Source organism: Nelumbo nucifera, chromosome 8 (assembly GCF_055504915.1).
Source record: "Nelumbo nucifera cultivar China Antique chromosome 8, China Antique-T2T, whole genome shotgun sequence".
NCBI lineage: Eukaryota > Viridiplantae > Streptophyta > Magnoliopsida > Proteales > Nelumbonaceae > Nelumbo > Nelumbo nucifera.
In genome coordinates, this window is record NC_142656.1 from 53,025,278 (window position 1) to 53,097,366 (window position 72,089).

Consider the following 72,089-nt stretch of genomic DNA (forward strand, 5'->3'; position numbering starts at 1 on the left):
CTCAGTCAAGAATGGCTGGTCTCTTGAATCATTTAAATAGAAAAGTTACAAGAGGATAACTATGTACAGAAGATAACAATTACAGAGTTAGAGTTTATCTAGGAAATTATCAGAGGACAAGCTACATGATATGAGATAAGGTGATCAATTATCTAGGATAGCTATCAGAGATAACCATCTCAGTTACAAGTCTATCATAACTATTAAAATACTCTAACACAACCTCATTGCCATCCTAATCTTTGTTGGATCTAAATTCAAAGAGTAGCTTTGTTCCAATTACCTGACATTGAAGCTTAAATTCAATGAGATTCGAAAGCTTTAATAGCTTTCATAGATAGTATTTGGTATCGTGGTGTTAAAATAACAACATTTGTAATTGAATCTAGTCTTAAAAATTGAAAAGTGGTTAGGTTTTGCACATAATTGTGTACATTTGTTTATTATTGTTTAATACATTTAAATGTCATTAAGCATCACATAAGACATTAGAAGTGAAAATAGTGTTTTGGAGCAAAAAACATATCAAAAATCACTTTCGTATAACCCAAAGTGAAAGAATGTATAATAGATTATACTTGAATTAGTCCAACTAAATAAAATTTTGAATAGCTAAAGCCAAAAACACATGTATAGCATTATATATCATGCATGTCGGTATTTCTTAAAAAAATACCATGAAACCAAATATATTAGAATGCATATTGACCTGTCCATGGGTCAGGTCTGCCCAACTGTCCAAACAAAATCTAACCGATTATGTTGGTTTTGGTTTCATGATTCTTCTTTAATTCGATTAATAATTGGATTACTTTTTAATGATGCCCGATCTGGTGTTCTCTCCTGGAGGTCAGCTCGGATGTTGGGTTAATGAGGTCGTCTAGTCAAGGTTCAAGAAAAGGAGGTCAGAGTGTCTGGGGTGCTTTACCTGGTGTGGGATAGAGGTTTTTGAGAAAACTGAAAACTATATTGCTAGAGTATTGAGAGAGTTGAGTCGTACGTACCTTGTAAGGCTAGAGGCAAGGCGTTTATATAGGTGAGCTGTCATGGGCTTCACGATACATGTCCAAAATCCTCGGCCCATCTGGTTCAAAGTTGGTTTCGCAAGACAGACTCTGTATAAGCTGATAAGGCTTATCCAGATCTGTCTGAATCAGGCAAGGGGAAGATGAACTTTGTTGATGTAGTGCTATGACCCCGAGGAGATCGAAGACAGTCGGCCTACTTCTAGATAAAGGTTGTGTGGCATCCTGTCTGATCAATACGTATAGTTGAGATATTTGTGCCTCGGTCTAGCTGGGTGACTCGAGATGTGCACAGTGACTTCGCTAAGGTATCACTTCATCATTCTATCGTTCCACGTGTCATTACATTATTTGACGGGCCAAATTATCCCTAACCAATTTTCGTTCTTACATATTTCAGATCCGAAAACGATTAAATCATTTATAATTTTATCATATTTTATGTTTGAGATGATAAATTTGATAGATAATATTAATCTCGACCGATTGACAGACCTATTAATCGAATAAGGAGCGTAGGTGCCGGTCATGCATCCTGAACCTTGGAAGTCCCAATGCGTAGTTAGTATTTTACTTTATCTTTTGTTGGGCAAGTTGTCGGCGATCAAGACTCAGTATTTTAGTCAAATAGAAACAGAATTAACATTCAATGTACGAGTCAGCTAGAGTTTGTTTGAAGCTGTGAATATTTAGGGTTACGTGCTACCAATTTCAAATTTAGAGTTGGAAACCCAAAATTGGCTTCTATTTATAATTTGGAGCCCATCAGAGCCCAGCTCAAGGAATAATTCAGGTGGGTCCTCTGCTGCTTCACTCTATATGAATGTAGAAAGTGTTAATAGGTGATTTTTTTTAGAGGTTTTGTGGTTTTCTTATGATTATTTGTTGTACTATTTTACAGTCATTCTTATTAAGAATCTATTATAAAAAATGAAGTTCTAAGTTATCATTACCATAGACAGTTATAGATGTCAAATATAATCAGGTCTAATTAGGTCAAACCTAATTATCCTGTTTAGCAATTGGTTTGGTTCTGAGTCTATCTTAGAAAATTGATTAATAATCGGTTCAACCCTATCTCGAACCAGACCAGAGTCACATTGAAAGTTATACATGAGTGGTGTGAGATAGGTTTGGAAGGCTTAGAAGGAAAAGAACTATATGGTTAGAACCTTTCTCACCACATTGTTATATTTTGACAATTTGGAAGTATTTTATTAGGAGGTTCAGGAATCAGGATATCCCATCACTGTCAGATATTCAGAAGATGGTTTCAGAACGAAGGAAGCCCAAGAGATGACCCAAGGCCCATTGAGATTGAGCATAGGAACCCAATGGATAACTGGATAAGCTCTGTCTCCCTATTCACCATCCACTGCATTAAGAGATTCATTTCTGGGCCCACATTAGGGAGTATACAGAGCAAGTTGCATAGTTGGCAAACCAATGCAATCAACAACACGCCGTAGTAGGGTAGGGAAGGGAAACACACTGAAAATTTCAGCAAGACCAATGCACTTTAAGACCTGTTTGAAAGCCTACTCTGTTTGATTAAATGTCTAAGAACTACGGTTCTGAGATGGTTGGTCCAAGGCGTCCAGGGCATCCAGGCTGAAAACTAGGCTGCTGCTGCCAAACACAGACCCAAAACAAAGGCCCAAAGATCGACAGTGTCTTTGAAAATCTGCTGCAGTAACCCTCAAAAGCCCAACAACCAAAACCTTGGAAAGTGGAGTGCTTGTTTTCTTCCTCCACCTCTTTTATTCTTTCTATAGGTTTAGAGAGGGGGGAGGGGTCTATAAGTCTATTCACATCTCTTAAGTCTTAAGCCTTAGAACGTGGCGAGTACTTCTCACCTCATCTGTTTGGTTCCCCCAAAGAATGGATTTAGAATTCCAAGGACTGGCTTTAATCATTTTTTTTCCAACGGCATCGCTGTTTTTCAAAATGCGTGGGTTAGAGAATGGTCGTTATAACGGCATTATAATGGTATTGAATTAAACCCATCAATTTTTGTTCTATACTTTGCATATTTTTTTGCTATTAAAAACTTAGCATTTACAGAGGTATTTTAATTGTGAAAAGGAGATGAGTCTTAAAATAAAAAATGTCAAATGCAGCCTAAAAGAGGGAGAGATGGCCAAAATAAAACTGAATTGAAAACTCGGCCCGGACTGAATGTTTGGATTGTGAAAACCAGGAACAGGTGGGCTTTCTGGGTCCTGGTTAAATAATGGTTTATGGGCTTTTACGGGCTAAACAGGTTAATTGCCTGCTTAATCATCAAAACAGGACCTGTGGAGCATTCTGGTTTTTAATCCAATTCGAACCTTGCAACATATAAAGAGCAGATCTGAGAACTTGGCTCAAGGATCCATAGAATTAGGGATGCTCACGGTTCCGTGGGCTTTTTTTTGAACCAAACCGATAGTACTGGTTTTTAAAAAACCGGTAATCGGAACTGAACCGAAATCAGTCGGTTAATTGGTTGATCGGTTCGATTCACCGGTTTTTTGTTTTTTTAGTTTTTATAATATATATTATAAAAATAATATAAATATATAATAAAAAATTATAGATATATAATATTATATTTTAAATAATAAATAATATATTATATATTATAAATATATATTTATATATAATGCATATTTATTAATTTATAATATATAAATTATATAATATACATAAATATATATAAAATATATAGAAATACATGTATACCGGTCGGTTCGATTAACCACCGGTTTTTTATATTGGTTAACCGAAACCAAATTAATATCTTTGATTTTTTAAAAACACCAAACTGAAATCGAACCGACCGATTTAATTAACCAATTTTTCAGTTCAGTTTCGATCAATTCAGTTTTTCGGTTTTTTTTGCTCACCCCTACATAGAATTAGAGATGTCAGTAGATTTGGATTCAGTATGGTTTGACTCAACCAGAATCTGACTCAAGGTAATTCCAACCCAAACCTGACTTGACCCAAAACTAAATGAAGAGGGGAGGGGGTATCAAATTCAACCCGTCCTGTTACATGTATAGTAAATCTATACTCAACCAAGCCTAAAAAACCAATATTTCAATCCTACAATATCAAATGGATAATGGATTGGGTTCAGCACAGGTTCACCTCAACCTCAATTCAACCCAACGCAAAACCTAGACCCTACTCTAACCCGACAAGATCAGGTCAGTGTGAATTTACCACGTAATCTGACCCACTGGCATCTCTTCATAGAGTCAAACCAAACCAACCCTATTGTATAAGGTTTGATTGTGCATTGTCTGTCCCAATTATAATTGGTAGGGGTGCAACCGTGCAACTCTAATCAGTCTAAATTAGTATTTTACACTGCTTAAGACTCAGGCTCAATCCATAAACATTCAAATTTTGACAAATAACCAATCCGAGCCTGCCCAAGTCGCACCCATGGTTGGTACTGGATTTGCCCTCATTATTTGGCCTGAACTGGGACTGGTCTTACACAAGGTTCAAAATATCGATATATATTAGACCGTATATATATTATATCATGAGTTTCCCGATATGCCCTTACATACAAAAGTTGTATTGGGGTTTCAACTGGTTCAGAGGGTGGATGAACCTTAAACCAGCCCCACTAAATCAGATTTAAAAAAAAAACTATTCGATACTGTCCAATACACCTCTAGTGATGTATCAAATATTTGAATATTTTAAACCTTGATTCTACATATTTATTTGTCAGTTTAGAACTCGTTGGACCCATCCACAGCACTATTATGGAGCAGAGCCTGAATAATGAGGGTAATGTCTGCTCGTTGACTTGAATCTGTTGGACATAATATAGGTTATTTAATTATCTATCAATCTATATTCAATTATTCCTGTACATCACAGACTCACGGATCCTCAATCGTCTTTTCGAGTATACCAAAATCATTTAATCCTGTATATCAGTCTATGTTCAATTACATCACCAGAACTCTTACTAGGGCCCAATCTGAATCCATTGATAGAGCTGAAATGGTTGCTACTAGTTCCAGGATGAATGTCATTTAATTAAGTTCTCTCTTGTTTTTTTGTTTTTCTTTTTTCTTCTTTTCTATTTGGCCCCTCATGAAAATTACAGCATAGGGCAAGCACCCTGATGAATGGGTAAAACTGTAGATGATTGGGAATCCTGCAAACCTATTCAGTTTCTAGGCAATTTATAAGGAAGGCCCCCTTTCTCCACCTATGTCCTGTCAAATTATGCTACTTTTGTATAAAATGAAAATATAATAATAATAGACACCCATGAAACTGAAAATCAAATACTCGACATGGGCCCAACTTCTGGTAGGTTTAAGTAAGGTCTAGTTGCAAAATTAGTGGGCCTAGCATGGCCCAAATTTCATATTGATTGTTGTTGAAACCAGCACAATTGGGAATTAGAAAATATGAAACATGCACGCTCATCTCGCACCGGCAAACTTAACCATTTAAATCATCATGTTCCAAAATTAGTAGCCTAGTGGAGTTAGGATCTGCTCCTCGCACCAACCTCACAATGTGTCCTACCGTGAGATGAGGCTGTGAAATCAGTGTGAGGTGCATTGCTGTTTCTGCGTAACACATTTTAGTTTGATCAATACAAATCGGTGGTAAGAGATAGGCGTTGTCACATCACACGCACATCTTACCATGCATTTACGAGAGATATTCCCAATGTATGGTGGATGTGCATGTGAGGCGCTCAAGTGTGAGAAACAGATCCTATTCCGCTTGAGAAAGAAAGCAAGCTCCTCACACCAATTTTACAACATTTTCAGCCATGCATTTAAAACATCTCCCGACTTGTATGTTGTCATTCATTGAAAGATATTCCCATTGAATATTGTGATATACTGTGAGGTTGGTGTGAAGAATGCCTTGTGAGGAGCAAATCCAAATTCACAAGAGGCATCAATGTGTCTATTTGACGTTACTACAAAACAGCTTCCCATAAATGCATTTTAAGATATATTTGCTTCAACTATAAAACAACCTCAAATTAGGGCTATAAACAATTGGATCCAACTACATCTGTATTGTATTTGATTATGAAACCTCTAAATCCGCATTCACATCGGATTTCATATCTGATTTGTATAATCTTCCACTATCTTATTGTACTGAAAATGATCAAAAATTTAAAAAGTAAGAAAAAAACTAATTATTTTAAATTTATAATAAATATAAAATAAAAATATCAATTATAAACTTCATATATATAATTGGATTTAGAGTTGAATTTGGGTATTGATCCTATTGAACTCTCTCCAAGTTAAACACAGCTCATTGCCTACTGGAATTTGCAGCTCAACACAACCACTCTCTCCAACGTGGAAAGAAAACATTTGAAACATTTGCCTCAAAATCTTGAAAAGGAATGCTACAAAACAAAAGCTAGAAATGTCTTTTCATGACCTCATGACCTTGTTGTTTTGTCTTGGGGCAAGGAAAATAGATAAATGTTTATGTCTAGTCTTTTCTAATCCTTTTGAAATTTGTAACGTCACGTCGAGAGACATGTTTATCTAACCACCCAACTGCAATTGGTATACATATGGCAAAGTAAATTTTATTAAATTATGCTGACATAGAAAAAGCAGAAAAGTATGGATAGGTCTATTGCAGACCCATAAACATTCAAAATGTGAATAACTCAGACTGCATCAACGCCCGCCTGTGAATCAGCATTAATTCCGAACTGGCACCTACCCAACAGTACTTTGGTCCTATAAATTCTGACCCTGGCTGAACCGTCATTCTCCCTAGAAAAAGCCTTACATCTTAGAAAAAGCCATACTCTAAGAACCCGTTTGGGAGGGCTTTTAGACGTGCATTGATTCAGCCATGGTGGTTGAGCACCCATGTTCCAGAAAAACTACTTGGAGTAAGTGAGTAACTTCCTATTTTAATCGCATTAACGATGATCGGCTTTCTGGATTTTCATCAGACAGTTTTTGGCGTTCCTGTGTGGGACCCAACTCGAAATGCTAGAAGCCATGTCCCAAAAGCCCTTCCAAACGGTCACTTAGCTTATCTGATTATAAACAAATTACAAAGCTTCACAGGGGGGATAATGCTTGAAAGTTAAAACAGGGTAGCCATGATTTAAAATTTTGCTTTTTGGAGATGAGTCCTCAAATTTTGATTTGTAATGTAGGGGTCATAAGCATATAGGGGCAAAATGGGTTGTAAGTTATAGCAAACTGTCTTTACAAATTACAAACCTCTCTTCAAATGTGTAGAGCATGCATATCTGGTGAAAATACAAAAGGTTATACGGCCGCTTTCTATTGAAATCGGTCCTGATGATGCCTGAAATAAAAGTGAGCACTGAGCAGACATCCTCAAAGGCTCAAACAATGAGAAAAACAGAGCAAAGCATTATATCTTCCTCTTGTAAGAAGGTGGACATGCAACCCTGTACCATTCTGGTCCAACATTTCAAACCAATGTTTTAAAAACCGACCTCAAACTGGAACTGCCGTGGCCACCGGTTTTCAGGTCAGTGGTTTGACCGTTTGATTCTAATTTAAAAAAAATTAAAAAAGTAGCAAAAAAATTTTATTTGGGTCGAATTGGTCAATGGTCAACGTCTCAGGGCAGTGAGTCGCTGACCAAATCAACAATTTTTGGCGAAAATGCAAGCTGAAGGTGAAACAGAACCAGTTGTCTAGATGGTTTTCAGGTTGAATTGTCCAACCGTTCAGGTCAATGATGGTTCGAAAACCACGATCCAAACAAAAAATGAGCAACCTTAGCTTTATCTCCATCGATTTCAACTCTTTCCTCTCTTATTCACTCGTTCACCTGAAAAAACATCTCTTGAGCCAATCCTCAAACCTTCAGAGACCTAGGCTCTCTTGTGAGTAACTCAAATCATGGTAAAAGCCATTTCACTAAAAATGAGATAAAACAATATTCAACCATGAAGGATCGCTTGGTTTGGTGCCCCACTCCGCATGGACGGTTCACAACTACCTCTTGCTTAAAGTTAATACAATAGGAGGAGGCAAGCTCATCTAATGCAGATGAGCATACATTGAATCGTCCCTACAAAGTCGTGTCTCCATCAACATTTCTTTGGAGAAAATAAAGAAACATTAGAACATATCATGTTGCATTGCCCGGTGGTACAACCTGTCTAGTTTGGATTGCCCAGTATTTTAAATGTGTTGAATACTTGAATTAGGCTTCAGGTCTTGTTACTTTCAAGCTCACGCCTGCTGCAACCATGGTCGCAACAGATTCTGAGACTGATCAACGAGAAATTGACACAACCCCCATTTGTTTTAAATTCAAAGCACTAGCATGCCCACATTTTATTAGGAAGAGATGATTTTGCAGACAATGCAGACTGATTAGTGGAAGACTAATAAATCTGATATTACAAATTTGAGTCAAAAACTACCACAAAGGCATTATATCTAAAAACTGATAACCAATCAAGTGGTATCAACTGGTATTATCAAAATCATTGTTCAAATTTTGCAATACCAATACACCTGATGCACAGAATAAAAAAAAAAAACTAAATTTTAAAAATTGAGCCAAAACATCTTTAGGCGGGGTGGGGTATTGGCGTATTTCCCTTAAAAAGTTGCCAGATGCCCCATCTCTCAGAATTTAATGTATAGATGACCCTGAAAATCCAATTCGACGCACCTCATACACCCCAGATTGTAGATTGTATTTATACTTTGAAACATGATCAAAATTCACAGGAGGGTCTCACTAAGCAACTTTTGGATTGACTACAGTAAGAATATGGCAAAATCTATTGTTTATACTAGAAAGGTAGAAATCTCTCTCAGGTTTCACTAAGCAACTTACCGTTCTATATAACTGCAAAGACCCTCCTACAATGCTAACCAAACAAGGGGTTCGACTATTATAGCGGAAAATTAACCAATCTGGTGGTTATTTATCAATTCCGGCAGCATAGGTTATTCTCCAAATGAGATGATCAATACGTTAGCGTTGGTCAATAATACAAAGAGTGATGGTACTGTAATTCCATTACTAGATCAAACGGTATTGATTTGTTAGGTAAAAAAATCAGTTGAAAGCTGAGTAGCATTGGTCGTTAAGGTATGCCAAGTCTGTCATCCCCTATCTCAAAGACCTGTACTGCAACATAAATTCCTTGTCCAATTCAAAACCTCTTGGTTTTCTTTAAACTGTGATTTTCTCCAGATTCAAACTGTAGTACATTTAGTTCTCAATTCAGTAGATTAGCCTCAAAAAAAGGCACCAAAAAAGAGAGTCCTATCTTAAGAATGAACAACAGTTTGTGGAGCCAAAGCCGATTCGGAGATTTTTATGAGCAAGGTTATCATCATAGATGAAATGATGAATCTTGCATTTGACTATTTTACAAGCCTTACCATATTTACAGACATGTTTACAGGAAAATGAAGACATACAGACACTCTTTCAAGTCAATATATTCCCCAACCTTGCATCTTCATCACTCAAGATAGCCCATTTGGGAGGTTTCAGTCATGCATGAATCATCTACACATTTGGAAATGAAGTTAAAAGCCAAAAGAACACTGTAAGGTTTTAACACATAGTCTGGTAGCTAATACAGAAACTCAATCTTATATATATATATATAAGAGATATAAAAAGATGGATATATATATAAGAGAGATAAAAAGATGGAATTTATTTTGGGAAGAGGGGGGGAGGAAGCAATAATATTACAAATGGAGGGGTGCATCTGGAATTTTATTTTATTTTATTTTTTTGATTGGCGTACATGTGAAGTCATTCATGGGAACATAAGAGTAGCCCCAATAGGTGATAAAATGAGAGAGTTGCGGTCAAGAAGCAACATGTCCAAAAAAAATGTGTGGCAGAAATGTGTATGATGAGATAGATGAGTGGAAAAACCAGAAAAGATAGGATCAAAACTGAAGTCATTCATGGGAACATAGGAGTAGCCCCAATAGGTGATAAAATGAGAGAAAGTAGACATACATGGTTTATTCACATGCATGGAAGACCAACAACAGCACCTACAAGAAGTGATTTGTTGCAAGTTGAAGACGCCAGAAGGGCCAGGTGTAGATTAAAAAAAAGACTTGGGTAGAAGTAAAAAATTATTTAAATGCCAATAATGTAACAATGGATATGGCTTTAAACAGAATGGAATGGCGAAACAGGACTCATGTAGCCAACCCCATATGGTTGGAATAAGGCTTGGATGATGACGATGATGCATCAATTGCCCACAAGAAAAACAGAAAGAACAGGTGAAGAAAGCAAGCATAAAAAGCAGATGGCCACCAAGTATTGCAACACAGGTGTCCCATAAAAAATTCATAAAAAAAAAGAAAAAAAAATGGTTTTGAACATATAAAAATAAAATCCCATACCTTAAGATGAGAAAGAGTTCAAATAACTATTCAATATGTGGGAAGAATATTTTTACCAGCTTAGAGGTATTTCTGCCCTTCAATGTCATCATTGCTGCTTCAGCAAAGGCTTGGGCTGCTTCTGCATCAGCTTCTGCAGCATCTGCCTCCCTTGCTGCCTCCTCAGCTTCTGCAATAGCTGCTTCTGCCTCTGCAACAGCTCGAGCAGCAGCAGCAGCAGCCTCCTCTGCGGTCATATTTCTCATCTTTGCTAGCTCAGCATCAATCTGGGATTTAGTAAGAATCTTGCTATCATACTTCTCTGCTCTTGAAGAATCCTTCTGCCTTTCCTCCAGGAGTAACAGGCCAGAGCTTCTTCTTCTTTCTGAGAAAGCCAAGCTTGGTGCAATCCTGTACTTGCGCTTTACCTGTCAAGAGAATGCCAAATTTGAAGATTAGAAACAGAAGATTGAAGATATGACAGAAACCAAAGTGATAACCATAGTGCAACAGTGCAACACCCATAAAGTCTCGAAAAATATTGCAAAGTTTTTGGCTAGATACTACTCATTCTCCAAGTCTTGCCTTATCTCCCTTCTGCACAAAGAACCTTAATGAGGGACAAATTCCTGAGGTAACATCACAATCCCTCTTCATCCACACACAAGACCCAGAAGTAAACAACCTATTATCCTACCAAATGAAACCACCATGTATCTTTACTCACCAGCTCATAGTACTCCTTCATTCATGCATAAATAGACAAATATAATAATAGTATAATATTAATGTAAAACGATTAAGGTGGTTAGAGCTAATGAACACCCGTAACCAGCTCGGTTTAACTTGTTAAGGACAGTGTTTTAAAAGCGCAAGGCGCAAGGGCCAATTTGCGCCTGAGGCGAGAGGTGCAAGGCAAAGCGCGTGCCTTTATGAAGCAAGGCACAAAAATACAAAAAAAAATGCTAAAAAATAAAAACATCAGATAATTCAAAAAATGCCAAAATTAAAAAAAAATGCAAAAAAAAAAATATTAAAGATGATATTAATAAGAAATGTAAACTTAAATGTTGAAATTAATAGTTTAAAAAACCTATTATCTAAAATTAAAATACATAAACATAACGTGTAAAGCATATTCAAATGAAAATTTAAAAATAAAATCAAACATATAAAACATTTTCAAGCATGTAAAGCCCACAATCTATTTTTTTCCTCAATTGCATTACTTCAAGTAATGTGATGTAAAACATATTGCATTCCTGATTCTTTAAAAAACCTATTATCTAAAACTAAAATACATAAACATAACATGTAAAGCATATTCAAATGAAAATTTAAAAATAAAATCAAACATATAAAACATTTTCAAGCATGTAAAGCCCATAATCTCTTGTTTTCCTCAATTGCATTACTTCAAGTAGCTAATGTGATGTAAAACATATTACATTCCTGATTCTACGAGTCGCCTTTGTGCCATGCCCCTCGAGGCAAGCCCAAACAAGTCCATGTGCCGTGTCTTAAATTCTTAATTCTCACACAAAAGATAATGATTTTATAATTTTAATTGCCTTTCAAGTAGATATTTTATTAAGATGAATGCATGAACAACATTAGCAAATAGGGGGTTCTTGGAGCTTTGGTGAGCAAGCGAATCGGAGGTGTGATTGGGGGTCCAAGGGCAGAGCCCCTGGCCCAACCACTGGGCTCAAAAAAAAACAAAAAAAAAACGTACAATTTTCAAAAGGCGCACGCCTGGCCAATGCACAAGGCGCACCAGGCATGCGCCTTTTGAAAGTCTTGCGCCTAAGACCTAAGCGAGGTGCCTACCCTAAAATGCACCTCACCTGTGCGCCTAAGGCGTGCCTTTTAAATCACTGGTTAAGGATAAGATGAACGAGAAATTGGAAAGAAGTGTGTCGTCTGCTCAAGGCAGATTTTTTTTATTTATCAATAACTGAATTACTTCATTAAAAATTAAAAGAAAAAAGATACAATACAATCAGGAAAGGAAGAGATAAACTCTCTTAGATCTCCCTAAAAAGAAATTTACAACAAAGACTAAAACAAACGATCTCTTCCCACTCCTTGTTTGGCCACTGCATCAGCAAAAGAATTGCCATCTCTTTTCACCCATTGCAATCTAACTTCCATACCAAGTGTCATCCACTTGAATTTCCTATTTCATTAAAATAATTCCACCAACTCACATCCTCGTTTTGCAGCCAGCTTATCACTAAATGTGAATCTCCTTCAATGATCAATTTCCAAACATTCAACTCCTTAGCCCTTATAACACCTTCCATTACGGCCAAGATTTGAGCCCTCAAAGAACCACAAACACCAATTGGAGCTGAAAAAAAGGCTAGAATTACACCTCCAATGCCTGAAGGACTGAGATTTCTAATGCAGGAGCTGAAGAATCAAATTTGGAATTTTCTAAAATTTTCTATAGTTTTGTATACTTGGACAGTATGGGTATTTTCATCATTTTAACTAGTCTTGTGTGGGGCCAGGGCTATAACATCTTGTTCCTCTAATTTAGTAGGGCTTATCTTTAATAATGCAGGAGCTGAAGAATCAAATTTGGAATTTTCTTAAATTTTCTATAGTTTTGTATACATGGACAGTATGGGTATTTTCGTCATTTTAACTAGTCCTGTGTGGGGCCTGGGCTATAACATCTTGTTCCTCTAGTTTAGTAGGGCTTGTTTTCAATTTTCAGTTTATTTGCATTAGTAGATAGGTGTATTCTCTTCTTTCTAAAGCTAGTGAATAAATGAATGAATGAAGATTTCTTTAGAGCAAGTTCTGTATGGAGTGATTCCTACAAACCCTAGAGTGATTCTAAGACCCCTTGGAGTGATTCCTTGGGATTTCCCTCTCATTTCTCTTTCTCCACCCCTTCTCCTCCCTCTCTCTCACACACACTCTCTTACTCTCTTTCTGTCTTGTGATAGTCTGTTCCAGCCCTACTGCATCAGTTTTGGTATCAGAGCATCAGGTTTCAAATGGCTCATTACCATGGTAGAAACATGAGAGGAAGATTAAGTGAACAAGCTAAAGAAGAGTTGTTGCTTGCACTTATTAATCAAGTGGACACCCTAGAAGCTCAAGTCAAAGTGTTGATGGAAGAACAAGTGTTCCACATGGAGAAACTGATGCAGTAGGGCAGGAACAGACTATCACAAGACAGAAAGAGAGAGTAAGAGAGAGAGAGAGAGAGAGAGAGAGTGGGGAGAAGGGGTGGAGAAGGAGAAATGAAAGAGAAATCCCAAGGAATCACTCTAAGGGGTCTTAGAATCACTCCATACAGAAAACTTGCTCTAAAGAAACCTTCATTCATTCATTCATTCATTCATTACCTTCAAAAGGAAGAGAATACATCTATTTATAGAGTGACATGTGTGGCCCGGAATAATGTTCACCATAATTACAAAAATGTCATTCCTTGTCTTGTGCATCAAGAAACACAATAACTTTCTATCTACTAATGCAAATAAACTGAAAATTGAAAGACAAGCCCTACTAAACTAGAGGAACAAGATGTTATAGCCCAGGCCCCACACAGGACGAGTTAAAATGACGAAAATACCCATACTGTCCAAGTATACAAAACTATAGAAATTTTAAGAAAATTCCAAATTTGATTCTTCAGCTCCTGCATTAATTTCCTTCACTACTACCATCAACTTTCAGTTTAATGAAGGCACCAACCAACAGGGACCAAGAACACCTGATAACAGCAGCATGAGGAGCTGAGTTTGCCACTTCCCACACAGGTCATGAGGATTGGATTCCTCTATCAGTAAGGTCAACTTAATAGATTTTGCCTGGTGAAGCTAGGTTGAAAGGATTTCCAATTGAGAGTCTGAGCATTCCCATCTTTCCAGCAATTTTATCTTGGCATCTTGTAATTGCATTGACTGAAGCTTATACCTTGTGAAGTTTGGAAAGTGAATCTCTAATTCAGATGAACAGTTGCTTGGTCATCAAGTCCAAACGAGGCATTTTAGATTTTTTGGGGGGAACACTAGGTGGACTTATCTTGTGAAACTATGCCTAGATCAATATTGGACCACTACTCCATAGTGTTAGCTCAAGAGAATTTAGTTGGACCAATCCCTTTGCATTTTGAGAATATATGGCTTATTCACCCTTCATTTGTTAGAAAAATCAATGATTGATGGGAGGAGAAAGTTGAAGCCAGATGGAAGGGATAGAGATTCTGCAAGAAGCTTCAGTAGTTGAAAGGGAGCCCAAATCCTATTTCCAGAAGGGTCAAGACTAACAACATCTAAGGCAGTAAACAAATCATGAGGTTATGGCTAATCAACTGGATAGTTTTTGGAGGCAAAAGTCTCATCAACTTTGGTTGGACCAGAAGACCGAAATACTTCCTATTTCCATAAGAGCCTCTACTGCTGATTTGTCTAGAGTGAGTGAGTGACCACTCTTTTTACCCCCAATTATTTGTCAGGAGAGGAAAATTTGATGTTGACAGCTATACCAACTCCGGAGGAAGTCCATCAAGTCCTTTTCAGTATAGGAAAGCTCAAATCCCTGGGGCCTGATGGTATGCCTGTTCTCATCTATCAAAAATTTTGGGTTCTTATGGGAAGTGAGATCGTAAAATTTGCCCAAGAATTCTTTGCCAATAAAAATTACCTTTTTTTAAAGAATCAAGATTAAAAAAAAAAATGTGCTAATTATCTTAAGTCTCATACATGGGGTTCAGGGTACCTGGCCTTAAAGTTAGATATGGCTAAAGCCTACGACTTCTGTTGGCCATCCTCTCAGCTTTAGGTTTTTCTCCTGACTTCTGTGCCATTGTTAAGGAACGTATTTCCTCTGTCTCCTATTCTGTGCTGATTAAAGGCATCCCAAAAAGATACTTCTACCCTTCTAGATGTCTCAGATAACCTCTTTCCCCCTATCTTTTCATTCTAGCTATGGAGGGTTTCTCTCATATGATTTGTAAGGCTGAAGAGGAAGGATTAATTAAAGAAAACAAATTTTCCAGAAATACCCCTTTTGGTCTTTCATTTTGCAGACAACGTCATGCTTTTCTTGAGGATGCATAAGGATGAGCTGGATAATTTAAAAATTCTGCCTAGCCAGGCCTCCTGTCTAGCAAGAACATACACCTGAGATGCCAAAGGATGATCCGACGACAATTACACATAGGCAATCTTTCTCCTCCCTCTAAGTACTTGGGTGTCCCAATCATCTGGAATAGAAGAAAGCATGATTCTCTAGATTTTGTCATCAATAACTTAATAGCCAAGTTAAGCCAGTGGAAGGCTTCTACCCTCCCACAAGCTGGTAAACCAGTCCTAATCCAATCAGTTCTCCAATCTTCCCCTATTCATTGTATGAGTGAGTATCATGAGTTTCCCAGCTAAAACAACTGATCAAATACAAAACCATGAGGGATTTTTAGTGAACTTTACTTAAAATAGCCATAAATTTCAGTGGTGTTATTGGAATAAATTTTGTCAACCAAAAAGTCTTGGGGGCCTAGGATTCAGAGTCACTAAGAAGCTAGTTTGGAGGTTCCTTACTGAACAACATTCTCTTTCTGCTTTGCTGTAGAAATCCAAGTATGTACTGAAGCATAAGTATTTCCCCTTTCTCATTAAATCCTCTGCTCCTTTCAGGAAGTCTGTTGCCCTGATTATTAGGGAATTTCATAAGGAGGTACGGTATCTGGTAAACCCCTCTTCTCATGAAGGGATCCACCACCTCCCTTGAATCAGACAAACTGATACTTTTACATGTTTCCACAACCTGCTCCCCGCTCTTCTTATTCTATCACCTTTGAGGAGCTTATGGACCAGTAAGGTAACTGAAATCACAAACTGCCTTATCAACTTTTCCAACCTGATATCGTCATTCAGATTCTTAATACTTCTATTTACCTTCTGAATCATCAGTTCTTTGGGTTTGATGTCCAGGTAAGAATGGAAATTTTACATCCCAACAAGAACACCTAGCCATTTGGAAGTTACTGGTTCCTCCTCGCTATCATTTGTTCCTTTGGAGAGTTATTAATGGTTTTCTTCCAACTAAAGATAGACTAACCTCGTATTTGACTGAAAATCTGTGCTGTTTGTGGCTTGTGCCACCAAGAGATAGAATCTGCTGCGCATTTATTTTATGACTGGTTGTTTGTTTCTAATATTCTTTTTGCTTCAAAATGGAATCTTATACTCTCTAACATTTTCCGTGGTTCCTGGTTTAATTGTTTTATAGATTTAGCCCGAACCTTTAAAAGTCATTCGGATTGACAGAAATTATTAAGTTGGTTGGCTATTCTGTCTATTATATTTGGTTAGCTCATAATGAACTCATTTTAAAGATCATATTGTGAAACCCAATTGGATTCTCAACTGGGTTAACTCTTTGTTTAACTCCTTCCCAATTACTTTGAAGAATTCTTTGGCTCCAAGACCCCTCCTGTTATAGTGAGTGACCCAGGTCCCTTTGTATCGACTGTTTTCAGTTTCAGTTATACTATTTACGGATGGGGGAACCTCCTCCGCTAATGCCAGTTCTTATGGTGTATTGTGCTTTTTCTCGCCATACTTGTCTTATAGGGGCTTATGGCAGCCATTTTGTAAGCTCAGGGATGGCAGATGAAGCTGAACTCATGGCGGTCTATCAAGGATTAAAATTTACTGCTCAGAACTGCTGGGAACACATTTTGATTTGCTTAGATAGTCAAGATGTAATCCGTGCACTTCAAGGAGAGGGTAACTTTTAATATCATCAAGGGATTCCGCTTCTGGAACAGTTTGTATCTTTTAATATCAAGTAATATAGTTTGTTTATGCATCAAAGAAAAGGCTGTAAACAAATCCAATAAGGAAGCTACCTCTCATTCCCTAAGTACACATCTGAGCCCCAGGTCCCAAGCAACAGCGTTTGGAGAGTTTACAATGAATTTAGATGCAAGAGCACACTTGTAGGTAGAGAGGGCACACAAAAGAAGAAAATATGTACTTGAACAAGGACCCTCCCTAGTCACATATCCTCCCAGAATAAGACTTTGAGACCATTCCAAGCATCATATCTAATAAAGTTGATAAAAGTAGACAAAACAGTGATGATAGGTCTTCATGGGAAGCAAAGGAATCCCTACACAGAAATTAGCATCCTAACCATTTCTATACAAACCCATGAATGCTTGTGCCACAGCCTATCCTATTCCAACGGAAACCTCCCCCCCATCTCCTTGCTCCTACTCATTATGTCCCATCTTATTGGATGATCCTTCCTGGAATCAACCATCTCCCAAAGAAAGGAACAAGGAGATGGTAATTGAGTTCATCACAATTAGGGTAGCAAATTGGACCAAAACATTGGATGTCTTCTCACCTTTTACAACAGATGACATTATCAGGAAGATGGGAGAACCTCATCTGAAAAGGTTGTGGTTCAAAAATGTTGGATACCATCTGAGAGGGGTTTCATAAAGTTTACTTTGATGACAGCAATTTTGGAAAGAGGGGTCTTTAGAGATGAGGATAGTCAGGTAATGGCAATGTTTTCTGCCCCAGTTGGAGTAGGAGACTACAAGAGGAGAGCTCTTGGCTGTCTTTAGGTATTGCAGTGGGCAAGAGAAATGGACATGAATAGAGTTTTAAAGTGAAATCATTAGGGGGAAGTAATAGAGACTACTCGCCAGAAAGGTACCAACCAGCTGGTTGGTAAGGTCTCCTGCTGGTCGTAGTGGAGACTTGGGATCAAATCCCGCCTGCACCTAGGTTGGGGGATGGGCTACCCCCCCGGTTGTGTAGCCCTTCAAAAGAAATTAAAAAAAAAAAAAAAAAAAAGAGACTACTCTCCAGTCTCCATGGGGTGTACGAAAGCTATATGCATATCCTTTGCAGTCTATAATTAATAAAATTCATGTTAATTATAAAAGAAGTGGCACTTCTGAACCCTCACTATTCCTCTTTCTTTCATTTTCACTACATGATCTGACCACTTTGTCTTACCCCAATGGTCCAACGTTCTATCTAATATAGTAATAAGGCATTTCTGATCTTCTCATCTTATGATTAGAATAAAATTCTCCCTTCGGTTTTATTGTTGTGTGTCAATTATGTAACAGACCAAGAAACTTGAGAATATGAAAGAAAAGGAATTTTGGAAAGATGTATACCAATATATCAAAAGAATGGTATGACTAGCAAAGTTTCCTGTTCCTGCACATGTAGTAATCAATCATGTTGCTTGAATGCTAAATTCCTAGGATTGCCGTACATGATTGACAATCAAGAAATTATGTGACTTTTGGCCTACCTTCATGATAAAAATGTACGATAAGATTGCACAAGCTTGATTGGCTATCAATCACCTAAAGCAGCATGCAATTGGTATTCAAGAAAGATCATTTCCCACATGGAAACCAATCAATTTTCCTAGAATCATTCCTAAGAGATATGGTGCACGAATTATTACCTTAATTAATTTTCCACTTGCAGTCAAATATTTCAACTTTGCTGACAATAGCCTTTTGAAGTTTGGTGGTGCCCAGTATTGATCCTACATAATGAAAATGAAAAAAGGTTACAAAATAATGAAAATCAATAAAGGGTGGAGTTGCATGCTGTGCTTCATGGACTACAATGGGAAAGAGAAATGAATTGACTAATCTAATCTAATCACATAGGGTAACTCTGAGGCTGTAACTGCGTGGTTGAAAATTAGTGAGAAGGCGGGATAGGCTTTAGGAATGAAGTTAAACAGATCAATTGGTTGGTAAGGAACATGAATGTCAAAATACAATGGGTTCAACATTCTGCAAATGGAATGGCTGATAATTTAGCAAAGCAAGGGGCTTTTACAAATCAACTGTATTGGGCTTGCCTATAATCTGTGTATCTTACCAGGGGTAGGGTAACAATCGCTACCCCACTCAGGTTGTTTGTAGTGCATTGTAATATTTCTGATATCTCATAATAAAAATGTTCAATTGTTTATCAAAAGAAAATAATGAAAATCAATAACAGTTAGACATTAGAACTGTTTTAAAAACAATTAAGATGATGAGAAGCATTTCATTTATAGGAAGAACAAGTTGAAACACTTGCTATGAAACTTGAGTTAAACATTGCATATAGTCTCCATTAAACTTTAATATAAGAGGATTTACATTGGTATTTATCAAGCTTGACAAAACAATAAATTTAATTAGTCGTGTGAGGGCAGAGATTGATCAAGCAATGGTAGACCAAACTTGTATTCTATCACCATCCTTATTGAGCAGGTTCAAAAAAAGGTCATTGTGCAGAGAAGCTTGGATAAAAGAAGGTGGGGTGGTTTAAATGTGAAGGCTTCAATGCAGAGGGAAGGTTTGATGTTTAAAAGGGCTCTTTTATGAAAAAGTGTGAGAAGAGGAAAAGAAGGGAAAGACATGTGGGAATGGGTGGTTACGAGATTTGTGAGAGATGAGGGTTCAAAGTCCTTGGGAGATAGAGTGGTTCCAGTTGATTTAAGGGATATACTCCGATTACAAAATTGAAGTCAATTCAACTTGTCATGTACAAAGTTGAAGCCTTTTTTTAATTAATAATCAAAAGAGATGAATACAAGAGAGAGTTCATCGTACAAAAAGATTCTGTACATATGAACACCATTAGGGCTCACCAAAAAAAATAGCATTCAGAAAAGAAGAAGAGAGAGAGACATCCTTAAAGAGAAGATTGATAGACAGTCATGATCCCAAGCTTCCAATGATCTGATTAATCAACATCTCTTAATTTTGCTTTTGATCAAACACTCTCCTGTTCATTTCACCTCAGACAGCCCAAATTACAGCCAAAGGAATTGCTGCCCATAAAATCTTCCCTTCCTTGAACATGCCTCCAACCTTCCAGCTTTCAAAAAGGAGCTTCACTGACATAGGCATACAGATTTGGAGGCATATGGCTTTGAGAAAATAAGACCAGAATATTGAAGAGAACTTACAGTGAATGAAGAGATTGTTAGAAGTCTCTGGTTCTTGGTTGCAAAGCACACACCTTAAATCAGGCAACACCAATCCTTTTTTGATCAACATGTCCTTTGTGAGACATTTCTCTTTGGCTGCCAACCAAGATAAAATTTTGATTTTCGAAGGGGCAACCCCCACCCCAAATTGCTAAGCTAGGGAAAGAGCTGGTGTGCCGATCTCAGGCCTTTGTAAAAAGATTTGATTCAAAAGGCACCTAACTTTGACCATTGCCGTAACCGTTGATCTGGCAGTGGTGAATTTAATCTTAAATTCTGTAATAAGGAGAGCAGTTCAATTATTTGAGCCAGTTCCCAGACATTAAAGTTTCTTCTAAAAGAAGGGCACCACAGCACTGAATCTCCTTGCAGGTGTAAGAAGCAGAAACTGAAATCTCTTTATCAGAAGCCAGCGAAAACAAATCAGGGAAGACTTCCATTAAAGGCACATCCGCAAACCAGTTATCCTTCCAAAACATTAGTCTGCCACCCTCTCCTGCCTTGTATTTAATCCCCTCCAGAAAGTGGGGGTAAGCTTTGCAGATGCCTCTCCAAACACCACAGCCATAGGGGCAATCAGAATTGGCTATGCACCCCACCCATTATTGAGGAACCCATATTTTTGTGCAATGATTTTCCTCCACAGATCAAATTTGGAGCCATTTTCATAGGCACATAATCAGATAATCCCACAAATAGCAGCAAGTGTGGGGTATGACCATGGGAATGTCTGTGCCAGATAGCTCAACAGTGGTGGAGATTGAAATCAACCAAACCAGTGGAGTTCAACAAGTCAAAGTAACTCTCCAATTCAGGCAGTTTTGTTGAAATTGTAGAAGGAAAGTTGGGCATAGACTTGGGTAGAAGAAGGTCTGGAGTAAGTGAGGAAGGAGTGATGCAAGAGGAGGGAGTTAGAAGCAAAAGATATCTGGATCTAAAAAGATAAAATCGTTGGATGTGATAAGACCCAGAAAGAAGAATGATGTTAATGAGTCAAGTTAATTTTTCGAGAAAAATACGGTGTTAGAATTGGAAAAAGGAAATCAATAAGGAATTTAAAGAGGTGAAAAAGCTTAAGGAAAACTCTCTAGCAGTCAATAGATTTAGAAGGAAGAGAAAGCATCGAGAGATTAAGTTTTCAAATGTCTACACAAGATTCAAAAGGGTCACCTTGGAATTGGGCCAAACAAGAAGACACAAAAACATAAAAGGTTTGTAAAGAAGAAATATAAAGCTCCCAACCTGGCTACATTGGGTTTTGAGGGCATTCTCTTGTGGGAACAATATGGTTTTATGCATTCCAGCTTTTTCTCTGTATGGGTTTGGGTATCCTATTAGAATTTACTGTCCTGATAGTTATTTGCCAGGGATCAGGTTGTTTGGCTTTGGGTGTTTTTTTTTTCTTTTTATTTTATTGGGTAGAGGGTAGGGATTCTTGTTATTTTATTGAGTTGACTGTTTTGTCAAGGAAGTAAAGCAGGGTTAGGAGTCTTCTTTTCTGTTCTTTCAAGTGATCTCTTGTCACCTTCCTTGTATTAATTTCTTTTTCTTTTAGTAATTTTTATTTTATTAGCAAAATATCTAAAAAGATCAAACCAAGGGTATCTAGCACATATGACTAAGATCAAACCAAGGGCAGTTGGCACATATGACTAAGGCCTTCCCCACTTGAAGGAGTCTTTGAGGGGTGGGGCCAAGTAATAAATTCAAAAGACTGTATAAGAGGAAAAGGGCGACAGTGAAAGTAAAAGATAATCACAAGGGGAGGTTGGAAGTTTCATCATCCAAGACAAATCAAGATCGTTCAGAATAGGGGGAAGTTAACCCTTTGAAGGAAATAATTCGGATACGTAGAAGTGAATGTTCGAAGGGGAAAGAGAGTGGTGACGACTAGATCATTGATCAATCAAGACCTGTAGAAAAGAAATTAGTAGGGGTGTTCACAAGAAAAACCAAATTGATCTGATCCAAGCCGACCCGGTTGGTTTCTCAAAACTTTTGGTCATTCTCGGTTTATAAATATAAACAACCCAATTGGTCGGGTTGGTTTCGGTTTTCAAATCGGAAAACCAAAACTAACCCGAACTGAACCGACTATGGCTAGTGGAGTCTAATACTTCTGGTTTTGGTATAGAAACAATAGGACTCCCTCCATTTTTAAGACTGTATACAATACTCGTTACAAATATAGACAGTTGGGCTCCACTTTAGTTATTACTTTTTTTGCATTAGTCTTGAAATTGGATACGGTTGGGCTCCCCTTCATTCATTACTTTTTTGCAATGTCTTGAAGTTGAAGAGACTAACACAAAAATGGCAACTATCTTTTGGTTTGGGGTAATATAGAGGCAGCACTCAACAGCCCATATGACTTAGAAAAAGATGGTGTTTGACTCAAACACGCAATGAGCCAAATCAGCCAATGAGAGTCATATACAATAGGAAAAGGAGACTAAAAATCAATAAATCACCTAGGATAACCAATTGACCATCCCCAAACCGGCCCAACCAAACCAAAAAGTCGTCCCTTCATGTTTGGGTCACTTTTCCCTTATAACCAGTCGGTTTCGGGTTACTTGTTTATCAAACTGACCAGGTTGGTTCGGTTGAGCAAGAAACCTACAACCGACCCAAGAGGAATTAGGCAAGGGGATCATTTTCCAACCTTAAGAGGAATTAGGCAAGGGGATCCACTCTCTCCTTTTCTCTTCACATTGATTGTTGATGTGTTTGGGAGACTCATAGAAATGGCAGATTCTAGAAGCCTAATAAAGGGATTGAGGGTGGGAAGAAAACAAATAGCGATTACTCACTTATAGTTTGCTGATGATACTATTCTTTTTTGTGAAAAATGTGAGATTAGCCAAGTGAGGAACTTGAAAATCGTGGTGCAAATCTTTGAAAGACTGTCCAACCTGAAAATCAATATGGATAAGAGTTGCTTGTTGGGAGTGAATATGGAGGAAAAGGAGATAACAGAAAGTGCAGGCATCTTGGGTTATACTATGTCACAGTGGCCTATGACTTATTTGGGGTTACCTTCAGGAGATATCCAAGAAGGAATAATTTCTAGGACCCTGTGGGGTACAACGGTTCACCAAGAGGTTGGCATTGTGGAAGAGTAATCATTTGTCCCTAGGAGGAAGAATCACTTTAATCAAATCTACTTTAGCCAATCTACCTATTTACTACTTATCGGTGTTTGGAATACTAGTTGGGGTAAGTAAAAGCATAGGGAAGGGGAAGCTGATGAGTAATTCTTTGTGGGAGCAAGGGATGACAAGAAAGATCATAGGGTAAGTTGGGAGATGGTGTGTAAAGTAAGAGATATGGAGGATTAGGTCTTGGGAACATATAGGAGTGAAATATGGCATTGTTGGGGAAATGGTTGTGGAGACTGCCAATTGATAGAGGTAAGTTGTGGGCAAAGGTAATAGTTAGCATCCATGGATTTGCGATGGAAGGTTGGGACTCTAGAACTTCGGCTAAGGCTACAAGAGTTTCTCATTGTAAATCCATTTGTGATATTTTGCCTCTCTTTTCAGGAAATATTCAGGAGTGGAATGTGGTTGTGCTTGCAAAATGGCTTTGGAGGTTGCATTGATAGGGACAAGCTATGGGTGAAAATGATTATCAGTATTCATGGTCTTGCAGCTAACAGTTGGGATGTTGGTGTGTTGGCCAAGGCTACAAGAGCTTCCCCTTGGAAGTCTATTCATGCCATCCTTCCTTCATTTTTACCGTTTGTCGAGTATAACCCTTGCTCTGGTAATACTGTTAAATTTTGGAGCACTTATGGTTGGGTAATGCAACTCTCAAAGAGCAATTTCCCTCAAGTTTTGCAATTTCAAACTAGAAGAATGAACCTATTGCCTCATTTATTAACCTTCCAATTCAACCTCTGGTTTTGTCTGGGACTTGGGCCTTAGGAGGGGTCATAGAGATTGTGAGGCCAACAATGCCATTACCTTGATACAAAAGCTTGAGAGAATGTATTTGGACCCATCGGGTAATTTTTCTTGTGCTTCTTTCTTCCTATCCCTAATCCAGACTAATGATAGCTAGGGCCAACTTTTCCCAATTAATGAGATTTGGAGTAAGCCTATTCCACCTAGGATTGGTCGCTTTTGTTGGGAAGTGATTCTTGGTAGGGGCAATACTTATGACTTGCTCCAAAGGAAAAGACCTAACTGATGCTTTTGTTCTTCCAATTTGGGATTGGTTTCTTTGCTTATTTGGGTGCAGACAAGGTTCAAAGTATCGGATATGCTTAGCGTATTGGGAAGGCAATTTTAAGATACACATCGAGATACGACTTGGATACGCATGCGTATCGGAGAAAAATTATGATATGCATAGAACCAGCCATATCATAGTCAAACATACATGAACATCTAAACAATGTTCATTAAAACTATAATCACATCAATATTTAATAATTCAATTCAACACATGTAACATAATCCAACACAAGATATTAATGTCTAATAATTAAAAAGTATTTGATTTTAATTCATACAAAAAATCAACAAAAAAATCATATTTGAAGAAAAAATATCAAATGATCTATGTATATAATAGATCAGCCATATATTACAATAAAAATAATTAATTAATATTTGTTTTTAATTCTGAAAATTACAAAAAAGATCAACAAAAAAATCATATTTAAAGAAAAATTATCAAATGATATATGGATATGATAGATCAGACATATATTAAGAATATATTCAATCCTTATGGGAAAGTTACAATAAAAAATAATTAATTAGTATTTGTTTTTAATTCTGAAAATTACAAAAAAATCATATTTGAAGAAAAAATATCAAATGATCTATGGATATAATAGACCAGTCATATATTAAGAATATATTCAAGCCTTATGGGCAAATTACAATAAAAAATAAATAATTTATATTTATATTTAATTCTGAAGTTGTAGAAAATTGTGCAAAAAAGTTGTATGGAAGAATTAGGTGAAAAAAGGTTTCTGCATGTTTAATGGGTTAAGGAAACTAGTAGAAATTAATGGTTCCGGGCTTGTTAAGGGTGCTTTGAGGAGATTTTCCTCCATTGTGTTGGGCGGGTCAGGTTTTGCTTGGTCAGATTTGTTTTTGTTATAATTTTTTTTCTGTTCTTTTCTGCGCTGATTTCTCATCACCTAGAGTTGTATGTGATCCTTGTAATGTTAATAATATTTTCTTTTCTATTTATCTTGAAAAAATAAAGTTGAGAAGGAAAACTTTTAGCTGCAGTTTGACTAGAAGAAATACCTCAATGTATAAAGCAATAGAGGTCTTGTTTGAACCACTGGGATCCTTCAAATTGGTTATAGCTTCCAATATAAGATTGTCCAACCTACAAACATGAAAGGAAGCACAACGTCCTGAGAGTCACCATGAATACAAGACACAATGTCTATAATAAATAGTAAACTACCATCCTTAGAATGCTCATATATGACAATAATACTACTGTAGCTGTACAGAATTTCACTTTCACCATTAAAAGGAATACTTGATCCTCCACAGTAAGTAGCATATTCATTAGTAGCAGAGTCTTTAGGTTGTCCTACATCTAGCTGGCTTTTGAAATATCTGGGAATGTCATTAGGAGCCAACCCAAAGGAGGGAAGGTTTTGGAATCCCATTGTAGAAAATAGTGCAAAAAGTTGGTGGTATCTTTCTCTTGGAGGTCTTATCACTTGAGGGATTTCTTGTATAAGCCAGGTGAAGGAAGAAAGGATCATGTGGTTAAGTGGGAACTAGTAATCCCAATTTCAAGTGTAACCTTCCCCTACTTGTGGGTTAGGACTTTCAGCAAACATCGGGTTGTAGCTTTAATTCCCAAAACACTTTTTTTATCAGCAAAACAGAAATGATTCATCAAATTAATAGGATGTGTACAACAAGAAGTTGTGGGTAGACGAAAAGTCCACAGAAATCCCACTAATTACAATACATTCCCAAGCTTAACCCAACAAAGAAATTCATTGATTACAAACAAGCCCCAAAGGACCCAAAGGAAATCCCACCGACTATAACATAGCCCAAAACATAGATTGCCTTTCCATCTTATTTGAATTTCCATGTCTTAAGAAGCCTGCTTAAAGGACCTGAGCTCATTTCTTAACCTCCAGATTGCACTTTCCCCTTTTTTTTCAGCCAGTTTACAACAACTTTTGAGTCCTCTTCAATAATCAATCTGTTAATCCCCAACTCTTTAGCTTTCTCAACACCAAATACTGCTGCCTTCAGTTCTGAATTCACCACATCACCATGCAGAATAGGGCCTAAGAACATGGCAACAATATTTCCATTCTCTTCCCTTATTACCCCACCAATACCTGATGGGTCAAGGTTTACCAAACAGCTACCATCAAAGTTTAGTTTCTTCCACCCAACATCCAGAGGGGACCAAAATTCAGTTACAATAGTTCTTCTAGAAGCAACGTTTGTAATTGTTCCTCATTATCTGGAAAAGTCTTCTGTCTTAAAATCTGCAAACATTTTCAAAGTTTTCACCTAATGTGCCACCCTTATAGTTATCACTTCAATCACAGAATAATCAAATATCCACATATTTCTTTCCTCCCAGATTGTCCAAGCCATTGCTGCTCTAGTGCACCTTCCCATCACTTTGCCTCTCCTTTAGAGCACCTGAATATGTTGGAGCTAAATAGACCTTCTAGATTAGCAGGAGGAATCCAGCTGCAACCAAACAAAGAGGAAAACCACTCCCAAATAAAGTTAGCAAAAGGACAGGAGATAAAGAGATGAAAGGCAGTATCACCATTCAGCATACATAAGGAGCACCAGTTTGGGGACAAGCACCAAATTGATCTTTTTCTCTGAAGCAAGTCACAAGTGTTAATGGAACCATGGAAAACTTCCCAACAGAAAGCACTGGCTTTAGGAGGCATGGGCCAAAACCAACTTTCCTTAACAGGGAAAGAAGGAGAGGAAGAAGTCGCAACAAGAGAGTTCACGAAAGATATGCAAGAAAAAGAACTTGACTGATTGAGGGTCCAAACTCTAGAATCTGAAACACTATCCCCCAAAACCACTGAATTCAACAAGTTAACAAAGGTAGAGACACTAGAAATTTCGGATTGTCTTAGATTTCTAGTGAAACCCAACAAGGGGGAGTCCCCAAGCCAAATGTCCTCCCAGAATCTGATTTTCTGACCCAAAGCCAAGTCATGCCTTATGTGGGGAATAAACAGAGGAAGGATGTCATGGATGGCCTTCCAGGGAACAGCCAAGGTAGCTCTCCGCAAGCAGCACGCATCCCAACCATTTTTTCCCAAAACACTTTTCTAGTGTAATCTTCCCCTCCTAGAACTAGTAAGCCCAATTTCTTGCTAACTTGGAGTCCAGTTTCCACCACCTTTTCCACATTCAACTTTTTCTCTACTTTTCAAACTCTATCAAGCTCCACTCCTTCCTCTTCAGCTTCATCATCTTCCTCTTCTAAACTATCCTCTTCCCCTAACAATGCCCTTTCTTTTGCCAGAGCTTTTTCAGTAAATTCTGCGGGCTTATCTCTTTTGTAACGACAAACTGGAAATAGGTTCAAAAGATTCTCAACAATAAGTCTCTAAGCAAGCAAGTTTTGCCTTCAATTTTTTACTTCTGTACACTCTCTCGAATTTGCTACTTGGGCCTGCGCTTATGAGCCTGTCTTTCAACCTGGAGAAGACTTTAACTCTTACCAACTTGATCACTTACAGTATCCTCTTCAGAAACAACTGATCTCAATATTGAAGTCAAATGAACATCCAAAAGAGAAGCCTCATTTAGTTTTTTTTTTTTTTATGAGTAAGCCTCATCGAGTTCTTGCGAACCAACTTTGTTCCTAATATCTTGAATTTCTGCACCTTGTCATCGCCTAGGCAGCGCCTAGGTGATGGATTTTTTGTATGTAGAAAACATAGATCCTAGGGTAGTTCCCTAGGTATCATAACCACATTTCCTTAATAATTATTTATAATTTTCATAAGAAAAGTATAGAGTTCATGTTAAAGTATAGAAAATCAACATATTAATGAGAAGAAAAAGAAGGAAAAGAAAATTCAAAAAAAAAAATATATAGGGGCTGAACCCTTATTTTTGTTATAGGAAAAGAAAAAAAGAAAAAGTAGTAGTAGTAATAGAAAATGTGTTGATTAGACAAATTTTTAAGTTCTTCCTTACTTATTGGTTCAGGTTTTAAATTCTTTGAGGGTTCAATACAGCATTTAGCAATATTTGTATTGATTAAACCCTAACAAATAAGAAAATAATAAAAAGAAATTAGTATATAAACACACAATGAATATTTTAGTATAATAGCGCCTATTTTATAATTATAATGTCAAAAAACTAAAGAATAAAAAAGTATTTTATAATACATAGTACAAAACTGCTTGACAATTAGGTGAGACGAGCCTCAAAGGGTGCCTTGTCGCCTAGGCGTTGCCTTGACAGCTATGCCCATCACTTTGTCCTCTTGACAAGGTCCAAACCTTTCATGTCCAGGACTCAAAAAGAATGAACTGTTTTCTTGGTTGACCTTTGTTACCACTGATTCCCAAATATCATCAGCTTTCCAGTTCTTTAGTGTGATCAGCTCTCCTATCCTTCATATGATTGCTTTTGAATTTACTCTTAGGGATCGCAAGTCTACGCCTAGTTGAATTGTTGAAACTCAGACATGTCAATTTACCTATCCTGAAATGAGGCTTTCCCTTTGTCTTCCCACCGTGCCCCACACAAGGAAAAGAAGAAAAGACCAAACAAAGGGTCTATCAAAGTAAGAGAGCTTGCACTACTCACATTCTTTTTAAATGAAAAAATTGGCCCAGCCTCAAAAACATTTGGCCCATAGCTTACCGGCCCAAAACTTCTAATACCAGTATGGGTCCCAGCTCTAGGCCCACCAACTTTACACCTTGAGCCTAAAGTATGCCTCATGTGACCACTACTTAGGTTCTCACATGAGCCTATAGTGTCTTTAACTCACCAAGATTTTTGTCCTTGTTCTTCAAAATAGTGGCTTCTCCCTAGTGGTTCAGATGGAGCCATATGCCTTCACACAACCCCTTGTTTGCCTTAGCCTATGTTGGGTCCCATAACGGATCAGATGTGAACTCCTTTTAACAATATCAACAAAAGATGGAAAACCCACACCCAAGGGGCTAAATTCAAATTTATTTTAAATAACTTTCTTTCCCAAGCCTACCTCGACTTTACCCCCTTCAACCGACTATTTAGCTTCTAAAAATGTCTTCACAGTCGGAACAATTTATCTCCCCATTCTTCTTCCACCATGTATCCCTCATATTCCAGCTCATCATCTTCTTCATCCTCCCGGCTCTCTCTTCACAACAATGCTTCAAGTTCCATCATTACCCAAACTTTAGTCCAAAACCCATTAGAGATAACTTCCACCAATTGAGGTACTTTGTCAGGCTTCACTCCAGCGATTTTAACCTTCGCAGCACGAAGATTACTAGTATTAGTCACTACAAGAACGCCACCCAACACTCTTGCAATCATTTCTTAGGCAAATTTCTTCCAAAGATTAAAGGGGGAGTCCAACCAATTCAATCACAAAGGCACCAGTATCCAACTCCTTTCTGTTGCAGGATGAAGACCAGCTCTCAATTAAAACTTCCCCCAAACTAGTTTTCATGGTTCTAAAACCCTGCACATTATCTCCTATGTCCAAAATGGCACTCCTGTTATCAAAAGGAAAGATTGAAACTCTGGTACTGACTTCTAGCTTAGACATAATCGCTTTCAAGATTAATCCCCAATTGGTCACCTCCTTTCTAGACTTGATGATCAACTTTTTCTCCCACCCATCACTGTCATTCTCCAATAGCAACTTCTGCACTTTACTGGAGTTAATAACTGCAAGGTTCTCAAGAGTCTCTGCTTGTCGGCTATCCATAGCAACTCCTCTGCTATCACCTGTCTCACTTGAAGCCCCTAAAGGCTTCAGTTGGATGGCTTTCAAAACTGTACCACCGGTCTCACCCACCTTGTATGCAAACTAATTGTTTTTTGTTACAAGGATCTCATGCAACCATTGGAGATCGCAATATCCCATCGATAATGAGAGATAAGTATGGTCTTGCTGAACTCGGCTAGTAAGGACCATGCATTGTCATCAGAGATTGTGGTATCTCATCAATAATGTGATATATAAGTACTTATTTCAGGACTTGATTAGTGCAAGTACCATGATGAGGTACTCCAAGGAACAGGTGCCTAGAGGCATCCGGATCGAGACATGTAGGTAGCGAAGGCCAGGGAGACTGTGGCATCGTGCTCAATAGTACCTGATACCTTCTAGGACACGTGTTGCCTCCTAAATGGCCCCTAAATACGTGGTTTAGCTGACTTGTAATGCCTTGGGACACGTTCTTGCTCAAGGAAGACATGGAATTTGCTCCTTGCCTGTTCGTTAAAGTGAGAAAGATTCTAGAAAGGTATAAGGCTATGAGCCATGAACATTGCATGTGACCTTCTCCTATAGATAGGAGACTAAGGCCCTTGCAGAAGTACCTCTCTCCAACCTTCAACACCTGGCCCCGATTACCGACTATTCGTGTTTTAATCCCATTTTCAGAGCTCTTGGACTATCCTTATCCTGTTAGCTTACAGAGGCAATAACGAAATAAATTGCATAGTGTGTGTGTGTGTGTGTGTGTGTGTGTGTGTGTGTGTGTAAATATTGCAGTACATTAACTCACAAAAAAGACACATAAAAATCAGGTTAAACAAACTCTAATGTTGGTAGGAGGACCTATGCTTAAAGATAAATTCCCCTCTCTATTCTCTCTCTCATCATATGTCCAAATGGTTTTATATTTGATTGCATGTCCAACTCCCCTCGAGGTGTGGTTTGGAATCTGGGTTTGAGACGAGGGCTTAGGGACTTTGAAACCCCACAAGCATTGCCCTTACTCCTTAATTTAATCCTTAAAAGAAGTTTTCTTTGATCCCTCTAAACAAGACTCACCCTCAGCTCCACCAGTTTATTCTCTTGTGCCCCATTCTCTGTCGGCCTCACCTCCAACCACTCCCTCAACTATTGCAAACCTATTAAGGTCATTTTGTGAGGGCCAGTACTACCGAGGATCAAGCACTCTGTCGACAGTTTTTTCATAGCAAAATAAACATGTGTTGGACTTGCTAATCTCCTGCAATTTGTCTCTGCTATTTGCTAACATATTTTCTCATTGTTTGGGTGCAGGTGGTCTCCTCTGAATGGCCTTAAAAACCTGTATGATGCTTTATTCTTCCTTCCTATCTTCAATGACAAAGAAAATGGATTGAGGAAAATCATTGATAATATCTATATCAAGGTGCCACATCAGTCAGAACCATGGAGCTCCTTGCACTGTACACAATAGATGATCATCAAAAATTGGAAAAAAGTTGCTGATTCTGCCACACCCAGAACATGAGTACATGATGAATGGTGTCCACCACAACAGCCCCCTTACATTAGGCTGAACTTTGACAGTTGCAGCATATGCAACCCTGGACCATCAAGACTATGATGAGTGATTAGAAACCACATGGGAGATATTATGGTTATCTAGTCTGCACCTATTGGTGTTAAGGATTCAATTGGGAAAAACTTAAGGCTATTCTAACATATATTAAAAGGGATAAGCTTATGAGGTGCAGAAATATAACTGTCAAAGGGGATTAAAGGTTATAACAGGTTGGCTGGGAAGCAATGAGGAGGATCCTTGGATGCACGGATATGAGATCAGAGAAGCTAAAGAACTAATGAAGGGATTGGGATCAGTCAAGTGGATCCCTAGGTCTACCAAGAGTTTAGCAGATGGGTTGGCTAAATAGGGGGTGACAAAGAATAAGTTGTCTTGGGAATTGTAATCAATACTGAAAATTCAGAACGATGGTTAGCTGAGGTCGGCAATCCGATGACTGCTATGTGCATTAACTTTCATTCCAATTAATACAATTTTTACAGTTACTGATTTTAAAAAGAAGGGGAAAAAACTCCAATGCAGCGTCCAAAATATTTTTGCCATAAGATATCCTTCACCACTCTAACAGTTCTTTTATTTAGAAATTTTCCATCACTAAAATATAAATAACGACATACTTATTTTTAGATAGAAATCCAGATGAATTGAAGATATTAAATAGCACAAAAACCATACAAATGGTCATAATGCATTCTAAAGATCAGTGTTATTTTTGTGCAGATCGTCATCCCACATATACAATGATGTGGCTAAGAATTCTGATTTCTAGGGTCAATAATTGTGAATTCATCCAACAAAATTCAGGATATAGGAGAAGCCAAATAGTTAGCATTACAACCTTGCAGGCAAGGTCATCTCAAAGAGGGCTGGATATAATGGTTCAATTGTTAATGATATATACAATTACACATTTATCTAGGTTAGAATAGAAATCTAAAGGTGTTAAGTAATTCTATACTTAAAATAGAAAGTATCGGCTAAATGGATGAAGTTAGGTAAAAAAAATATCTATTTAGAAGGGCATTGAGATTGCATGCAATTGTAGACTACAAGATAGATAAACTACGGTTGAAAGATGAAAGTAAGTACCATAGTTTAAGGTGCCAAGGCGAGGCTAGGTGATGGGGGCGGGGCACCGGGGCACCTTGTTGCCTAGGCACACTATGAATCCTATAGAAATTCCCTAGGTTCCATAGCTAGCCACAACCATCTTTCGCTAGTAAATGTCTATAATCTTTATAAAAAAAAATGTACGAAATTCATTTAAAACATACAAAACTAACAGATTCATGAAAAAATTGGAAGAAAGAATAGAAATTTCAGAAACTAGCAAGGCTGAGCCCCTATTTTTGTCCTAGGAAAAGAAGAAAAGAAAGGATGAAAGGAAGAAAATTAATTAATATTTGTTGAACTGGACAAAATTTTGAGTTCTTCCTCACTTATCAGCTCAGGTTTTGAAGTCCTCAAGGGTTCAATACAGCATACATTTTGATTGAACCCTAACAAAAGGAAAATAATAAAAAAACTAATACTTTAACTCACAAACAGAACAACTAAGCTTAAAATGTTTCTTTTAATATTATAAATATCAGAAAATTAATACAAAAGTATATATTAGCACCATGTATAAAATACCTTGGTGATTAAGTGAAGCAACCTTCCATGAGCGCCTTGTCATCTAGGCATTGCCTTGACAACTATGATAAATAATTAACTGAAGTTGAACAATTTGTTCATAGGGAGGTACCCTATTCTATCTTGAAATGACCTTTTCCCACCTTATTCTTCTAATTCTTCCTTCTATTTTTCATGATTTAATTCAATCTTAGAAACATCAAATCATCAACCAATTAAATCTAATAAAGCTTAAACATTAATTTCCATCAATATTTGAAACAGAAAGGCACCTAAAAGTTCCAGTAGAACAAACATCAACTAATTAATATCAAATATTAAGTCCACCAATATTTACATGCAACAGCTTGAATCAAACTAGTAGCTAAAACACAATTCAGGAAATTAGAAGCAAGTCTACCTTGACAATATTGATCTTTTGGGGCCATCAATCTGCAACGCTCCACCAGAGATTGCAAGGGGCTTGACATCAACAATTTCCTCATCGCTTCGAACTACTGTACTAAGAGCCATTGGGTTATCATCATATTTAGGGATCTGTTGACTCCTTTTAAGTGCTAACCGAGCTTTCTCCCTAGATCCCCAACCATTTGCCGTCACACTCATATTCCTCCACTTGTCCTATGCGTAGTCAGACCACAGATATTAATTCCCATATTAATATACTCTAAATACTACAATTGATGTTATCAGGGAATTGATGTTTTCACTATATTACAATATTGATTATTGAAACCACCCAACATTGTCAAGTTCTACAATACAAAAATGGAAACTCATTCAGCATCAAATCTGGAAGAATTAAAGAATTGAAGTTCTCATGGTGCATACAACTAGCTTCTCTTTCTTTTTTTTTTCCTTGTTTCTGGTGGGGTGGGGGTCTGTGGGTTGCTAGATAAGGCGTGTGATTTTAGCAACCAGACTCATTAGAATGGGCTTGGCCGCCATAGTTTTCTCTATATCATGAAACCAGAAATCTATTGAACATGTCCAGCTCCAGCATTGATGTACAGTAATTACTCAGATTATTTTAGCAGGCAATTGATATTTTATCGACATCATGTAAACTACCCACCATTCAACCAGATCAAACTCTACCAAAAAAAATTCTAAAAGCGAAACCAAAAAATTGTTAAGCATCCACTCTCTGAGAAGAACTAGCTTTAGTTTCAGACATTTGAAGAGGCAAATACCTTGAGATCAACATTTGAACGCAAAGACAAGACACCGCTGAATTCTGGGTCTTTGAGTATTGTGCGCCATTTGCCTGCCCCATGCTTTAATACTCCGGCCTTAAGGGCCGCTTCTTCTTCTGCAGTCCACTTCTGCTTTGGAGCACCCATTAACAGGAGCCCCCCAAAATCGTTCAACAAGAATCTAAATTGCCAAACCGAATCTGCTGTATCATCACAAAACCCCAGAAGCAAAAAAGTAAATCACAAAACACCACTTGGAAAATTTATCCAAAAATGATCCATAAATTAAACGATGCCAACGGAATTGACATCAACATACCTTTTCATTTATCAATGGTGGAGGAAAATTTTAGTCTAACTGCATATCAGGATGTAAATGTTAGCCTGTTTAATTCGATGAGTTCGCTTCTTGGGGGCTTAGGAAGACGGAGACGCTTCGATTGTGGCAGATAAGAGATGGGTTTTCGGTCAGGCTTCGAAGGCGGAGGACGAAGAAAGGAGAAATCCTTCTACGACAACATTCGGTCAGACGGTTTAGAGTGCTTCCCCGGAAGTAACCCCAAATGACAATCAAGTGAGGAGAATAGAGGGGGGCTTCAGGCCTGTTCCTTCAGATGAATCAGTGTGCGAAATCTTTGAATGAGGCAGGAAACCTTCAACTCGCGTTTAAGGGTGGTTACCTCGTACCGAGAGGCATTTGGTTGAGCTTTTGTTTTTAACAAGTGCCTGTTTGGGAGGGTTGTCACTTTTTGACGCAGTGGTGGCTTCTGGCTTTACAAGGTGGGCCCCACACGGAAAGCCGCTCAATCAAAACCAATAGCACATTTGATTTACGGTCAGTTTGTTGCATTCGGAAAGTCGATAATTTTTTGGGTAAATCTCTTAAACTATCCTACTGATCACGAAATTGATAAATTGTTCGTTTATTATTTAGATATTTAAGCTACCCTTAATTTTTTGACAATCGACACGCTTTTAAATACTAACAAAAAAATGAAATATCGAATTTATCCTTCACTATTCATCAAAATTTCAAAATAAAACTCAACTTACTATATAGACTAGTTCATTTTGCCCTTGTTCACTACTCGATAAACATGATTCTATTCTCAGCAGCCTCTTCTCAATGACCTCAAGTAAGGATATTATAAGTGCTTAAACTTGAAAGCAATGTTGTTTCTTTCACTGAGAATTCTTGTGGCGGGGGTTGAGAGCATATGAGCAAGCTCTAAAGCTGGTCAAGGTTCTTGGTTATGAGACCGAGTTTTCCACCTATTTTGGCCAATAAACCAAGCCGCCACAACTTCGAGAGCCTTTTTGTAAGAGAAGTTCAGAATTCGGGAGCAGGGCAAACATGTTGGCCGCTCCTTCACTGTCCTTTTAGTAGCGGCGAGTTGGTGAACACTGCCACTTCTCCTTCACTATCTGCCACTGCTACTTACCAATGGTTGACGAGTTGGTGAATGATGATGCGCAATCCGGCTGGTCTTAGCTGTCAACGACCTTGCCTTTGAATTGAGTAACTGGGGACCTGAAACGGGGGAGATGAAGAAGCTCCGGGGAGAACCCGGTGTAGAGGCTCCGAAGCTCAAGTTAGAATCCTTTAAAGGTAAGATAAACCAGACAGCGCAAAGTTTGCATACCTCGTTCTTGGGAGGTAGGGAGCCTTTTATAACCACCTCGCGCACTCACTTCCAGGCTTCTGTCAGATCGAGCCTGACTATCTCTGAGCTCCTACCAGTTTGGATATCATCCCTTCTGGCCAGGCAGAACCGCCACTGCTCCTTTTGTCGGAACTGTTTCTGCGGCTGGTGACGACGGTGGCAGGTGGCGGTGGCAGGAGGCCGTTTGAAATGCGGCTGTCAAGCGTCAGATCCCAAATCAGTCAGGTGCGCTGCCCTTGGAAACGGACATCCTTGGTGTCAAGTATGGTACGCTTGGTTAGTCTGGCATTTCGGAGGCGAAATGCCGGAGTAACGGGGGGGGACAAAGTCTTGAGTTCGGTTTGGGGAGTGCTCCGAGCTTCCATGGGCCAGCTCGGGTCACGGCCTCGAGGTTTATGGCCTAGGAGAGAGCTTGGGCTCCTTGTAGGGAGCTCGGGTCCTTAGTAGCGAGCTCGGGCTCCTAGCAGGGAGCTCGAGTTCTTAGTAGGGAGCTCGGGCTCCTAGTAGGGAGCTCGTGCTCCTTTTTCTTTTGGTGTTTTGGGCGCTCTGTTGCCCCGAGCTGTTCGCTTTTGCCACGCGTCGAGTGATGGCGAGATCGGGCCAAATTTCCCTTCATCAATTGCCCCCCACTCCCTGCGCCAAGGGTCTTGGCGGGGAGTTCCTAAGGCAGGAGGATTTTGGCCCGTAACTTGAATTTTATTCAACTGGTGGCGCGCACTTTGGTTTAATTTTTCAAAAAGGCGCACGTTTGGGAGACGTGACGATAGCCGTTTTTCTCAAATTTTGGGAATTGTGCTGCAGCCGCTTTTACTGTCGGGAGACGTGCGTTGACACCCTGGGGGGACCCCAGTCGCCGCTACTGTACCTCTCGAGCTCGCGTCAAAGTTTCAGTTTGCGTCCAGGCTCTTCAGCTCGCGTCCCAGGTTCCTCTTGTTCGAGCTTTCGTGGTCTACTCCAGTCTTCTTCCCGGGTGAGTTCTTTTCCTGGAACCCGTCTTCTACCCCCTGATGTCTAGCTCGGATGGCTCAGACAGTCCAAGCGGGTCTGATGCAGGTTCTACGAATCGTTTTGCATCCCCCGGTAGTTCTAGCGAGCCTGATGTAGATCTTGAGGAAGAGGTTAAACCCATAGGTCGAGGGGCCTCGTGTAGTTTTGCGTCCACCTCTCATCGGGGTCGGGCTCCAGACCAGTTCGGACCTTCGACCATGATGCCTGAGGGACTCCAATCCCTCATAAACTACTATAACTTGCTCGGGGAATTTGCCTACTTTATCCCTACGGGTAGCTTTCCTTGGGAACACGGTCCTGATGAGATCGTGATATTCCGGGAGCAACTCGCTGCGGCTGCCTTTCCATCCTCTTCTTGTCGAGGTCCTGAATCACTTCGGTGTGACGGTCAGCCAGCTTCACCCGAACTCCATTAGGAATTTAGTGGGGACGATCTCCCTATTCTGCGAGGAGAACTTTTCTTTGGACTTGGAGATTTTTTCTTCTATTTTAATGCTTAAAAAGCAAGCGGCTCCCCTTCCTGGGCGTAGGCGGGCATACTACCTGTCTCCTCGCCCTGGCTTCAAGCTCTTACACAAACTCCCTAATAAGGTCCCGGCGTGGAAGCGGGACTATTTCGGGGTGCGAAGTGCGCTGGGGTGGCCGTTTCAGACCGGTTGGGGGATGGCCGCTCCCGACTCTGGCGTCACACTTGACAAAGAGACGGTGAAGGGCCTCCGTCAATGGGCGCGGCTTGGGCTGAAGTGTCAACAGTATCTAACGGAGGCCAAGCTCGTTGCTGCTGGCCTGAGTTCGGGTAGGTTCTTCCCCTAGCGATCCTGTCTTGCTCTTCTCTTGCTTGTTTTACTGATGCCGAACTCCTTTTCGCAGGTGCGATGGACTCTCGAGGGACCCGAGGTGGGCACTTGTTCCAGGGCATGAAGAGGAGAAAATGGGTGGCTAAGCGAACTCGCGTCGAGCTACCCCAGGGTGCGGAGCCCGAGGTGCCGAACTATTCGGTGGAGGATCAGCCTATGGAGCCCGAGATGGTTCCTCCTATGCAGGAGCTGTTGGGGGCTCTTTACGTCGAAACTACTCACACAGGGGCTCCTGCCTACTCCGGGTCTGCCCAAACGCGAGCTGGGCCATCAGGCTCGGGGGCCTCGGGGGACTTTAGGAGTGTGTTGTCGCCTACTCACGCTCTTCAGAGGAGTAAGGAGGCCATTTTCCCCGAGGAAGTCGCGGCGTGGACCGATCTTCCTCTGCACCAAGTGGTCTGCCGTGTCGTTACCCATGCCATGGTGGTAATTGATCTCCCTTTTTTAGAGTTCTTCGGCTTTTATTCTTCTATTCGTTCCTCTGATCACTTGCTTCCTTTCGATAGGTGAACTCTTCTATTCACGCCTTGGCGAACCAGGTGGAGAGGAGCTCAAGGCAGGCGCGAGGTGCCGAGGAGGCTGCTCATGCTGCTGCTGAGGCTGCTCGCCTCGCGCGGTCTATGCAGGCGAGGTCTCAGAAAGATGCTGAGGCTATGGGAGTGGTTGTGAAACATATGGCGGAATTGAAGCTGGACCTACAGCATCAGGTCGAGTATCTTCAGGAGGATATCAGGGAGAGGACTCAGATCTTCTCTCAAGGCATCGAAGATGCGAAGAAGAAAGTTGTTAGTGATTATATTGCTTTGCCGGACTTCGATGATCTGATGGTGGACTCCTACAGGAGGGGTTTCAAGCTAAGCCGGTGGATGATCCGGAATACGTACCCCGAGCTCAACATCAGCGCCATATCCACTTCGTGTATTACTCAGGAGATGGCCAACGCTGCGGATGGTGAATCAGACTCCGAGGGGGAGGCAGGGCCTTCAGGTATCGTCGAAGTGGCTTCTGATAATGAAGAAGTAGCCCCGGACTTGTAAAAAATGAAATGGCCTTTTCTTTTTTTTGTACACCTCATTATCTGAAATGAAATGGCCTTTTTGCTCAAGTGTTGGTTGTCCTGTCTTCGAGCTGTGTTTTTTGCTGAACAGACTATTTCGGTCCTCTACTAGTTCGTTTTCTACCTCGGCTTCGGGGTACTTGTTGGTCTATAGGTAGTATCGCCCCCCCGATTGCTTTCTTTACTCTGTAGGGTCCTTCCCAATTTGGTCCAAGTTTCCCTACGCCGAGTTCGGGCACCATGACCTTACGGAGAACCAGGTCGCCGACGCGGAAGTTCCTCTTCTTTACTCTGGCGTTATAGTACCGAACTACTTTTTGCTGGTAGGCCGCAGTTCGGATGTGCGCGAGGTCTCTCACCTCGTCTAGTAGGTCGAAGTTGGTGCGTAACTCGCCTTCGTTTGTCTGCTCGTCGTATGCTTCTAGTCGCAGCGTAGGTACTTCGATTTCTGCCGGGATCACCACCTCGGTGCTGTAGGTGAGGTTAAAGGGGGTCTCTCCTGTGGCGGTTTTTTCCGTGGTTCGGTGAGCCCATAGAACACTTGGTAGTTCGTCTGCCCATAACCCTTTGGCTCGGTCTAGTCGTGCTTTCAGTCCGCGGAGGATGGCTCTGTTCATTACTTCTGTTTAGCCATTCGCCTGCGGGTGTGCGACCGACGTGAAGTTCTGACTAATTCCCAAACTTTGGCACCATTCTTGGAACTTGATATCCTCGAACTGTTTGCCGTTGTCGGAGATCAGTACCCGAGGTAGCCCGAAGCGACATACTATGTTCTTCCAAAAGAAATTATGTATGTTTCGTGTTGTAACTGTTGCCAGAGGTTCAGCTTCTATCCACTTTATGAAGTAATCTACTGCCACCACTAGGAATTTTCTCCCGCCTGTCGCTGGTGGGAATGGCCCCAGAAGGTCAATGCCCCATTGGGCGAAGGGCCATGGACTGCTGAGGTATTTGAGGTCGGCAGCGAGTTGATGGTGGATATTGGCATGCTTCTGACACTTGTCGCATTTTCTGACGAGCTCGATATCTTCTGTCTTCATCGTTGGCCAGTAGTATCCTTGTCGTAGTGCTTTTTGGGCGAGGGCTCTGCCCCCCAAGTGTCCGCCGCACAAGCCTTCATGAGTGTCGCGGAGTACCAGCTCGATTTCGGCTGGGCGCAAGCACCGTAGGTAGGGGAGCGTGTAGGATCGTCGGTACAACCGTTCGTCTATCATGACGTATTTGGCTGCCTGGCGCTGCACCCTCTTGGCTGTGTTGCGATCTGCGGGGAGGGTTCCGTCTAGCAAGAAGCTCGCGAGTGGGTCGATCCAGCTCGGCTCTGCTTCAGTGACGGGAGCAACCTCTCCTGCCCCACTGAGAATGCTGGGCCGAGGTAAGTCCTCTATGTACACGGTTCTCATGGCGTTGTGACTCGTGCTGGCTAACCGGGACAGGGCGTCGGCCTCGGTGTTCTCTGACCTCGGAATTTGCCTGATGAAGTGTGATTGGAAGTTGAGCAGAGCCTCCTTTACTTTTGCCAAGTATGCAATCATAGTGAGCTCGCGTGCTTCATATTCGCCCGTAACCTGGTTGACCACGAGCTGGGAATCACTGCAGATAACTACGTGCTTTGCTCCAACCTTGTGTGCTAGGTTCAGCCCGGCTATCAGTGCCTCGTACTCCGCCTCGTTGTTGGACACCGTGAACTCAAAGCGTAGTGCATATTCCAACCTTGTCCCGCTCGGGCTGCGTAACACTATTCCAGCCCCGCTGCCTTACTGGTTTGAGGAGCCATCTACGTGAAGGATCCAGAGCTCCTCATCCCTGTTCGCGCTTGGTCTAACCAGGAGAGATGCTACGCTGGCTGCTACTCCACGGGGTTCGGACTCGATTGGCTTGGGAGCTCCGAGCTCGCCCGAACTGGGGACCTCGGGCTCGACCGGCTCAGGGGCTTCGGGGTTAAACGTGCATTATGCGATAAAATCTGCCAAGGCTTGGGCCTTAATGGCTGTTCTCGGCTTGTACTGGAGATCGTACTCATTCAGTTCGATGGCCCACTTCGTCAGTCGACCGGAAACCTTGGGTTTGAGTAAAACTTGTCTTAGAGGTTTGTCGGTCAGGACGATGATGGTGTGAGCCTGGAAGTACGGGCGGAGTTTCCGAGCTGCTATTACCAGTGCATATGCTAGCTTTTCTATCTGCGGGTACCTTGTCTCTGCTCCCAACAAAATTTTACTAACATAATATATGGGTCGCTGGACCCGGTCTGTTTCCTTTATTAGTATCGAACTGACCACCTCGTCACTTGCCGAGAGGTACAGTTCTAAGACTTCGCCCTCCTCGGGTCGGGCTAAGGTTGGCACACTGGCGAGGTAATCTTTTAGCTCGTCAAACGCGAGCTGGCAGTCTTGGGTCCACTCGAACCCTTTGCCTGCGAGCTGCGAGGCGGGGATGACTTTTTACTCTCTTCGGCCTGGGGAAGAGGCCTGGCTATTAGGGGGGTTCTGGGGCCTGGAGGCCTTGCCTTGGTGGGGACGTCCATCCTGCGGGGAGGCCTTGGCCGGCCTCGGAGCAGGGTGGCGAGGTGGAAGTAGTGGTTGGTTCAGTGGCAGTTGGGGGAACTGCTGTTGATAGTGATACTGGGAGATGTTGTGCAGCACCTGGTGCTGGTGAAGCTGGTGTTGTTGAAACTGTTGTATTTGGGCTTGCATTGCCCGCATGCACTGCATCAGCTCGTCCAACCGGTTTTGGCTGGCTGCCAGGGGGATGGCAGTCGATTCAGTAAAGGTTGTCTCAATAGGGGGAGGAAAGGGGATGCTTGTGGCAGGGAGGTTTATGGGCGCCACTGCTTGTGGTGCACTTAAACTGGGGATTCCATCCACCGAAAGGGGGATGGTGAACTGTCCAACGCACACCACAGGAACTTGAAGCTGTTCCCTGGTGGTGTTTGTCTCTGTGCCGCGTCCGGCGTTGCTGGAAGAGGCCATGAGCGTTGGGTTTTTTGAAGAGGAAAAAAGGGGTATGAGAGTTTGGAGGGAGGCTTTTTGAAGCGTTTTCCCACAAACGGCGCCAATTGATGATGCGCAATCCGGCCGGTCTTAGCTGTCAACGACCTTGCCTCTGAATTGAGTAACTGGGGACCTGAAACGGGGGAGATGAAGAAGCTCCGGGGAGAACCCGGTGTAGAGGCTCTAAAGCTCAAGTTAGAATCCTTCAAAGGCAAGATATACCAGATAGCGCAAAGTTTGCATACCTCGTTCTTGGGAGGTAGGGAGCCTTTTATAACCACCTCACGCACTCACTTCCAGGCTTCTGTCAGATCGGGCCTGACTATCTCTGAGCTCCTGCTAGTTTGGATGTCATCCCTTCTGGCCGGGCAGAACCGCCACTGCTCCTTTTGTCGGAACTGTTTCTGCGACTGGTGATGACGGTGGCAGGTGGCAGTGGCAGGAGGCCGTTTGAAGTGCGGCTGTCAAGCGTCAGATCCCAAATCAGTCAGGTGCGCCGCCCTTGGAAACGGACATCCTTGGTGTCAGGTATGGTACGCTTGGTTAGTCTGGCGTTTCGGAGGCGAAGTGCCGGAGTAACGGTGGGGGGGGGGGACAAAGTCTTGAGTTCGGTTTGGGGAGTGCTCCGAGCTTCCATGGGCTATCTCGGGTCACGGCCTCGAGGTTTATGGCCTAGGAGAGAGTTTGGGCTCCTTGTAGGGAGCTCGGGTCCTTAGTAGCGAGCTCGGGCTCCTAGCAGGGAGCTCGGGTTCTTAGTAGGGAGCTCGGGCTCCTAGTAGGGAGCTCGTGCTCCTTTTTCTTTTGGTGTTTTGGGCGCTCTGTTGCCCCGAGCTGTTCGCTTTTGCCACACATCGAGTGATGGCGAGGTCGGGCCAAATTTCCCTTCATCAGTGAACGCCGATGTCACTGGAGCAAACATGGGCTTTGGCTAGCTGCTAGAGCCAGGAGGTGGTGGCATTCACAGGCGAAGCCCCTACTTTTGTGCAGGTTGTATATGAAGAAGAAGAAGAATGGAGCTCCGCCCCTGATTTAACATTAAAAAGAAAAGAGAAAGGGGCAGAGCCCCTGTTTTACTAAGAAAAACCAAAAAAGCAAACATGGGCTTTGGCTAGCTACCAGAGCTAGGAGGTGGTGGCATTCACAAGCAAAGCCCCTGTTTTTGTGCAGGTTGTATATGAAGAAGAAGAAGAAGAAGAATGGATCTCTGCCCCTAATTTAACATTAAAAACAAAAGAGAAAAGGGGGCAGAGCCCTTGTTTTACTGAGAAAAACCGAAAAGCAATAAGAGGGGCAGAGCCCCTATTATGACTCTCTGACTCATAAAAATTCTAACCTGAAGCTCAACATAACCATTTCAGAAAAAAAAATGTTGCCAGCAACAAAAGAAAATCATTTTAGCAGGAGATGACACATTTTTTCACTCTCGAACCCGAATCCCTCATCTTCCTAACCAACTGATCTCTATCAGATGAAGAGTTTTGAATTTTGTTTACAGGAAGCTCGATCCACTTTCACATTCCTTCAATGCCAACAGAAGACACTCAGAGGGGGTCAAGAGTTAGGATCTCGGAAGCGATGCAGTCCTTTTATTTGTCGGGTCTCAAAGTATTTGACATTAGGTTTTACGAGAGGATGACTCCCCACCTTGCGAGATATAGAATAAAAATGGCACCATGAGATTTAAGCATTGATAGTCGAAGAGGGGTCAAGATGACGGAAGTAAGGCATTAGAATGGACTACAATCTCATGAATTTGGGAACTTCCAAGCTGGAAAGAAACCAGCATAGGAGGGGACTGAAAGCGAGGAAGTGGGATCCCTTTAGAGGTGTGACCCTATTTCCATGGTCCTATAGAAAGAGAGAGAAAGGTCAAAGGATAAAGGATTAACTATGGGCTTCTTCTCCTCGGCATAGTTCTAGAGAAAATAGTGCAGAACAGTCAGCTCTACTCTTGCAAGTCAACTAGAGAGTTTGATTTGTAATCCTCATCTGGACCTCCAGCTCCTTAATTCCATTTAGAAGAGAGTGGTGATCATGATGATGAGCTCTCTACTCTAGCTCTCATTGAAGTTAACAAAGCTTATTGGACAAAGAAGCTCTCTACTCCAGATCTGGCTCTTGTCGATCATCGAACCATAGGGAAAAGGCCAATGGGGTTTAGCCTTGTCGTCAAACAGCCCATCACTCAACCGGCTTTTGGGTTCCAACTCCATCAACGATGTGGTCACACCCATGCATCAGTTGTAGCTTAGTAACTAAAGTTGCAGCTTAGTAACGATCGTCTGGCCAAGATCTTTGGATGCAAATGTAGAACCTCTCTTTTATGATGACATGACGTGGGGACAGAGAAGTGATTTGGGTGACAAACGAGCGGTTGAGTGAGCCTAGGAGCTGTAGATGGGTTGGCCTCCTTCGCTGAGTAGTTTCGTTTCCCCAGCGATGGCATCATCGGTTTCGTCTTTGCCGAGCCACTGCATAAGAAGAGAAAATCCCAAGAGCAGCAGATGGGTTTGCCTCCTTCCAAAGCGGTGGTGAACAATAAGGGTAATTTAGGAATTTAAAATAATTAAACTTATGTGATGTCACATGTGAGCAAAGTGTAACAGAAAATTAACGGCAAGGGAGGTGTTAGACAATTGTCAGAAAGCTTAAGGGTAGCTTAAGACAATATCTTTAGTAGTAAGGGTATAGTTTGTCAATTTCGTGAATAGTAGAGGTAGTTTAAGAGATTTGCCCTATTACTTATTTTTTGCTCGAAAAAAAAACATTGGCTGAAAATTCTAGTACCCTGAATTTTAGGGATTGTCTCAAGTCAGTCCCTAAACTTCAAAATGTGCTTATGCAATACCCTAAATTTTCAAAAATTGTCTAATAGGTCCCTACCGTTAACAGTCCATGAGTTAATTTAAAAAATGTCAAAACTACCCATTAGGTGTCATCTAATTTTCTTTATCTATCACTTCCACATAAACCAATTTAAACAAAACTCCTTCCATTTAAATCTTGATTCCAATAAACTATGTTGTTGTTCCACCTTGATTCCAAGCAATCCTGTTTTCTAGCTTGTGGAATGATAGATTATTGGTTACCGACGATGAATCTATGGGCAGGCTACAACATAATCAACAATCAACAAAACCTTTCCCTTGTAAATGCTACGATCGTCATCATTTCCCCTTGCATCCTAGCTAAGATGGGAAGGTTGCATCAACTATCCAAGATTAACTTTAGAATATATAGGAAATTTTCATCAACTAAATAAAATTTAAAAAAATATAAAGGAAACCATAGTAATGGCAGTTTTAGTCACCATCAGAACTTGGTTAGTTCCCAGCATCATCATTGGATCGTTCAAATTTGTTCCTAACACTGTTGTCAATTTCCAGCACCATCGTAGCAATGGTGCGGCTCTTTAGTCTCAAGGTAGAAGACTATGAAGATTGTCTTCTTTCAAGGGTAGTTTTGATGTTTTACAAGTTTTAAGTGGCACATGTCATCACGTGATACAAATAACTGACGGATTGTTAATGGAAGGGACCTATTAGACACATTCTGGAAGTTTGGGGTACTACATATACATGTTTTGTGAAGTTCGGGGACTGACTTGACACAACCCCTAAAGTTAAAGATATTGACAAGGAATTTTCCCTCCCAAATTTTCACCAAATAAAAACTTCTTGGAACACAATAATCATTAGGCCCTGTTTGGCCTCACTTTAGAGAATTGATTCTTCTAATTCTCACAATCCCCTGGATGAGAATGGTGTTTGTTGGATTTTACGTTGGGGTGTATTGTGTTAATTGAGTTGTGGTGAATGAGCATCGGTGTTCTAGAGAAGCTACCAAAAGTAGTTTTATATTTTAGCATGGATTGGGCATCTAGAAAGCTCTAAATTTTTAGCAAACACAACTTCTAGCATTCCCATGTGGGGCACAGCTCAAAATGTCAAAACCCACTCCCCGAAAACCCTCCCAAATGGGCTAAAGCATGTTTGGGATGAGTTGTATTAACTAAGCCGCATTGGTTAAGCATCCACGTTCTAAATAGACCATTCAAAGTAGTTTCATGTTATAGTCACAATGATTATGGCATTTAATACACCCATGTTAGCTTTCCAAATTTTCACCAAATGCAACATCAAAGGTTTTCATGCGAGGCATAACTCATAACACTAGAATCTGCATCCCAAGAACCATCCCAAACAGGGACTAAATCCTAGAGGGCTAAAGGGTAGGGGCTTTTGATTTTCCAAGGTGGGCCTACATAGACGGGCTTTAAGTTATGTCAAGTGAAAAATCCATAGAGCTCAAATCAATTGTCATTAGGGATGGCAATTTCCATACTACCCGGCCAATGGGTACCCACCTTGATAGGGTGAGTTTTCTTTCTTTCTTTCTTTCTTTCTTTCTTTCTTTCTTTCTTTTTTGCTTGAAGGACAGGTTTTGGGGTGGGGATGGATTTTGGGATTCTACAACCAATATAAGTATGAGTAAGAACCCTCTCACACATGAAAAACACAAAACCCTTTCCACTTTCAAGTATAGGGGCACGTTGGGCTTAGAATTTGCCATCCCTATGCATGAAGGACTCATCTTCCTATCAGAGATATCAACAAGATCACCACCTAGATTCTCAACAAAGTGGAGTTGCTGCCAATATCCTACATTTCCAAATTGAAGTGGAGTCTTCAATCAACCAATAATAGTTTGATAGCTACCTTTGACTTTCACATTCCTTTCTTCCTGCCCAAGGGCCGAGCCACGGGGACCTAGGGGGCCATGGTCCCCATATGGTTTGAAAAAACTCCACATATACAGTAGTGGGGACTAGAAGAGGGGGTTGTTTGGGATTTAGTCCCCCCTATGATTTAAGTAAAACCCCGATGGATACAACTTACAACCAAGTAAGTGGTGTGCATTTTTTTTTCAAAATAAAAGAAAAGGCAAAAAAGAAAATAAAAAATAAAACTAAAACTACCCAATTGGGCCCACCCACTTGCTTATAATATATTAGAACTAAAGGAAGATTCGAGAGATAAAAAACACTTTAAAAGTTAAATCCTATTTGTGTGAAGAAATTTTGGAAGACTGGAACAGTGGAACCTCAAATTGCCAAAGTGTCAATTGAGTTTGTGATCAGTGGAGTTTGAACTTTAAAGTTTAAATAGTGATTGAACTATGAAGAACTGCTAACATTTGGGAATTGGGATTTGAATATTATTTTTTATTTTACTTTTTAGATTCCCAATTCACAAAGGACCTAAACCATAACCACAACCGTTGAATTGATTGTAGAATATAATGAATGATGAATCAATTGTTCAATTGCAAATTTTGATTATTTATTTACTTCTTGGATTTTATAGTTGATTTTTTTTAAACAAAAATCTTGAAGAGTAATTTGGTAGAAGTGAATTGAATAATACAAAATAGAAAAGACTACAGTCACTACACAGTACACAACAACACAAGTGCATTGTGCGTACAATATGACAGTAAAAGCCTAGAGGAACTAAAAGGTTTTTCTATAACCATGATTTCGATATTGATTTGGTTTTTTATACTTACTTTTTATTATTTTTTTGTCATTGTGCAGACGTTGGGTTGTTCATCATTGTTTTTTTTTTAGCCCCAAAATTTACTCCCGGTCGAAGGGTTGCCACCAAAATTTTATTGATATGCAAAAAACCTTGGAGGGGGGACGTAAAGCCTTACCCCTCGCTCTATACAAAGGAAGCCTGGCTCATATAAACATAAAGTGTTCAGGCAACCTAGAACCAACGAATTCTCAAAAAAGAAAGACCTACTATCTGTTGTAATCAAGTTCTATACGTGTCATGGAAGAGTATTTGTGTAATCATAAACAGTTTTTTGAGATGCTAAGCAACCAAGCTTTGCAAGAGCATCCGTTGGTTGGTTAGCCTCTCTGTAAATATGAATACAAAAGAAATCCGATATATTCCTAAGCTCCTGTACTTGAGACAAAAAATAAAATAAAACTTTCAAGGGGATGTACAAATACCATTGAGTACATCAATCAATAGTTTGGAGTCTTAATCCACCATAATCTTATCTAAATTAAGAGCAACAACCAGGTGTAAGCCATCTAGCAAAGCCATAGCCTCTACAACTAAATTGGAGTCTAAACCCTAAGTGTTAGAGAAAGTACTAATAAAACCATTTCTTCCATCTCTGATGATATCCCCTCCACCACATGGGCCAGAATTTCCTTTGGAAGCAACATCAACACTCAATTTAAAGTAACCATCCGGAACTGCCAATAAATGCACCACCTTGATGTATCTACTCTTAATTGGGTGAATCACAACCCTAAACCCTGTAAGAAGAGTTATTGATTAAAACTCACATTGTGGGTGAGATTTAGAGGAAATGAGACCTCATGAATCCATCACATTATCACCCAAATCACCATATTAGAGCATCTGAACTTATTTTCCATTTTGCGCTTGTTTCTTTATTTTCAGATTTCCCAAACTGCAAAACAATCAATTAGCCCGACTATAATAGCCCATTGATTTTTTTCCAAGGCTGTTGAAAACCAATCAGAGAGAAGCTCCTTAATACTCTCATTACCCCTGAAAGGGAGCCCAAACAATATGCTAAAGAAAAGCCAAACTTTTCGAGCTAGGCAACTATGCACCAACAAATGGTTGATGTTTTCCTCTGAGTGATCATAGTAGCAAACATATCTGGAGATAAAAGCGACTCCCAACTTCTTTATATCAGAATCCACCCCTACCTTCCCAACCATAAGTTTCTAGACAAAGAAGCTTATCTTGATGGGCACTAAAGCATTCCAAACTACATTGTACTAGTCCACTGTAGGATGAGCAACCCGATAGAAGGGCCAAGCTGATTTTACTGAGAAATCCCCTTTCACCTCAGGAAGCCAAACTACCTTGTTCATCATTGTTAGAAGTTGGAAAGTTGGAATACCAAGTTGCAGTTATGCAGATTTAGAAGTACATGGTATATTGTTACAACTTTAAACTCTTTGGATTTTTTTTTTATATTTTTTTCCAATTTTGTTTTATTTATTGATGTATTATTTTATTATTTTCTTAATGTAATAGTCGACTAATTGAAATGAACAAATGGGGGACCACTTTCAAAAGTGAACATGCCAATAAAAGGTATAGGCCCCATATGTTTAACAAAAGTCCCAAAAGGGACCAGCGCCCATGGATGCAGATCGCTGCCTAGTGGTCACACCCTACCTAGCGCGCACATTGCATAGTGCCTAGCGCCCAATGCCCAGTCCACCCGCCCATCCACTTGCCCTAGCCCACCCACTTGGCCACCCCCTACCTAGCCCACCTGCCTTGGCCTAAGCAACCCCCTGATTATTATTAACAAGGAAAAAAATGAAAACTCAATTATTTTTTATAAACAATTTAAAAGAAGGAAAACCCAATTTAAAGAAAAGGAAAATATATAAACCTCAAAATATTAAACATCATGTCGCAACATTAATTGAAGTTTGAAAACAATAGAAATTAGAAAAAACATTATTTACACCAAAATACCCAATAATAAATGTTTTTCTTAATTCATTAATCAACACAAGTAAAAAACACTTAAAGAAAATGTAGAACAACTTGCTTAACATATAACACCCTTTCTATTTATACAAATTTCCCCTATATCCTTATAATATGTTAATTTTTTTATTATATATTCATTTTTAATATATTTAAAATAAAATACCCTTATTAGTTGTTCTTTATCTAATTAATTAATTTCAACCATTGATTAAGACTTTCATAACTTATTTGTATTGTAGATTTATAGTCTTGTTTAACTGTTTTTACAGTATAACCTTTTATTCTATAGTATAATGTGCTAGTATTTTAATTATAAAAATTTAGTCAATAGTAATGAATTGATTTATATTTTTTTTAGGTTAAAACATGCTTAAGATAAAAACTATTGATTAATTCTTCAAGAAGAAATAAATATTGATAACTCATTCACATGAATCAAAATCTAGCAAATCAACTCTTGCATATAATATTAGTACAATTCCTAAGCAACCACCTACCAATCAAAATTCTTCAATTTCAATAATTGAGCAAGGTGGATATTATTTCTTTGATTCGTGTTCCAAGGTTACAATCACCGATTTTAAACTATCTAGTTAATTAGTAAGATAAAATTCGAAGGTCAGACATTAAGTTTGGATCATATCGTTTTCTTCAATTTGAGTATCTATTTTCTGATTTAGAAAATCATCATCGTCAATTTTGCTTTGAATGGTTAAGAAATTTTCCCTAGTTAATATTCCCCTACAAAAGATGTTGCTTTTTGTTTACCAAGTTATCTTTTTGCAAAGAAACCAATTGGAAAGGCCAAATCAAATATGTTCACTGTTAAAGGATTTAAAATTAGAGAAAAATTAATAATGGCAAAGTTGATGGAGAAGCAACCTGTGGAACAAGTTTTGAACAATCTATTACGCCTAAAAGCTTCAATTGATGTTGTTCAATGGCTAATATTTTAGGCATATGCCTTTAAAGGACATGATGAATATCCAGATTCAAGAAATCAGGATAATTTCTCGAAATGATCAAACATTTGGCATCATACAATGATTGTGTGAGTGAAATTATCTTGGAAAATGCCCCCCAAAATTCTAAATACACCTCACCAACAATTTAAAAAAAAAATTTTGCAAATTTTTGCTAAAAATGTGCAAAGTATAATTCACAAAAACATTAGAGATGCAAAATTTTGTTTAATCGTTGATGAAACTCAAGATGAATCTAAAAATGAGCAAATGGCCATTATTGTGATGTTTGTTAATGGTGATGGATATGTACAAGAAAGACTCTTAGATTTGATACATGTTAAAGATACAACTATATTAACTCTTAAAGAAAATATTTCATTTGCTTTATCTCGTCATAACCTCAATATTCAAAATATTCGAGGTTAAGGGTTCGATATGGTTAACCATATGTGTGAAGAATGAAATGGCCTACAAACTTTATTTCTTAAAGATTGTCCTTGTGCATATTACGTGCACTAATTAACTCAATAATTGCAATTGGTTCTTGTTGTTGTATTTAAATAAATATTTGAGGTTCACACTTTCTTTTAGAATCCAAATTTTATTGTTGACATTGTTAGTGCTTCCTGTAACCATAATGATGAATTGTAAACTATTCAAGCAATTGAATTTGAACGTTTAATTGCAATTGATGATTTTGAAACTAAAAGAGGGATTAATCAAATTGGCACTTTATAACGACTTGAAGATATTAGGTAGAATTCTAATTTTAATTCAATTAACAGTTTAATAAGGATGTTTAATGCAGTGGAGATAATGAATTTTTTGATTTTATATAAAATCATGATGCCATTTGATTTCGTATTTATTTTACATGTAATGGAAATAATGGGAACCACTAATGTACTTTGTCAAACTTTGCAAAAAAAAAATGTCTTTCAATGTTGAAGATCTATGTAACTTGGTTGAAACTTTTATCCTCTATAATTTTTTGACAAAAAAAAATTCAGTCGAGATGTCAATTGCAACATTATAAGCTTAATGTGCCCAATCATCTAAATTTGTAGAATTTGTCTACCATTAGCAGCTTATGTTGAGGATTGGTGGAAATTGGAAAGTCAAAAGTTCATCCTTCAATTGATTGATTGATTCGACTTATTTTGACTATTCCTTTTTCAATAACAACTACTGAGCGAGCTTTTTTCAACAATCGTTAAAACCAAGTTTTGCAATAAATGAAAGATGATTTTTTTTATATATTATTTGATTGTATGCATTGAGAGGGAAATTGTTAAAAATTTTATGGTACACATGATGATTAATGATTTCTACTTAATGAAAGAGCGACGATCTCAACTTAAAAAGTGATGAGGTATAATTTATTTTTTTCTATTCATTATACTCTTAGTCTTTTAAGTAATCATATTAGCGTCCCCCCAAGAAAAAATCATAGCTCTACTCCTATTCTTACTCGACCAAGAGCTTACATCATGGAATCAACACGAATAGTTCTAATATCACAAAGTTTCTATGGACCACCAAACTTGAACAACTAATAATTAAATTTCCATTATGATCCATAATAGTTCCTCTAACACCTTAGGGCTTTGGATTCCTGAGGTGACAACAATTAAAGTTCAATTTCTACTTTTACATTCTTATTATACTTTTATACAATCTGTGAGCAAAATTTTTGAAATATCTTGTTTAAATACCATACCAACTTTCAAATTGAAAAGAAAACCTCAATTCTCAAGTCCATTTACACTTTGGAATGATCTATTAAGGAATTTGAAGAAGATTCTTTCTTCCCTTAGGTACTCAATTTGACAGGGTAAGTCCTTACAAATTGAGTGGATATCAAGGATGCAAATCATGTGGTTTGATAGCAATAATCCTCAATCACGTAGAATAACCCCTACTTAGATAGGGAGAATTATTTAGATTGTTGCGTTCAACATAGCAAAGCATATGGAAAAAAAGAAGAAAGTTCACACTATTTTAGATAAATTGATGAATAGGGCAACAATTTGCTAGAACTTGATCTTAATAAAAGGATTTAAATAGGTTAGGCTTTGTTTGGTCAAGTGGGGCCAAATAACAACTGTCAAATACAATTTCTTTGTGGAACCATAATGGGTTGATGACATTATTTATGAGCTCAATTAGTAGTAAAGTTTTGGTTTAAGTAGTTCCAAGTTGCAAATGCCAAACACTAACTTAGAGAACCCTAAGGTTGATGATGTTGCTTGTAAAGTTGACCCAATTGGTGATGGTTTGGCTTACTTGATATATAGTGTTGAACTTAGTATGTTATTAATTGCGTTGGGGCATTATGCGGAATACAATCTTAACTACCAAAGATTTTACTATAGATAAGATCTTGCCGCATGGGTCATACTCTATTCTTGTAAAGTTAGATGTTATTTAGTATTATTTGTTAAGTAGGTTTCATTTGAACAATTAATGAAGTAATGTAATATAGGTTTGACATACAAAACCGCTTCTTAATCCTCATGACTTTTATCTAAATCTGGAAGTTCGAATTTTATATATATATATATATATATATATATTGAAGAGTTTGTATGTAATATAGGTTTGATATACCAAACCGCTTCTTAATCCTCATGACTTTTATCTAAATCTGGAAGTTCAAATTTTTTATTTGAGCTAGTTTTCTAGGATAACTAATCACTGTTTGTTTAGGTTTTCTTAGAGAAGGGTTTCACATGTAACTCTCCCTCTTAATTTATCGTTTATCCCTCTAATTTGGAAACAACAATTAGGATGAGCAATCTCCCTTCCTTTCCTTGCATTACAGGAAACCTATCAAATTCCAATCCAATAATGTTTTCCTCAATCGACAATATTCTTCATCTTTATAGATTTCCTCTATAACTTCTTAGTTTTTTCTTCTTCAACATGACTTGCAAAATTTGATTCTACTAACAGTAAAATCAACATTTTCTAAGTTTAAGATGTTGTGGGTGATTTATGAACAATTACAAGGCAAACATGATGTTTTGTGGGTGTTTATCATAAAATTTCCAATAAATATTTGAGGTATTAGATATGTATAAAATGAAGATCAATTGATTTTTAATCCCTAAAGAAAAGGGATAAAAATTCTTTCTTGGGTTGATATCTCCTAGAGTATAGGATGTTCTTGACTGCTATGTTGCAAAGTGAAAAGAAAGAATATAGCTGGGAGGGAGGGAAAACCAATGTTTCCATACACAACTTAAACTATTTTTTAGAAAAAGTAAAATTTATTAAGTGTGGACATGGATTGTTGTACATGGATTAAAAAATCCCCAAGATAATTATAAGAAGTACGATTGCAAAAAAAAGTCATTGATTGATAGGTTATGCACCAAAGAGAACTTAAAAACTAAATAAATGTTGAAAATTAAAAATCTTAGAATTTTACATGCTTGTATTCAACTCACCTCCTAAATGCCAATCTAATTTTTTATTTATATTAAGAACCTTTTCGGCCATGACAAACACTTAAACCTTTATATGCTTCATTTCTACTACAAACACTAAATGATCCCTGTGATTAGGACATTTCTTTTAAAATTGGATACAACCAAACTTTTTTCGTATCCATTTACATGCATATGGGGCAAATTAGTAGAAAAAAATATTGGGATTTGTTAGAATCTATTAGTGGAATGTAACAATAATGTACCTTCAAGCATGTAAATTCAGACCATGCATTTTGTTCACCTTGTAGTTTGTATTTACACACACACTCGAAATTATTGTTTGGTATACAACAAATGATTCTACACTCATGTATATAGAGGTGCTATCTTTTTTTTTTTTCTTTTTTCTTTTCTGAAACCTTGTGGCTTTAATAAAGAATCTCAGTCTTTGTAACAAAGATAACAATTCTGCACTCATAAGGAAAACCAAGTTGGTATTGTTTCAAGAACTTTTCAATCCTTATAACAAAACACCATGTTTCATAATCATATAATTTCTATATTAAAAAAATTGTTTTTGTTTTAAAAATCAATAATTTGTTAGTTTTAAAAACATATATTATTGTTTTTGAAACAAAACCAACTTGTTATTCTCTTTGAAAACAAAAGCAAAGTTTATTGATCAACTTTTTTTTTTCATATTAAACTCATAATGTATTTAATAGGTCATGGATAGGAGACAAGCATGGTTTGAACAAGTATCTAATGATCTTAAATGGTTGGACATTGGTACTCACAATATTGCTGGAAGATTTTATGGGTTATAATGAATAGAACTAAATTCCATACTAAAGAACATGATGGTAGAAGAAAAACTCAAAATAGTGGGATAGTTGTGAATGCAAAAAACATCAAGCTTTGCAAGTGCTAATAATCAAAATCCCATTACAAGAGAGATAAGTTATTATGGGTGTGGTAATAGATATATTTAAGTTATTAGGCTACCATGGGAACCACAACGTTTTTTTATTTAAGTATGATTGGGTTGATGTTGTAAATTATGGCAGAAATGTAGGTACATAGTGGTCATTAAAACCCTTAGAGTACAAATGGTATCAAACCAACACTACACGGACACTTGCGACGAATCTAAAACCCATCACATGATTGTGATGAGTTTATCACAAATTTGCGATTGCAATGAACTCACACCCAGGACAGGTCACGATGAACTTTAGTTAACACGAATCTGCGATAAAGTTAAGACACATGCAGGTTTGTGAGGAACCCTGAATACACGGATTTGTGGTGAACCCGACACCTTTACAAAATCGCAAAATCACGGTATATCGGAAATAAATGCCGGTTACGCGTGCGTCTTTAAATCATGCATACGGGTCCAATAAAAATACGCCTGCCAAATGATGACGTCACCCATGCCACGTTAGTATAATAGGGTCGTATACAAAGAAGAATCCGGAAGGCATAAGATTCTCCAATAATGATCCCTTAATAGTCAATGAAAGGAAATATATCATTTCCTAACAGAAAGATCATCTTTCCTAACAAGAAAGAACTTCCTGGATAACCTTAACTTCCTTTCTATAAAACAGGGAGGACAATTCTTCCCTAGGGGCAACACAATCATAACTCTGACCCAAGGTTTCTCACAATGGGGTTCTCCCTTCTCTCATCTCTTTTCCTCTCTTCCTCACCTCCTCTCTCATTCCCGTTGCCATCTCCGAACCTTCGGAGATTGATTGATTGCCAGGAGTCTACGGTGATTACATTAGAATCTCTGGTTCTGTCTTTGATCTCCGAGGGAATGGTATCACTGAAATTCTCCAAATCACTACTTTGTCTTAGCCTTTTGGATTATAAGCTCTTGCTACATTTTATATATAAAAAAAAAACATTAAAGATCAAGAAACTCAAGAACGACGATCGTTAAAGGTGTTTTGGGGTAACGACACGAAGTTCTGTTTAACAAAAAAAGGGAAAGACCTTCATTGCTGAGAAGACCATTGTTGTTTTCCTTGCCTATCTGAATTGAGGATTGAAAAAAAAAATGTAGGAGTAACACGTTGTTGAAAAGGGGAGGACCTCGATGCTGAAAAAACCTTCATTGCTTTCATTGCAGATTTGAGTAATTTCCTTACAATTTTTTTTCGCCCATTTCTTTTTTGTCAAAAATCTCAAACTACTCATCTATCGCCTTGGCTGAGTAATTCTCTTTTGTCTTTCTTGTCAAGTATGATTTTTTGAAATTGATTCTTCTTAAGTTTTTGGTTAACTCTCCTAAGCCCGAAATCTGTTTTAAAAAATATATATAAACAATAATAATAACAAAAACAGGAAATTTACCATAGATTTAGTTTGATCTCACAGGTTTATTAATTTTATAGATCTATTGCTTGTAAAAAAAAAGGAAAAATAAGTATATATATATAAAAGATCAGAATTATGGGACCGAATTGTTTTTGTTGACTTATATAAATTGATGTTGTATTTTGGGTTTTATTCCCAACAATCCTAGAAAGCTTCAGCCTCTTCTACAATGGTTTTAATTGTCACGTCTTAAGCTTCCTTAACCTTAAGCTATCCTCTGCTCTCTTTGGAGATTTTGTTAGAAATTGCTTGTAACAAATTAACTATCTTTCACACTAAGTTTGACTAGGAGTGTGTTCGAATAATACTGATTAGTTTATTGGGTCAACCTTGTAATTAGTGAAATAGAATTAGTGAGTGGATGATCTAAAAGGAGGTGTAAAGCAAAAAAAGAAATAAAAAACCAATTAAGCATCTCAAATCCAATCTCGCCCCAATAGAAAACAAAGAACCTTATTTTCCTTAATTGAATGCCAAGTTACAACTCTGAGATCTCTGCTCACCAACTAATTATTGCTGGCCTTCGAGAAGATACAATTTATGATAACCTATGGACGAGCTAGTATCGACATATTGTAATCTAAAAATAGATGGTTTACCACTCTGATTAATACTCAATTTGTATATTTCACTACAATCCCTATTGCCTTAGTTAAATATCTAGGTTGTCATGATTGTTTGTATGAGACCGATTGAATGAAGGGCAATTTTTCTCATGACTCGTTCTTTTTCATGAGACCAAAGCAAGCAAACACTCCCTAAAACCTTACGAAATTCATTAATTTTGACAATAGGAGTTTATCTACCCACCCCCACATGTTGGCCGTTGACCTCTTGGTTTTCTTTAATTTATCTAGCTTAGCAATCTCACATATGGCCCTGCTGCTTATTTGACAATGGTTTTTATTGTTAAATTATGTTTTGATTGATGATCTTATGTCAAATATGCTTTTGGAATTTTATTGCCCTCGGAATGGACTTCCAAATTCTTCATTGCATTCACTTCATACTTGTAAAGCCATGGACTATAGTAAATGATATACATTGTTTTGTTAGAATAGAGTTTTCACGTATCACTCTAATGTCCTCAACTTTGTACTGCGATTGGTTAATGTAGCTAGCCGGTAGGAACTCAAGCCTTAGATTCATGTTTTCCTACCATACCAAAATAATAGAGTTGTCAGTTTTTGCATCATTTTGTGTTACATCATTCAAATCCATTTCTTTGTTGGTTCCAAAATTTCATTCTACTATAAGTATGGTTCTACAAGTTGCTTTATTTGCGTTACTTCATGACTACATTCTTCTTTTTTTTGAATTCTCCAATTATGGCTCATAGCTAGTGTTATCTCTCATAATATGTTTATTAATGTAGTTGTTCTTTTCATAATTCCGTGCCATGCATAAAGCGCTCATCTAGTTCTTGGCCTAGGTACCCCTTCATCAAAATTGGACGGGATCTACTAAAAAAATAATAAATAAAAAAATAAAATAAAATGGGATAGGATTGAGTTATGAATCTTTGACTCAACAAAAATGATCTGAACCTTTTGAAGTCATGCAACATAAAACCCTTCAGTAAGTCCACCCTGGCAATCTTTTGTCATCAATAAATTAAAAAAAATTATTATTATTATTATTATCGAATTTTGGAATCAAAAAGTTGACAAGACCTGGTCTAAATGACAACCTAGCCCATTAAAAATAAATAAATAATGAAATAAAACTTTTATTTTGTCATAATCCATGTCTTAGTTCTAGAATGAACTCCTTTTTTATTTTAGCGAACTCTATTTGTAGATTGGGATTAATTATACGGAGCAAGTGTTTTCTATTTTATCAAGCTTTATTTGTCTACTATGGAAGTAAACATATTCATATATGATTATTTGGAAAAATGTGTCATTGTGTTAATGATCACAAGAAGGTAAAGTTGTTTTTATATCTGTTGTAAATATTTTTAGTATCTTAACTCATATGCATCATTATCATCAAAGCCTTGTTTTCTTTTCTTTTAACCCAAATCCCATGAGCCAGACATTAGTTTTTGGTTTACTTTGTTTTTCTTTTTGAGTATCTTGTTATTTTCCTTTCTCGCTATTAACTAATTGTGTTAGGGATGATTAATAGAAATACTTCTGGAATGTTTATCATGTTACATAATAATCATAGTGTTGGGTCCTTTACTGTAGTAGTTAGTCATTGACCCTCATTTGTTTGATTTTATCTTCTCATTATCAAGTAATATAACTTATTTTTTATGTGTTGTTTAATTGCTTATATTTAATCTTAGAATTTCATATATACTTGGATATATATGGATCCACCCCTCTCTGATCTAATAAAATCCAATGCGATTTGATTTATATATACTCATATATACTTAAAAGTTGTGCTATACTTATTAATAAAGGTAATTCCATAGTTTTGTTGTAATTTTACTGAATTTTAATCCATTTGAGTTTCTTGCAAGTAATTTTCTATTCACTATTTTATATAATACCAAGTTCACTTCGGTTTATTTTATCAATAATATATAATATTTTGATAATTTTAGTTAATTTATTAACATTAGCCAATTTCAAACTATAATCTGAATTCAATTTGAATGTAAATGAATCAATTTCTTTTCTCTTTGATCTGATTCATTTGTAGCATTAGAAGAATAAAATAAGGTCTTCACTTAAAATAAAATTAAGTCAAATTTGGTAATTGTTAATATGTATAGAGAATAATATCATTAGGGATAAGTGAGTTATTGCATGATGAAAGGGTTAGAAATGATATGAACATATCCTTGAATTTTTTTTTTGCCATGTATGGAAAAGGTTTATCGTATTCAAAACATAGTGCATTGCAAGTGCTAATAATCAAAATCCTATTATAAGAGATATAAGTTATTTTGGGTGTGGTAATAGATATCTTTAAGTTATTAGGCTACCATGGGAACCACAACATTTTTTTATTTAAATGTGATTGGCTTGATGTTTTAAACTATGGCAGAAGTGTAGGTACATAGTGGTCACTAAGACCCTTAAATTATAAATGGTGTCAAACCAACACTACACGAACACTTGCGATGAATCCAGAACCCATCACATGATTACGATGAGTTCATCACAAATCCGCGATTGCGATGAATTCACACATAAGACAGGTCACGATGAACTTTGGCTAGCACAAATATGCGATAAAGCTAAGACACATGCGGGTTTGTGAGGAACCCCAGATACATGGACTTGCGATGAACCTAAACATGCGTAAAAAAAAATTTCAGGCGCTAAAAAGTGAGATTACCCCCAAAATGCAAATTGCTTATCTACAATTAAGGATGCAAATGGATCGGATCACATTTGAATCAGGGTACATTTGAATTTGATCCAACACTGTTCATATTGGATTTGATTGGATCAGATAGGATTCAATTTGAATTCGAATCCTATTGGTAAGTTGGATCTTCGGATCTGATCCGATCCGACTTGTTTTCATTAAAAATTAATAAATGATTAAAAAAATATATATACTAATTTAAATAAAGCAAAAACAAAAAATACAAATATTTTTTAATTATTTTCATAATATATATACATGATTTTTATAAAAAAATAAATAATATAACAAATTTATAAAAATATAATATAAAAAATATATTTATAAATAAATAAATAACATATATATGTATTATATTTTTATATTTATAAATATATAATATATATCGGATCGGATATGGGTGACCCAAATCTGATTCCGAATATGTGAACAGGGGTGGTCGAATTCGACCAAATAGGATCAGGTCTTGGATCTTGCACCCCTATCTACAATTTACCCTAAACCTATGTTTGGTTTGAAGGAAAAGATAAAGTTCAAAGAGGTTGGGAAAGGAAGGGGAACCTATACAAACCTATACCTTTCCTTTTCCTACCTTTTTCTTTCGAATAGGCCTGGCAATCGGGTTGGGTGGGTCGGGTTCGTGTTGGGTCAAGACACCTCGGGGTTGATTTCGAGTTGAGTTGAATTTCGAGTTGGATTATCAAATGCTAGACCCTAACCCTAAATGTTCGGGTTAGGATTGACCCATGGGTCAATTTGGGTCATCCCAAAAAATAACAAAAAAAAAAAACTACATGAAAAATGGTAAAATTAAAGGAATTAACCTTAAAATTTCAAGTATAAAATAAAAAAACTTGAACACTTAACAATTTAAAGAATAAACAATAAAGAGTAAAGATTAAATAGAAAAAATTAAAGAGCAGAAACTTCTAACAATGCATAAATAGTCCCAATTAGACTTCTAATCGGGTCAGCGGGTTGACTCATGACCCAATCCAACCCAATTTCCGGGTCGGATCGGGTTATTCTCACATTCAGATAGTTAAATATGAGACCCTAACCCTGTTTTCTCGGGTTGGATTGAATTGGGTTCGCGGGTTGGGTCAACTTTTTGTTAGTTCTACTTTCGAACCAAACACAACCTTAAGTAAATATATGCTGTATCAAGGGCAAAAAAAGGAACATATGGAGAGGGGTCGTACGATGCCTATCCGTTATCTTCCACGAGGCAAACAAACCTAATCCGCATTTCACACAGAGAAGGGGGAAAGACAGAGCAGAGAGAGTGGAGCTGTGAAGCAATGGCATGGAGTACTTGTACGGCAACCACTAGCTGTTTAGGCGGCGGCGGTGGTGGTGTGAATGCTTGGAGTATGATGTCGCTGAAGTCGGCCCTCCCATCGATTCCAACTACTCGAACTCCTTCACTCCGTTTCCCGCTTGGACCACATTCTCCGTCGTGTCAAGTCAAGTTCACTCACCGGAAAACCCCCAAAGCTCTTCTCCCATCCTACACGGGCCTCTCTATGCAGTCTACTCTTCCCTCTTTTGGTTCCCATGGAGGTAATAAGCACTCCCTTCTCTTCCATTGCGGCAAAGTAAGCGTTTCTCTGTTTCATCTCTGTAATAATATCCTATGGCTTCACAATGGTGAATTGTTTACAAGTTGTGCTGTCGTTTTTCTACTCTGAATTTTAAGAAAAAAACATAGGGAATTCGCTCGATAATTCTTTGTTTTTGATCTGCATTTGATCCAAGTTCAGATTTTTCCTGCTCCGGCTGTTGTTTCTTGAATTGCAACTTTACAAGAATTGGGTTTTCTCATAAGAGTGAGTTCGGACGCAGAGATTCTCAAATCTACTGTAGAATTTTACCACCAATGCGGCTTTAGCTGTTTAATCCTGGAAAAGTTATAAGGCCTTTTCTTTCTTTTTTACTTTAAATGGTTACAATGTACACTCTCCGTCTAGAATTCATTGTTTTCTTAATATTTTTATCATTTTTTGCCATCCCATTTTTCTTATTTATGAAAATCAGAATAGCCACTTGGTAATTTTCAAAATCAGATGCTCTTGCACTTTCTATTCTTACATGTTGCTGAAGGAGTTCGTTCCTTGTCAAAATTCCACTTCTCTCTGCTGGTCAGTCACCTTTGTGGGGTTGCTAGGCGAGGGCTTTGACCACTTTTATCTGTCTTGCTTTCAGATTCTACTAGCTTTGAGCATAATTTCATCATAATTGACAATGGCAGTCGATTCTTTGCCATGAGACACGGAAAGAAAGTGCCAAAGCTCAACAGGCCTCCTGACCAGCGTCGCGCATTATTGCGAGGTCTCACAACTCAGCTCCTTAAACATGGTAGGATCAAAACTACAAGAGCAAGAGCAAGTGCCATGAGGAAGTATGTTGACAAAATGGTCACTTTAGCGAAGGATGGATCTCTTCATAAAAGGAGACAGGCCTTGGGCTTCATTTATGAAAAGCAGATTGTCCATGCTTTGTTTGCAGAAGTCCAAGACAGATATGGAGATAGAAATGGTGGGTATACAAGAATCATCAGAACATTGCCAAGGCGAGGGGACAATGCACCAATGGCCTATATTGAGCTTGTCTAGGCAGTGTCAGTTTGTTTTGAAAATCCTTCTTGTATGGTTCAAAATATTTAATTTTGTGGACAGCTGTTTCTGCAAATAAGATTTTTCAGCATATGCAATTTTACCTGTATTTGATGTACAATGTCTTCTAGCTTGCAGCCATTGGTATTTGACTGCCAGTGGCCTTTTAAAGAAGTTGGTTGTGGCACTGCTCACCATGTAACAGGTAGGGGCTATTGTTCAGTTTGATAGTAAAACCTCATCTGGCAAATGTAAAAATGCGGGTTTGAGTTTTGATGGTTGCCACTTTGTGCAAAAATGCTTCAGGTTAGGTCTATTTGCTTAAACCTTTTTCAATGAATAGGTCCTAATTTACTAAGAGAACAAAAAAAAAAGAAAAGAAAAAAGCACAAGGCAGCTACAGAAGGACATAAATTGCCTCCAGTGAGGCAAGAAGAACAAAGAGGAAAGGCCAGCAATTACAATAACAACACCACCTAGCCCAAAAGCTTACACAAGGAATTCAGCACCCTAACATGGTCAACTACTCTAAAATCTATTCTATGAATCCACCTAAACGAGATGTTCACTCCAGTGCTAACAACCTATCCTCCCTGACCAGATGCTGAAGGAGCCAAATGCCATTCTCAGCCTTATAACTGTCCAGTCAAGTTGTAACAAAATCATTTGGTTATAGGTATTAGGTAACCTAAATTCATATACTTATCATTCATTGGCTGAGACTGGTTATAAAAAATTTAAAGCAAACTCATAATTACTTAATCTAACTGAAATTGAAACTGAAAGTCACGAGCTTTTAAAGATACATAGAGCAGAATAATATTGTGCAAATGTTTTGAAATAATGAATTAATAAAAAATTTTGAAATAATGGATGAGTGAAGGGGCATGTAGTGAAACCTTGTTATCATTTATCAAGATTTTTTTGTGTATAGGACGTGTTTAAGATGTTCTCAGAATTGACTTGGGCAATTTCGTACTACTTTTCATTGTATCATTTGTTTAATCCATTTTTTAGATTTTGATTTTAATAGGTAAATCACATCCATCTCCACATGTAATCAGATGTAAACCATTCCACTATAATTGGCGTGGTCTTTTAGTATATGAGTCAGAGTCAACATATAAGTTTTGTGTCTAGCATATGTTTTTGATCAGTAAATTTTGTTGTCTTTAATGTATATTTCTATTTCTATCTTCTTAAGGTTTCCTGTGCCCAATGTTCCATACTTTTGTGAGCTTACCAGCTAGACAGTTCCAAAACAACACAATTGTTACTTTAAAAACCAGCTTAGGATTGATTCATGCACTTTTATGTAGTCTATCATTGTTGTACCATTGGTTTAAGCTGTTGTTGGGCAATCCAAGGACAAAATCCTACCATGATTCATGAGGAATAGGCAGGACTGTATATAGCCAGTGTTCTGCTTTCACCCTTTAGCAAGTTGGCATGTTCTGCATCTTTATTATATGAGCAACATCATTTTTCAAACTAGCCAATAAAACATATCTTCCACCATAATAATGGTCTTATCTCTACCAAAATGACCTACTACAACTCCAACATGTAACTCCAAATAACAAAACCCCGTAAAGAGGTATTTGATAGACATAAGCGGGTATCATAAAACAAATAACTATTATGTTCTGAAAAGGAAGGATACTTGTCTTGCTTCCCTGCTTCTAAATCAGCATAAATGATGCTGAAATCCTTGCAACCAGCATAATCTTACTTTAATTCATTAAAATCAATGACTTGGACATTCATGGAAAGAAGTATGTAATTCATCTGACGATTAAAACCATAAAAAGGTATTCTTACTGTCTGGTCCTTGCAGGTTTTTCTATTGTCTGATCTGGTCCTTGAAGGGCTTTCATACCTTTTGGCCTTGTCCTTGCAGGGATTTCCCACAGCTTAACCAGGTAAATTATTGTCTTTACCAAGGTTTTCCTTCTGTTGCTAATATTCTGTTCTGACGCAATTAGTCTTCGTAGTTCTGTTCCGATGCAATTAGTCTTCATGCCTCTGGTCTTTGCAGGGTTTTTCAAAGCTTAAGCAGGTAAATTTATAATCCTTGATTCAGTTTTTGGGTGATTCATACATCTTTTCATCTGGGTGATAAAAGATTTTTCATTTATAGATTGACATATAAAAGTGCTGGAGATGGTTAGTTGTGCTGGTCAACAATAATTTATTTTTTGTTATTCTCAACCATGTACTCTAAAAAGTCCTGGAAGAACACTATACCAAGGCACAACCTTCATTGCAAGAATTATTTTGAAAAACATGGCCTTTCTTGAGGGGAAAAATTTTTCATTTCTATATCGAGATATAAAAGTGCTAGATGATGTTTAGCTGTTCTGGTGAACAGTAATTTATTTAAGAAACTAATTATAATGGAAATAAAATTAAACCAAAAAGCAAATATTTTCTTATCAAGAAAAGGCATTATTTAAAAAAATTTAGGGAAATTTAATAGTTGGTAGTCTTCCCCAAACCAACAAGAGTAGTATAGGCTTTCTCGTTTAATACATAGAAAAATAAAAGAAATCTCACTACTATTTAGTTTGCATAGTGGCTGCACCTTTATGCATTGTGTTTTATTTGTTTATGCTTCTTTTCAGCTTTAGCTTAGACATTGTTCTAATCCTGATATAAAACAATTGCATAATATTTTCTTGTTAAGTTGCAAACATTTGCATCAATTCGCAGTGGAGCCAGGGTGTCTAGGGGTATAGGTTGGAAGGAGACTAAAATGGGATTCTGTCCTTGATTAATAGTGGTAACAATACAGAATGGTTCAGGAAGGGTCATAGTGTGATAAAGGGACCTCAAAAAGCACTAGAGGCAGAGACCATGGTGTGATAAGGAGAGAGACTAGGGCTTTGGGGAACATCTGCACTGTAGGCTTAGAAATTGAAGCTTGGAATTTCTTATTTTTGGTAAATTTTCTTTTTAGGTTGGTTTTTTCCAATGAACACAATGTTCCATATTGAAGGTTTTGTTGGAATTCTTTAAGTTTTTATCACATTTCCTCTATCTCAACCTGTTACTTTTAAATGGAATGAGATTTAAGGCAATCCATCGACATTTTATTGTAAGGAATAATGTTGCCTTTTTATTACCCATCAACATTTTATTGTAAGGAATAAAGTTCCCTTTTTATTAAAGTAACAGGGTGTTCTAGCCTAATAGAAAATAAAGCTTTACATAGAGAGGAAAGCAAAAAAGGGTGTTCATTGGTTTTTTCCAATGAACACAATGTTCCATATTGAAGGCTTTGTTGGAATTCTTTAAGTTTTTATCACATTTCCTCTATCTCAACCTGTTACTTTTAAATGGAATGAGATTTAAGGCAATCCATCGACATTTTATTGTAAGGAATAATGCTGCCTTTTTATTACCCATCAACCTTTTATTGTAAGGAATAAAGTTGCCTTTTTATTAAAGTAGCAGGGTGTTCTAGCCTAATAGAAAATAAAGCTTTACATAGAGAGGAAAGCAAAAAAGGGGATAATAAAGACACACAAGTGTGTTATAGGCAAATGGGAATAAAAAATAAAGAAAAAAAAATAAATGTTTGAATAATGGTCAAAGTCAGCGGTGTCCAAATATGTTAGAAATATTTGTTTTTTCAGAAACCTATAAATGCTTATATGCTTAAATTAAATCAAGGCCGTTGTCCAAATTCATGATGCTACACAAGTTTTTAGGGATCTGAGTTACTAACTTACCATTTCAAGTTGTACCATATCTTTTGCTTTTAGGTGCAGGAAATTCCATTATCTTATTTTCCACATGCAACTATGAGCTCAGCTTCTTCCAACAAGGAAACAACCATACCAACTATCCTAACAGGCTTTTTTTAGGGATACCACCTTCCCCTATTCATTTATTTATTTTTTGATCAACTATCTATCCCCTATTTGATTAGCTACATTGTATTTTCTGATTCCATGTATAGCAGGAGAGAGAGTAGTCTACTTTGACTTGAAATCAAAGTAATTTCCATACTAAAATTATATGAATGATAGTTTTACTATGTGGTCAGTTAATAGAATAATAGATGCTGTTCCTTTCTGCCATGTAGCTAACTATTATCTTTATTCACATCTTGAAAAATGCCTCGCCTTGAATATATGCATTTTTCTTTTGATCCACTGTATATTGTTTTTCTTGGAATAGAGGTTCAATCTCTGATATGGTCCTGTGTTCTTGGGAATAGTAAGCAATTTATATGCTGTTTTCTTTTCATCCTGTGTGTATTCCTTTTTTTTTTTGATCAATAACCGTGAATTGTATTAATTTATATTAGAAAAATTACAAAGCAAGGAGGCTAAACAATCTTAGCTCCCTAGAACAAGCATTGAACACCAACATACAATTACAATACGGCCCAAAATAAAGAGTTTTTGTTCACCCCTTGCCTAGCTAGACCATCTGCCAGTGAGTTTGCACTTCTCTTTACCCATTTGTACTGAATTTCAATATCCTTAGTCAGTCACTTAAATTTTCTCTTTTCATTGCTGTAATTCCATATCCTAGCGTTGTCCTCTTTTAACCAGTTCACCACAACTTCAGGGTCTCCTTCTATGATCATCTTATTAAATTGCATATCCTTGACTCTTTGTACCCCTTCAAGAGTTGCAAGTATCTCAACCCTCAAGGAATCTCCCTCCCCTATTGGTCCAGAAAACATAGCAAACAGATTCCCATGTTTATCTCTTATTGCTCCTATTCCGGATGGCCCTGGATTACCCATACTGCTGCCATCAAAGTTCAGTTTAATAAAGCCATGAGGTGGAGGAATCCAACAAGAGTTTGATGCCTTCTTAGCTGAGTTGGCCAACAAACTGCAACCCTCATACATCTCCACATAATCTTGGCCCTTTTTGTTGGCCAACTCAGCATGGAACTGAATAAACATTGCACATTCAAAGGGAGGGGGGGTCCACCTGCACCCAAACAAAGAAGTACACCATTCTCAAATGACTTTAGTAAACCGACAGGAAATTAATAAATGGTATTCAGACTCACCATCAACTTTACAAAGAGCACACCAGTGAGGACTCAAACAACTATTGAGCCTTTTTCTTTGAAGTAAATCACCTATATTAACTCTTTCCAGAAAGGCTTCCCAACAGAAACTCACAACCTTTGGAGGTATAGGAGGACAACACACCTCTTTAACAGGGAAGGACAAACCCAAAGAAGAAGATTGTGTTAGGGCTTTAAAGAAAGAAGCACATGTGAAAGAACCCAAGGGGGTAAGTGCCCAAATTCTACTGTCTGCCTTTGTTGGCTCTGGGAAGACCCCTTCAAGAATGGGTAACAAGGATGAAATACAATCAAACGCTGTGTCCTTGATTTCCCTTCTAAAGCCCAAGTTCCAGCTGAACCCATAAACTGAATTAGAAGGAATAAGGAAGGAGGAAACTGATTCATTTTTAAATGTGGAAAGAGTGAAAAGACTTGGGAATTGGTCTTTTAAGGGAGAATCCCAATCCAGATATGTTCCCAAAAATTACCTTACCTTTTGGGAAGGTAATTTGTACTAGTTCTTGTTTTAATAAATTACCTTACCTTTTCAAAAAACAAGATATGTTCCCAAAAATTGATGAGATTGCCTGAGTGCAGTCATACCTGATCTATGGAGAGAACAATGGCAAAATAGCTTGAATAGCTTTCGAAGGTGCTGCTCTTGTAGTCCTTGCCTGAATCCCAGAATCCCATCCATTGTCTGCTACCCCATGAATATTGCCCACTGTTTTCACCCAAAGTTGATCCTTCTCCAATGAAAATCTCCACAGCCATTTCCTTAGTAGTGCCAAATTCCTATTCCTTATGTTCCCAATGCCCAAGCCTCCCTCCCTCTTTCTCCTACAAACCATCTTCCACCTAACCCTATGGTCCTTCTCCTCCCCCGGCTCCCAAAGAAAGCCTCTCATTTGTTTTTCTAATTTGCTAGCTACCCTAATTGGAACCTTAAAGACTGATAAAAAGTAGACAGGAAGGTTAGCTAATATAGACCTGATTAAAGTGATTCTCCCACCAATAGACAAATAATTCTTCTTCCAAGTTGCTAGTCTCTTTTCAAACCTCTTCACAACTGGAACCCAAAACTCATCTTTCTGAGGGTTATCTCCCAATGGCAAATCGAGGTGGTTTAAGGGTCAATTAGAAATTGTACACTCCAAAATGTTTGCACACTCCGGCGTCTCCCCCTCCCCCATATTGATCCCAACTAAACAAATCTTCTCAAAATTCACCTTAAGGTTTGACATTTGCTCAAAGAGTTGTATAGTGAGCTTCAAGTTTCTTATCCTATTAAGGTCCCCTCCTTCACAAAAGAGTATTGTGTCATCTACAAATTGCAAATGTGTGAGCTGCATATTCTCCCTTCCAACTCTCTAACCTCTTATTAAGTCCTTGGAGTTTGTTCTAGAAATTAGTCTCCCCAAAACTTCTACAAAAGGGGAAAGGGGATCTCCTTGTCTTATCCCTCTCAAAGCTGGAAAGAAATCTACCACTATCCCATTTACCAATATGGGGTAATGGCATTTTTTGATGTAGTCCATCACCCACTTACACCACCTGTCTCCAAACCCAAAGTTGACAATTCCCTCCACCAGGAAAGACCAATCCACCATGTCGTAAGCCTTTTCCAAATCCAATTTGCATACTACCCCTTTTTTCTTGGATCTCTTGAACTCCTCCAGACTCTCATTTGCTATAAGTATCTGATCTATTATTTGCCTCCCTTTCACAAAAGCTCCTTGGTTGTTTGCTATGATTCCTAGGAGCACTTTCCTAATAATAATGGACAACACCTTAGTGATGATCTTATAGTGGCTGTTAACTAGGCTGATTGGTTTATAGTCCCTCGGGTGATTTGCATTCCTTTTCTTGGGAATCAAGGCAATGAATGTGGAATTTAGCCCCGGGTTTATCACTCCTCTAGAATAAAATTCATCAAACACTAGCCTTAGGTCCTCTTTTAGTATCTCCCAACAATCCTGATAAAAAGCCATCGTATAACCATCAGGGCCTGGTGCCTTTGATCTGTCCATAGAAAACACTGCTTCCTTTATCTCTTCCAATTCAAATTTTCTTTCCAGCTATTCCCTATCCTCCAGTTTCAATGTTGGCCATTCCAATCCCTCAAGCCACACCCTATTGTTTAGGGGTCTTCTAAAAATAGACCTAAAATGATCCGCAAAGGCCCCTACAATTTCTCTTCGATTGGAGATTATTGCCCCTTCAATCTCCAGACTTGATATATAATTTCTTCTCCTTCTTCTACTTGCCATTGCATGAAAAAACTTGGTATTCCTATTCCCCTCTTTTAGCCACTTACACCTTGACTTTTGTCTCCAACTTATTTCCTCCTGAAGAAGACAGTCCTCTAACTGTTTACGCAAATTCCATCTTTGCTCCTTATCCTCTTCTGTGAAACAACCCCTCCCTTCCTTACTATCCAAGGCCTCAATTTGTGCAGTCACCATTTGCTTCCTTTCCACCAGTCTCCCAAACTCTAACAGATTCCACTCCTTGATTCTACATTTTAGATATTGGAGCTTTTTATGAAACCGCATTCCACTCCATTTCACTGTTGGATTGCTCTCTAACCATCATTCTTTGACTTTCTTAATGAAACCTGGGTGTCCTAGCCACATGTTTTCAAACCTAAAAGGGGTGGGACCTGCATTTCTCACCTCCTTACAAATTACAATAGGCCAGTGGTCGGATGTTACCCTTGGGAGTGTTCTGGAAACAAATTCCTCCAATGTTCTTCCCATTCATTTGAATACCCTTGGGAGTGTATTCTTACTTGAGTTTTAACTTCTTACTCTTTCTTTCTCCCTCCATCAATCTTTGATATGGTCCTATTATCTGCATTTTTCAAAGAAAGCCTACTCTGATGACATGTGAAACTAGAAGTCATTAAGCTTCTCATTGTTTTTGAACATATTATTCAACCTTACAATCATTTCTTATTGTTTCTGATTATATACTCTGCCTGAAGGAGTTGTTTTGCAAATAGAAAAGCCATTGAAGTATGTTAGAATTCAGGTCTACCTTAGAGTTCGGCCTGACTGAGTTCAGTTATGTAGAAGAAGAAAAAGTGATAAAGAAAGAGAGAAAGAGAGAAAGAGAGAAGAGAGAATTCTGGTTCGAACTGAAAGAGTCAACTTGACTTCTCCCAGTCGGCCAGTAAGTATTTATACTATTATTAAAACATAACTGAAAAGACCTATGTGCCCTTACTTAAGCTAAGAGCACATGTTTCAACACAACATTACAGATCAGCAACATCAATCAAGGTATAAAGATAGAAATACCCCTATGCTAACATTCCCCCTCACTCCCAGCTTGTTACATATGTAGTCCATTCTTCCCCGACTCAAGCCTTTTGTAAATAAGTCAGCCCACTGATTTCCTGTATTAACATGTGTAGTGTCTAGCTCTCCATTCAGCACCTTCTCCCTCACAAAGTGATAGTCAACCTCAATGTGCTTGGTTCTTTCATGAAACACTGGATTAGAGGAGATATGAACTGCAGCCTGATTATCACAATAGAGCTTCATTGGAGTGTTAATGTTGTACCCTACTTCCTGTAGAAGGTTCCTTAGCCACACTAATTCACAAGCGGTATGCGCCATAGCCCTATATTCTGCTTCTGCACTGCTTCTTGCCACAACCGTCTGCTTCTTACTTTTCCATGTCACCAGGTTACCTCCCAGAAACGTGCAATAACCTGTAGTAGACCACCTATCAGACATAGAACTGGCCCAATCAGCATTAGAATACCCTTCTATTTCAAGTTTTCTCCCACTCTTGTATATCAGACCGCGACCCGGGGCCCCTTTTAGATACTTCACAATTCTCAGAACCGCATTCCAATGAGGAATTAGAGGTTTTTGCATGAATTGACTTACCACACTAACTGCAAATGAGATGTCTGGTCTGGTAATGGTTAGGTAGTTCAGTTTGCCCACAAGTCGTCGGTATCTGCTAGGGTCTTCAAACACTTCACCCATATTACTGCTTAGCTTGGTATTTGTGTCAATGGGTGTTTTAGTTGGTTTGGCACCCAACAAGCCTGTTTCTTCCAGCAAATCAAGCACATACTTCCTCTGGCACAGGTTAATCCCATACTTGGATCTCGCTACCTCTATCCCCAAGAAGTATTTCAGTTTACCCAGATCCTTTGTCTGAAAGTGATCCTGCAGATAAGTCTTCAGCTTGTCAATACCAATGTTATCATCCCCAGTAATAACAATATCATCTGCATACACCACCAATAGTATTTTTCCTCCCAGAGAGTCATGACTAAATACAGAATGGTCAACTTTGCACTGTTTCATGCCAAACTTCTTTACCACCTCACTGAACCTACCAAACCATGCTCGAGGAGACTGTTTAAGCCCATATATAGCCTTCCTTAGTCTGCACATCCTACCATCCTCCC

The 72,089-nt window shown here is 38.4% G+C and overlaps 2 protein-coding genes across 3 annotated transcripts; one reads left to right on the plus strand and one right to left on the minus strand.

The window, feature by feature from the left end:
• Nucleotides 1-9,174: 9,174 nt before the first annotated feature.
• LOC104601593 (telomere repeat-binding factor 1-like) lies at nucleotides 9,175-35,468 on the minus strand. 2 transcript variants are annotated; one of them, XM_010264988.3, is made up of 7 exons: nucleotides 35,067-35,468; nucleotides 34,745-34,950; nucleotides 33,952-34,172; nucleotides 25,678-25,762; nucleotides 18,875-18,958; nucleotides 10,483-10,833; nucleotides 9,175-9,560 (listed from the first exon to the last, which is right to left on the minus strand). In XM_010264988.3, the coding sequence occupies exons 2-7, from the start codon at nucleotides 34,892-34,894 to the stop codon at nucleotides 9,546-9,548; spliced, it is 906 nt and encodes a 301-aa protein (XP_010263290.1). In that variant the 5' UTR covers nucleotides 34,895-34,950; nucleotides 35,067-35,468; the 3' UTR covers nucleotides 9,175-9,545. The 2 variants fall into 2 exon arrangements, with proteins under 2 accessions (XP_010263290.1, XP_010263289.1); XM_010264987.3 differs by having other exon boundaries at nucleotides 34,745-34,947; nucleotides 35,067-35,467.
• A 25,765-nt stretch (nucleotides 35,469-61,233) lies between these two features.
• On the plus strand, nucleotides 61,234-62,875 carry LOC104601596 (Ribosomal protein L17 family protein). Its single transcript, XM_010264989.3, has 2 exons — nucleotides 61,234-61,565; nucleotides 62,208-62,875. Exons 1-2 carry the CDS (start codon nucleotides 61,304-61,306, stop codon nucleotides 62,615-62,617), a joined length of 672 nt encoding a protein of 223 aa, XP_010263291.1. The 5' UTR covers nucleotides 61,234-61,303; the 3' UTR covers nucleotides 62,618-62,875.
• The last annotated feature ends 9,214 nt before the right edge of the window (nucleotides 62,876-72,089 follow it).

Bases quoted from the DNA above. Each gene is read 5' to 3' on its own strand.
- LOC104601593 (XM_010264988.3), bottom strand. From the start codon at position 34,894: ATGGGTGCTCCAAAGCAGAAGTGGACTGCAGAAGAAGAAGCGGCCCTT. The intron at 34,173-34,744 runs GTATTTGCCTCT...GACTACGCATAG, and splicing joins GTTCAAATGTTGATCTCAAG to GACAAGTGGAGGAATATGAG. The intron at 25,763-33,951 runs GTAGACTTGCTT...TCATGTTTGTAG, and splicing joins AAAAGATCAATATTGTCAAG to GTTGGACAATCTTATATTGG.
- LOC104601596 (XM_010264989.3), top strand. From the start codon at position 61,304: ATGGCATGGAGTACTTGTACGGCAACCACTAGCTGTTTAGGCGGCGGC. The intron at 61,566-62,207 runs GTAATAAGCACT...TCTTGCTTTCAG, and splicing joins CTCTTTTGGTTCCCATGGAG to ATTCTACTAGCTTTGAGCAT.